This window comes from Cibotium barometz, chromosome 66 (genome assembly GCF_041138505.1).
Source record: "Cibotium barometz isolate CiBa-2024 chromosome 66, ASM4113850v1, whole genome shotgun sequence".
NCBI classification, from domain to species: Eukaryota; Viridiplantae; Streptophyta; class Polypodiopsida; order Cyatheales; family Cibotiaceae; genus Cibotium; species Cibotium barometz.
In genome coordinates this window covers 6,785,449-6,857,537 of record NC_141111.1, presented here as the reverse complement: position 1 = coordinate 6,857,537, position 72,089 = coordinate 6,785,449, and the positions used below count along the sequence as shown (strand labels likewise).

Genomic DNA, 72,089 nt, shown 5'->3' with positions numbered 1-72,089 from the left:
GCTTGCCAATGTAGTTGCAGCTCAACAAAAGGCAGAAGCCATGCTGAAAGGGAATTTGGAGGTAGTCAAAAACATCTAGACAAGGGCAAACAAAGACAAAATCAAGCTCATCAAGGCTCAGGCCAGACTGGTCGTATATGAGGCCCAGACTCTTGCTGAAGTGTATACGTTAGATGCGACCAAGTGGAGGAGTGAGAAGATCACGCAACTGATGAACTGAAGGAGGTGTGGGCGGAATATCTGCAGAAATATAAGGACCTTATGTAAGCACCCACCCACCTGCAGAGCCAGTTAGTCCCTTACGAAATAAAGAAGACCAAAATCCAGATAGGCCTAGTCAATGGACAACAAGAAATGGTTGCTAAAGCAGGCAAGGGAATAAGAACATTGGGTCAACCACACAAAAGCACCCAAGAAAGAATGATAAAAGATAGAGGGGTGATGACTGCCAGTGAAACCTAGGAGCTGGAGATACATGAACCTAAAGCTATAATGCAAAGAAGCTACTATAGAGTAGGAAAAAGGGGGCATTACAATGGACACAATCCCGGTTAATGAATTGAGAGAGCACATACACTAGCCCACCAAGCGTTTCGAGGAGAAAACAATCAAAATAGCTACACATTGAAGAACTAGAAGGCATGATAAAGGAATTCAAGGAGCAATAGAAGAAGGCTAAGGAGGCCATTGAAGAACTTGAGAAGCAAGTGAGCACTAAGCTTGGGAGAATTCGCAAAGAAGCCAAATAACAAACATATCTAGACAATCTTAATAAAGCCCTCAACTCCTCCAAAACTAAGCTAGAAAAGATGCAGGAAGAGATCTAGGAAAGGGTTGGAAGGTATGCAAAGGACTTAGAAGACAAGGAGGTCATACTCTAGGACTTCCGGAGTTAGGGCTTAAGGGAGTGCAAGGCTAGGAAAGCTCTAGCATAGGATAAAGTCCAATTGCTGAGTGAATAGACGGACAAAGACCCAACTCTGTAGCCTCAAGCATAGAGAGCAGAACAGAGTTAGGATTAGCAGATACCATGCCTAGAGAAACCTGAGCAACTAACAGAGCTGTGTCCTGTGAGACTGATAGCTTTAGGTGAGGGGTAGAAGCCATGCAAAGAGCGATACTCCTACTACCCTCTTAAGATTCCAGAAGGCCTCCATATGGATGGGCCTGGAGCATTGGCAGAAGAAGTAGAACCAGAACTCCGAAAAGCCAAATCTATTATAATGATGAAATCTCTTCGAAATATTTAGAGCTGCACTTTTTTGCTGCAAAAATGGTTGTTTCAATCATCAGAATAGCACATCTTCGATTTCTAGAAGCCAGAGTAGTAGAAGAGCACATGCCCGATTTCCAAAAGTAGAACACAGGAGACCAGAAGAAAAAGCAAGCCTCGGATATGCCACAACGAGCACATGCAAATAGGAATATGAGTCTAGATACATCACCAAAACAATGATTGAATTTGTATATGGGTGCATCAATGAACATAATCAACTCAGAAAGGGTGGGAATGAATGTAAATCTTTCTAGATCTGCAACAATAATAGTTCCAAAAACAAAATTCCTCCAGTTTAAAGGCTAGAGAAATGTTTCAATTGCTTCACAATGTCACCAGGCATGCTAGGTGATGGCGCGGGAGAACAAGCCCCATAGTTCTCACTGCAAACGAGTACCAACTGTTCTTGACCTATAAACTGAAACATCATGAGTCAATGATTGTAACCATTTCATTATTTTGGGGAGAAAAGAGGGAATTCTAGGGGGGAAGGGGTTGACACAATTGTAAGACTGGAATCAAAGGACTGCACCTCAGGAACTCATGTATTCATGTCTTTATGTTGCTCTCGTCACCTTGAGCCATACATATATTGTCTAGAATGTAATGTCATGATCTATTTGAGAGTATGTTGTGTTGAGTCTACGAAATGTTGTTATACTCACTTAGCTAAGTTTGTATACACATTTCCACTAGTAGTGGTCTTTTTGGAGGGTAGTCTTTACACTCTGGCAATATGTATTAACTTTTAGAGCTTGGCTAGGTGAGGTTAGCTAGGTGGTCCAAAACCAATGAAGTGTTAAGTCTTGATCAGACATCTACACAAGCTAGAGGGCCTCCAACCCACCCCAATGGTCACCAAAAAGCTCTGTAACCATGCTACTATAAGCCTGTGAACCATGTCCTACAATGCCAAACAGAGTGCCTAACACCCAACTCCCTTGGCACTGCCAAGCTAGGGGATCTCCTAGTTCCACAACATCCCTATGTGCCATGACATAATAGCTTTAATACCAAAGCTCAATCACATGTAGTGGCAATGACATTAAAGCTTTTGTCATGGGTGGACAAGGGATTTTCCACCCTTGCTCATTGAGATCACAAGGTGATATATTTTGCTCTTCCTTATCCTGTTGCTTATGTACATCTTGTTCCTTAGGACATTCTAGTTCCCCCATGTCTTCTTCTGCAATATGCTTGGCTACCAACTCTTGTTCCTCTAATCATATGTCTTCTTCTACAATATGCTTGGCCAACTCTTGTTCCTTTTGTTCTTATATCTTCTTCTACAATATGCCTTGCCAATGCTTGTTCCTCTGCTTTTGCATCTTCTTGTTCAATACGCTTTGCCAACTCCTGTTCCTTTGCTTCCTCCTGTTTCTCTAGAACTTCTCCTCTATAATATGCTTCGCCAACTCTTGTTCCTTTGTTCCCCTTGTTTCTAAAGAGCTCTCCTTTTGGAGCACAGCCTTGAGATATCCTCCAATCTTAGTTTTGTTGTTTGGTTTTGTCATCTCATCGTTTAGATGGTTCTACAAAATTTGTGCCCATGCTACTTTGCATCCTCCCTCCACTACCTTCACTAATCCATAGTTTTTCCTAGCATGCAGTATGGTTTGTGAATAAAGAACATGCATACGGGTGTTTTGTGTGTGTGTGGATAGAGAGGGAGGTGTTTATTTATTTATTTTTGTGTTTAAATTTAAGTTTCCCAATCATTCCCAAGTATAATGTGTATATACAACTGATACGAGGTGCTATGCTAGATATATACAACTGGGGTTTGAGGCTTTTTGGCTTAGTTGTGAACTCAATGAGCAAGGGAGTAGAATTGCTTGCCCACCATTTATGATGAAAGCAAATGGGGTTTAAGGCTTTTGTCATCAAAACCAAATCCCATTGAGCTTATAGGGATAGCCAAGCCAAATGTAAGTCAAACAACAATCGCCACCACCACCAAAATGCCCCAAAAGAGGTAGTTTGATTTTGGAGATAAGAAAGCAAATAACTAACCAAGCAAAAAGCTAGAGATGGAGAAAACCCAGAGAATGAAAGTGCTTATCACGTACCAAACAAAGCAAAACCTCCTCGCACACTGAGTGCTACAAGGATGGAGGTGGAGATTACAAAGGATCCCCTCAAAACCATCAAGCAATTAGGAATGTGTCTTCCCTTGTCACAATAAATAACAACTAAGGCTGGCAGAGTATCAAAGTTTTCAGAAAGAGTGGATGCACACTGGGCTCAAAGTTTGCAAAAGGTGTGGATAAGAGTGGGTGCACATTGGGCTCAACGTTTTTGAAAAGAGTGGATAAGAGTGGATGCACAGTGAGCTCAAAGGTGTGGATAAGAGTGGGTGCACATTGGGCTCAACGTTTTTGAAAAGAGTGGATAAGAGTGGATGCACAGTGAGCTCAAAGTTTTTGAAAAGAATGGATGCACATTAGGCTTAAGGGGCATTGGATTACCTAGAGGTATGTGTAACAGAAGGCCCCATAAGGAGATCGAAGGGCTCAAAGATACTTCGAAGGAAAGGGAGGTAAAAGTAGAAAAAGACCCACAAGGAGCTACTACTCTTGAAAGCTGAGCTACAACAATAGCAAAATATCCAAGCAAAGATGTTGGATTTATAGGGGGAAACCAACAATAGCTTAATAATAGAAATTGGGTCCCTGAAGGTTACAATGGTCTTAGCTAACTCTTGCTGAAGTGTATACGTTAGATGCGACCAAGTGGAGGAGTGGGAAGATCACGCAACTGATGAACTGAAGGAGGTGTGGGTGGAATATCGGCAGAAATTTAAGGACCTTATGTAAGCACCCACACCCCACCCACCTGCAGAGCCAGTTAGTCCCTTACAAAAAGAAGAAGACCAAAATCCAGATAGGCCTAGTCAATGGACAACAAGAAATGGTTGTTGCTAAAGCAGGCAAGGGAATAAGAACATTGGGTCAACCACACAAAAGCACCCAAGAAAGAATGATAAAAGATAGAGGGGTGATGACTGCCAGTGAAACCTAGGAGATGGAGATACCTGAACCTAAAGATATAATGCAAAGAAGCTACTATAGAGTAGGAAAAAGGGGGCACTACAATGGACACAATCCCGGTTAATGAATTGAGAGAGCACATACACTAGCCCACCAAGCGTTTCGAGGAGAAAACAATCGATATAGCTACACATTGAAGAACTAGAAGGCCTGATAAAGGAATTCAAGGAGCAATAGAAGAAGGCTAAGGAGGCCATTGAAGAACTTGAGAAGCAGGTGAGCACTAAGCTTGGGAGAATTCGCAAAGAAGCCAAATAACAAAAATATCTAGACAATCTTAATAAAGCCCTCAACTCCTCCAAAACTAAGCTAGCAAAGATGCAGGAAGAGATCTAGGAAAGGGTTGGAAGGTATGCAAAGGACTTAGAAGACAAGGAGGTCATGCTCTAGGACTTCCGGAGTTAGGGCTTAAGGGAGTGCAAGACTAGGAAAGCTCTAGCATAGGATAAAGTCCAATTGCTGAGTGAATAGACGGGACAAAGACCCAACTCTGTAGCCTCAAGCATAGAGAGCAGAACAGAGTTAGGATTAGCAGATACTAGGCCTAGAGAAACCTGAGCAACTAACAGAGCTGTGTCCTGTGAGACTGATAGCTTTAGGTGAGGGGTAGAAGCCATGCAAAGAGCGATACTCCTAGTACCCTCTTAAGATTCTAGAAGGCCTCCATATGGATGGGCCTGGAGCATTGGCAGAAGAAGTAGAACGAGAACTCCGAAAAGCCAAATCTATTATAATGATGAAATCTCTTCGGAATATTTAGAGCTGCACTTTTTTGCTGCAAAAATGGTTGTTTCAATCATCAGAAGAGCACATCTTCGATTTCCAGAAGCCAGAGTACTAGAAGAGCACATGCCCGATTTCCAAAAGTAGAACACAGGAGACCAGAAGAAAAAGCAAGCCTCGGATATGCCACAACGAGCACATGCAAATAGGAATATGAGTCTAGATACATCACCAAAACAATGATTGAATTTGTATATGGGTGCATCAATGAACATAATCAACTCAGAAAGGGTGGGAATGAATGTAAATCTTTCTAGATCTGCAACAATAATAGTTCCAAAAACAAAATTCCTCCAGTTTAAAGGCTAGAGAAATGTTTCAATTGCTTCACAATGTCACCAGGCATGCTAGGTGTTGGCGCGGGAGAACAAGCCCCATAGTTCTCACTGCAAACGAGTACCAACTGTTCTTGACCTATAAACTGAAACATCATGAGTCAATGATTGTAACCATTTTATTATTATGGGGAGAAAAGAGGGAATTCTAGGGGGGAAGGGGTCGACACAATTGTAAGACAGGAATCAAAGGACTGCACCTCAGGAACTCATGTATTCATGTCTTTATGTTGCTCTCGTCGCCTTGAGCCATACATATATTGTCTAGAATGTAATGTCATGATCTATTTTAGAGTATGTTGTGTTGAGTCTACGAAATGTTGTTATACTCACTTAGCTAAGTTTGTATACACATTTCCACTAGTAGTGGTCTTTTTGGAGGGTAGTCTCTACACTCTGGCAATATGTATTAACTTTTAGAGCTTGGCTAGGTGACGTTAGCTAGGTGGTCCAAAACCAATGAAGTGTCAAGTCTTGATCGGACATCTACACAAGCTAGAGGGCCTCCAACCCACCCCAATGGTCACCGAAAAGCTCCGTAACCATGCTACTATAAGCCTGTGAACCATGTCCTACAATGCCAAACAGAGTGCCTAACACCCAACTCCCTTGGCACTGCTGCCAAGCTAGGGGATCTCCTAGTTCCACAACATCCCTATGTGCCATGACATAATAGCTTTAATACCAAAGCTCAGTCGCATGTAGTGGCAATGACATTAAAGCTTTTGTCATGGGTGGACAAGGGATTTTCCACCCTTGCTCATTGAGATCACAAGGTGATAAATTTTGCTCTTCCTTATCCTGTTGCTTATGTACATCTATCTTGTTCCTTAGGACACTCTAGTTCCCCCATGTCTTCTTCTGCAATATGCTTGGCTACCAACTCTTGTTCCTCTAATCATATGTCTTCTTCTACAATATGCTTGGCCAACTCTTGTTCCTTTGTTCTTATATCTTCTTCTACAATATGCCTTGCCAATGCTTGTTCCTCTGCTTTTGCATCTTCCTCTTTAATACGCTTTGCCAACTCCTGTTCCTTTGCTTCCTCCTGTTTCTCTAGAACTTCTCCTCTATAATATGCTTCGCCAACTCTTGTTCCTCTGATCCCCTTGTTTCTAAAGAGCTCTCCTTTTGGAACACAGCCTTGAGATATCCTCCAATCTTAGTTTTGTTGTTTGGTTTTGTCATCTCATCCTTTAGATGATTCTACAAAATTTGTGCCCATGCTACTTTGCATCCTCCCTCCACTACCTTCACTAATCCATAGTTTTCCCTTAGCATGCAGAATGGTTTGTGAATAAAGAACATGCATACGGGTGTTTTGTGTGTGTGTGGATAGAGAGGGAGGTGTTTATTTATTTATTTTTGTGTTTAAATTTAAGTTTCCCAATCATTCCCAAGTATAATGTGTATGTACAACTGATACGAGGTGCTATGCTAGATATATACAACTGGGGTTTGAGGCTTTTTGGCTTAGTTGTGAACTCAATGAGCAAGGGAGTAGAATTGCTTGCCCACCATCCATGATGAAAGCAAATGGGGTTTAAGGCTTTTGTCATCAAAACCAAATCCCATTGAGCTTATAGGGATAGCCAAGCCAAATGTAAGTCAAACAACAATCGCCACCACCAAAATGCCCCAACAGAGGTAGTTTGATTTTGGAGATAAGAAAGCAAACAACTAACCAAGCAAAAAGCTAGAGATGGAGAAAACCCAGAGAATGAAAGTGCTTATCACGTACCAAACAAAGCAAAACCTCCTCGCACACTGAGTGCTACAAGGATGGAGGTGGAGATTACAAAGGATCCCCTCAAAACCATCAAGCAATTAGGAATGTGTCTTCCCTTGTCACAATAAATAACAACTAAGGCTGGCAGAGTATCAAAGTTTTCAGAAAGAGTGGATGCACACTGGGCTCAAAGTTTGCAAAAGGTGTGGATAAGAGTGGGTGCACATTGGGCTCAACATTTTTGAAAAGAGTGGATAAGAGTGGATGCACAATGAGCTCAAAGTTTTTGAAAAGAATGGATGCACATTAGGCTTAAGGGGCATTGGATTACCTAGAGGTATGTGTAACAGAAGGCCCCATAAGGAGATCGAAGGGCTCAAAGATGCCCCGAAGGAAAGGGAGGTAAAAGTAGAAAAAGACCCACAAGGAGCTACTACTCTTGAAAGCTGAGCTACAAGAATAGCAAAATATCCAAGCAAAGATGTTGGATTTATAGGAGGAAACCAACAATAGCTTAATAATAGAAATTGGGTCCCTGAAGGTTACAATGGTGTTAGCTAGGCAGTAGGTGACAAGGCAGTCAGAGGAGGACTGAAGCAAGCTTGCCAATGTAGTTGCAGCTCAACAAAAGGCAGAAGCCATGCTGAAAGGGAATTTGGAGGTAGTCAAAAACATCTAGACAAGGGCAAACAAAGACAAAATCAAGCTCATCAAGGCTCAGGCCAGACTGGTCGTATATGAGGCCCAGACTCTTGCTGAAGTGTATACGTTAGATGCGACCAAGTGGAGGAGTGAGAAGATCACGCAACTGATGAACTGAAGGAGGTGTGGGCGGAATATCTGCAGAAATATGAGGACCTTATGTAAGCACGCACCCACCTGCAGAGCCAGTTAGTCCCTTACCAAAAGAAGAAGACCAAAATCCAGATAGGCCTAGTCAATGGACAACAAGAAATGGTTGCTAAAGCAGGCAAGGGAATAAGAACATTGGGTCAACCACACAAAAGCACCCAAGAAAGAATGATAAAAGATAGAGGGGTGATGACTGCCAGTGAAACCTAGGAGATGGAGATACCTGAACCTAAAGATATAATGCAAAGAAGCTACTATAGAGTAGGAAAAAGGGGGCACTACAATGGACACAATCCCGGTTAATGAATTGAGAGAGCACATACACTAGCCCACCAAGCGTTTCGAGGAGAAAACAATCGATATAGCTACACATTGAAGAACTAGAAGGCCTGATAAAGGAATTCAAGGAGCAATAGAAGAAGGCTAAGGAGGCCATTGAAGAACTTGAGAAGCAGGTGAGCACTAAGCTTGGGAGAATTCGCAAAGAAGCCAAATAACAAAAATATCTAGACAATCTTAATAAAGCCCTCAACTCCTCCAAAACTAAGCTAGCAAAGATGCAGGAAGAGATCTAGGAAAGGGTTGGAAGGTATGCAAAGGACTTAGAAGACAAGGAGGTCATGCTCTAGGACTTCCGGAGTTAGGGCTTAAGGGAGTGCAAGACTAGGAAAGCTCTAGCATAGGATAAAGTCCAATTGCTGAGTGAATAAACGGGACAAAGACCCAACTCTGTAGCCTCAAGCATAGAGAGCAGAACAGAGTTAGGATTAGCAGATACTAGGCCTAGAGAAACCTGAGCAACTAACAGAGCTGTGTCCTGTGAGACTGATAGCTTTAGGTGAGGGGTAGAAGCCATGCAAAGAGCGATACTCCTAGTACCCTCTTAAGATTCTAGAAGGCCTCCATATGGATGGGCCTGGAGCATTGGCAGAAGAAGTAGAACGAGAACTCCGAAAAGCCAAATCTATTATAATGATGAAATCTCTTCGGAATATTTAGAGCTGCACTTTTTTGCTGCAAAAATGGTTGTTTCAATCATCAGAAGAGCACATCTTCGATTTCCAGAAGCCAGAGTACTAGAAGAGCACATGCCCGATTTCCAAAAGTAGAACACAGGAGACCAGAAGAAAAAGCAAGCCTCGGATATGCCACAACGAGCACATGCAAATAGGAATATGAGTCTAGATACATCACCAAAACAATGATTGAATTTGTATATGGGTGCATCAATGAACATAATCAACTCAGAAAGGGTGGGAATGAATGTAAATCTTTCTAGATCTGCAACAATAATAGTTCCAAAAACAAAATTCCTCCAGTTTAAAGGCTAGAGAAATGTTTCAATTGCTTCACAATGTCACCAGGCATGCTAGGTGTTGGCGCGGGAGAACAAGCCCCATAGTTCTCACTGCAAACGAGTACCAACTGTTCTTGACCTATAAACTGAAACATCATGAGTCAATGATTGTAACCATTTTATTATTATGGGGAGAAAAGAGGGAATTCTAGGGGGGAAGGGGTCGACACAATTGTAAGACTGGAATCAAAGGACTGCACCTCAGGAACTCATGTATTCATGTCTTTATGTTGCTCTCGTCGCCTTGAGCCATACATATATTGTCTAGAATGTAATGTCATGATCTATTTTAGAGTATGTTGTGTTGAGTCTACGAAATGTTGTTATACTCACTTAGCTAAGTTTGTATACACATTTCCACTAGTAGTGGTCTTTTTGGAGGGTAGTCTCTACACTCTGGCAATATGTATTAACTTTTAGAGCTTGGCTAGGTGACGTTAGCTAGGTGGTCCAAAACCAATGAAGTGTCAAGTCTTGATCGGACATCTACACAAGCTAGAGGGCCTCCAACCCACCCCAATGGTCACCGAAAAGCTCCGTAACCATGCTACTATAAGCCTGTGAACCATGTCCTACAATGCCAAACAGAGTGCCTAACACCCAACTCCCTTGGCACTGCTGCCAAGCTAGGGGATCTCCTAGTTCCACAACATCCCTATGTGCCATGACATAATAGCTTTAATACCAAAGCTCAGTCGCATGTAGTGGCAATGACATTAAAGCTTTTGTCATGGGTGGACAAGGGATTTTCCACCCTTGCTCATTGAGATCACAAGGTGATAAATTTTGCTCTTCCTTATCCTGTTGCTTATGTACATCTATCTTGTTCCTTAGGACACTCTAGTTCCCCCATGTCTTCTTCTGCAATATGCTTGGCTACCAACTCTTGTTCCTCTAATCATATGTCTTCTTCTACAATATGCTTGGCCAACTCTTGTTCCTTTGTTCTTATATCTTCTTCTACAATATGCCTTGCCAATGCTTGTTCCTCTGCTTTTGCATCTTCCTCTTTAATACGCTTTGCCAACTCCTGTTCCTTTGCTTCCTCCTGTTTCTCTAGAACTTCTCCTCTATAATATGCTTCGCCAACTCTTGTTCCTCTGATCCCCTTGTTTCTAAAGAGCTCTCCTTTTGGAACACAGCCTTGAGATATCCTCCAATCTTAGTTTTGTTGTTTGGTTTTGTCATCTCATCCTTTAGATGATTCTACAAAATTTGTGCCCATGCTACTTTGCATCCTCCCTCCACTACCTTCACTAATCCATAGTTTTCCCTAGCATGCAGAATGGTTTGTGAATAAAGAACATGCATACGGGTGTTTTGTGTGTGTGTGGATAGAGAGGGAGGTGTTTATTTATTTATTTTTGTGTTTAAATTTAAGTTTCCCAATCATTCCCAAGTATAATGTGTATGTACAACTGATACGAGGTGCTATGCTAGATATATACAACTGGGGTTTGAGGCTTTTTGGCTTAGTTGTGAACTCAATGAGCAAGGGAGTAGAATTGCTTGCCCACCATCCATGATGAAAGCAAATGGGGTTTAAGGCTTTTGTCATCAAAACCAAATCCCATTGAGCTTATAGGGATAGCCAAGCCAAATGTAAGTCAAACAACAATCGCCACCACCAAAATGCCCCAACAGAGGTAGTTTGATTTTGGAGATAAGAAAGCAAACAACTAACCAAGCAAAAAGCTAGAGATGGAGAAAACCCAGAGAATGAAAGTGCTTATCACGTACCAAACAAAGCAAAACCTCCTCGCACACTGAGTGCTACAAGGATGGAGGTGGAGATTACAAAGGATCCCCTCAAAACCATCAAGCAATTAGGAATGTGTCTTCCCTTGTCACAATAAATAACAACTAAGGCTGGCAGAGTATCAAAGTTTTCAGAAAGAGTGGATGCACACTGGGCTCAAAGTTTGCAAAAGGTGTGGATAAGAGTGGGTGCACATTGGGCTCAACATTTTTGAAAAGAGTGGATAAGAGTGGATGCACAATGAGCTCAAAGTTTTTGAAAAGAATGGATGCACATTAGGCTTAAGGGGCATTGGATTACCTAGAGGTATGTGTAACAGAAGGCCCCATAAGGAGATCGAAGGGCTCAAAGATGCCCCGAAGGAAAGGGAGGTAAAAGTAGAAAAAGACCCACAAGGAGCTACTACTCTTGAAAGCTGAGCTACAAGAATAGCAAAATATCCAAGCAAAGATGTTGGATTTATAGGAGGAAACCAACAATAGCTTAATAATAGAAATTGGGTCCCTGAAGGTTACAATGGTGTTAGCTAGGCAGTAGGTGACAAGGCAGTCAGAGGAGGACTGAAGCAAGCTTGCCAATGTAGTTGCAGCTCAACAAAAGGCAGAAGCCATGCTGAAAGGGAATTTGGAGGTAGTCAAAAACATCTAGACAAGGGCAAACAAAGAGAAAAACAAGCTCATCAAGGCTCAGGCCAGACTGGTCGTATATGAGGCCCAGACTCTTGCTGAAGTGTATACGTTAGATGCGACCAAGTGGAGGAGTGAGAAGATCACGCAACTGATGAACTGAAGGAGGTGTGGGCGGAATATCTGCAGAAATATAAGGACCTTATGTAAGCACGCACCCACCTGCAGAGCCAGTTAGTCCCTTACCAAAAGAAGAAGACCAAAATCCAGATAGGCCTAGTCAATGGACAACAAGAAATGGTTGCTAAAGCAGGAAAGGGAATAAGAACATTGGGTCAACCACACAAAAGCACCCAAGAAAGAATGATAAAAGATAGAGGGGTGATGACTGCCAGTGAAACCTAGGAGCTGGAGATACATGAACCTAAAGATATAATGCAAAGAAGCTACTATAGAGTAGGAAAAAGGGGGCATTACAATGGACACAATCCCGGTTAATGAATTGAGAGAGCACATACACTAGCCCACCAAGCGTTTCGAGGAGAAAACAATCAAAATAGCTACACATTGAAGAACTAGAAGGCCTGATAAAGGAATTCAAGGAGCAATAGAAGAAGGCTAAGGAGGCCATTGAAGAACTTGAGAAGCAGGTGAGCACTAAGCTTGGGAGAATTCGCAAAGAAGCCAAATAACAAAAATATCTAGACAATCTTAATAAAGCCCTCAACTCCTCCAAAACTAAGCTAGCAAAGATGCAGGAAGTGATCTAGGAAAGGGTTGGAAGGTATGCAAAGGACTTAGAAGACAAGGAGGTCATGCTCTAGGACATCCGGAGTTAGGGCTTAAGGGAGTGCAAGACTAGGAAAGCTCTAGCATAGGATAAAGTCCAATTGCTGAGTGAATAGACGGCAAAGACCCAACTCTGTAGCCTCAAGCATAGAGAGCAGAACAGAGTTAGGATTAGCAGATACCATGCCTAGAGAAACCTGAGCAACTAACAGAGCTGTGTCCTGTGAGACTGATAGCTTTAGGTGAGGGGTAGAAGCCATGCAAAGAGCGATACTCCTAGTACCCTCTTAAGATTCCAGAAGGCCTCCATATGGATGGGCCTGGAGCATTGGCAGAAGAAGTAGAACCAGAACTCCGAAAAGCCAAATCTATTATAATGATGAAATCTCTTCGGAATATTTAGAGCTGCACTTTTTTGCTGCAAAAATGGTTGTTTCAATCATCAGAATAGCACATCTTCGATTTCTAGAAGCCAGAGTAGTAGAAGAGCACATGCCCGATTTCCAAAAGTAGAACACAGGAGACCAGAAGAAAAAGCAAGCCTTGGATATGCCACAACGAGCACATGCAAATAGGAATATGAGTCTAGATACATCACCAAAACAATGATTGAATTTGTATATGGGTGCATCAATGAACATAATCAACTCAGAAAGGGTGGGAATGAATGTAAATCTTTCTAGATCTGCAACAATAATAGTTCCAAAAACAAAATTCCTCCAATTTAAAGGCTAGAGAAATGTTTCAATTGCTTCACAATGTCACCAGGCATGCTAGGTGATGGCACGGGAGAACAAGCCCCATAGTTCTCACTGCAAACGAGTACCAACTGTTCTTGACCTATAAACTGAAACATCATGAGTCAATGATTGTAACCATTTCATTATTTTGGGGAGAAAAGAGGGAATTCTAGGGGGGAAGGGGTTGACACAATTGTAAGACTGGAATCAAAGGACTGCACCTCAGGAACTCATGTATTCATGTCTTTATGTTGCTCTCGTCACCTTGAGCCATACATATATTGTCTAGAATGTAATGTCATGATCTATTTGAGAGTATGTTAATCAGAGGAGGACTGAAGCAAGCTTGCCAATGTAGTTGCAGCACAACAAAAGGCAGAAGCCATGCTGAAAGGGAATTTGGAGGTAGTCAAAAACATCTAGACAAGGGCAAACAAAGACAAAATCAAGCTCATCAAGGCTCAGGCCAGACTGGTTGTATATGAGGCCGAGACTCTTGCTGAAGTGTATACGTTAGATGCGACCAAGTGGAGGAGTGGGAAGATCACGCAACTAATGAACTGAAGGAGGTGTGGGTGGAATATCTGCAGAAATTTAAGGACCTTATGTAAGCACCCACACCCCACCCACGTGCAGAGCCAGTTAGTCCCTTACAAAAAGAAGAAGACCAAAATCCAGATAGGCCTAGTCAATGGACAACAAGAAATGGTTGCTAAAGCAGGCAAGGGAATAAGAACATTGGGTCAACCACACAAAAGCACCCAAGAAAGAATGATAAAAGATAGAGGGGTGATGACTGCCAGTGAAACCTAGGAGCTGGAGATACCTGAACCTAAAGATATAATGCAAAGAAGCTACTATAGAGTAGGAAAAAGGGGGGCACTACAATGGACACAATCCCAGTTAATGAATTGAGAGAGCACATACACTAGCCCACCAAGCGTTTCGAGGAGAAAACAATCGAAATAGCTACACATTGAAGAACTAGAAGGCCTGATAAAGGAATTCAAGGAGCAATAGAAGAAGGCTAAGGAGGCCATTGAAGAACTTGAGAAGCAGGTGAGCACTAAGCTTGGGAGAATTCGCAAAGAAGCCAAATAACAAAAATATCTAGACAATCTTAATAAAGCCCTCAACTCCTCCAAAACTAAGCTAGCAAAGATGCAGGAAGAGATCTAGGAAAGGGTTGGAAGGTATGCAAAGGACTTAGAAGACAAGGAGGTCATGCTCTAGGACATCCGGAGTTAGGGCTTAAGGGAGTGCAAGACTAGGAAAGCTCTAGCATAGGATAAAGTCCAATTGCTGAGTGAATAGACGGCAAAGACCCAACTCTGTAGCCTCAAGCATAGAGAGCAGAACAGAGTTAGGATTAGCAGATACCATGCCTAGAGAAACCTGAGCAACTAACAGAGCTGTGTCCTGTGAGACTGATAGCTTTAGGTGAGGGGTAGAAGCCATGCAAAGAGCGATACTCCTAGTACCCTCTTAAGATTCCAGAAGGCCTCCATATGGATGGGCCTGGAGCATTGGCAGAAGAAGTAGAACCAGAACTCCGAAAAGCCAAATCTATTATAATGATGAAATCTCTTCGGAATATTTAGAGCTGCACTTTTTTGCTGCAAAAATGGTTGTTTCAATCATCAGAAGAGCACATCTTCGATTTCCAGAAGCCAGAGTAGTAGAAGAGCACATGCCCGATTTCCAAAAGTAGAACACAGGAGACCAGAAGAAAAAGCAAGCCTCGGATATGCCACAACGAGCACATGCAAATAGGAATATGAGTCTAGATACATCACCAAAACAATGATTGAATTTGTATATGGGTGCATCAATGAACATAATCAACTCAGAAAGGGTGGGAATGAATGTAAATCTTTCTAGATCTACAACAATAATAGTTCCAAAAACAAAATTCCTCCAGTTTAAAGGCTAGAGAAATGTTTCAATTGCTTCACAATGTCACCAGGCATGCTAGGTGTTGGCGCGGGAGAACAAGCCCCATAGTTCTCACTGCAAACGAGTACCAACTGTTCTTGACCTATAAACTGAAACATCATGAGTCAATGATTGTAACCATTTTATTATTATGGGGAGAAAAGAGGGAATTCTAGGGGGGAAGGGGTCGACACAATTGTAAGACTGGAATCAAAGGACTGCACCTCAGGAACTCATGTATTCATGTCTTTATGTTGCTCTCGTCGCCTTGAGCCATACATATATTGTCTAGAATGTAATGTCATGATCTATTTTAGAGTATGTTGTGTTGAGTCTACGAAATGTTGTTATACTCACTTAGCTAAGTTTGTATACACATTTCCACTAGTAGTGGTCTTTTTGGAGGGTAGTCTCTACACTCTGGCAATATGTATTAACTTTTAGAGCTTGGCTAGGTGACGTTAGCTAGGTGGTCCAAAACCAATGAAGTGTCAAGTCTTGATCGGACATCTACACAAGCTAGAGGGCCTCCAACCCACCCCAATGGTCACCGAAAAGCTCTGTAACCATGCTACTATAAACCTGTGAACCATGTCCTACAATGCCAAACAGAGTGCCTAACACCCAACTCCCTTGGCACTGCTGCCAAGCTAGGGGATCTCCTAGTTCCACAACATCCCTATGTGCCATGACATAATAGCTTTAATACCAAAGCTCAGTCGCATGTAGTGGCAATGACATTAAAGCTTTTGTCATGGGTGGACAAGGGATTTTCCACCCTTGCTCATTGAGATCACAAGGTGATAAATTTTGCTCTTCCTTATCCTATTGCTTATGTACATCTATCTTGTTCCTTAGGACACTCTAGTTCCCCCATGTCTTCTTCTGCAATATGCTTGGCTACCAACTCTTGTTCCTCTAATCATATGTCTTCTTCTACAATATGCTTGGCCAACTCTTGTTCCTTTGTTCTTATATCTTCTTCTACAATATGCCTTGCCAATGCTTGTTCCTCTGCTTTTGCATCTTCCTCTTTAATACGCTTTGCCAACTCCTGTTCCTTTGCTTCCTCCTGTTTCTCTAGAACTTCTCCTCTATAATATGCTTCGCCAACTCTTGTTCCTCTGTTCCCCTTGTTTCTAAAGAGCTCTCCTTTTGGAACACAGCCTTGAGATATCCTCCAATCTTAGTTTTGTTGTTTGGTTTTGTCATGTCATCCTTTAGATTATTCTACAAAATTTGTGCCCATGCTACTTTGCATCCTCCCTCCACTACCTTCACTAATCCATAGTTTTTCCTAGGCATGCAGTATGGTTTATCATCTCCACCAGAAACTTCATCTGGTTCTGTCTGTCCTCATCTATGTTGCATATGATTTTGTACTCCTTGGCCCTTCCTTCATAGTGGCTCAAACTACATTGGCCCAAATTGCTGGATGAGATCTTCCTCATATGTTGCCTTGATTTCAATCTCATCCTCCATGGGGAGCTTGAGCACTTTTTCTACATAATACAGTGGTGGCAAGAACTTAACTTTCTTGCTAGATGGTAGTTTTATTATGTTTGATTTCTACAACTTGGCTAGTTGGCTTTTTACATTTGCAAATTGAACCGAAGCTCCTCCCATGGATATTTGCTAAATTCTTTGAGGCCTACTCTCAGCAACCATTTAACATGCCTCTTGGCTTCTTTGAGGATAGCAGAGCTCAGGTGTTGAAATTCCACCATTTGTTGGGATAGTCAATTAGGTTGGATGATGATAGAGAGCAAGAGATACAATCAATTAGGATAGTCAATTGGGTTAGATGATGATAGAGAGCAAGGGATACAGATAGCACAATTGGAAAGCGTAGCAACGCTCAACAGGCTCAAAGTGATAATGAAGGGCATCACACATTTCATCACCCAAGAAGAGGGTGCAGTCATTAATGGTTGTTGGCTTCAAGTGTGCTTTTCAATGACTCAACCACATACTGCTCTACCATCCTGATCAATGAATCATTAACGATTGTTGGCTTCGAGTGCACTTTTCAATGATTCAATTGCATATGGCTCTACCATCCTTATGATTCATCTCCCTCTTATGTATTTCTATCGAAAAGGCACACAAAACAATAGAAATCATGAGGGGGTGCCCTTTTCCCTATGTTCACTAGTTATGGCCATTTCCTTTGGGATTGTTGGCATCACCAATGCAATTAGGTTGGATGATGATAGAGAGCAAGAGATACAATCAATTAGGATAGTCAATTGGGTTAGATGATGATAGAGAGCAAGGCATACAGATAGCACAATTGGAAAGGGTAGCAACGCTCAACAGGCTCAAAGTGATAATGAAGGGCATCGCACAGTTCACCCAACTCAAGAAGAGGGTGCAGTCATTAATGGTTGTTGGCTTCAAGTGTGCTTTTCAATGACTCAACCACATACTGCTCTACCATCCTCATGATTGAGTCATCGATTGTTGGCTTCGAGTGCACTTTTCAATGATTCAACCGCATATGGCTCTACCATCCTTATGATTCATCTCCCTTTTATGTATTTCTATCGAAAAGGCACACAAAACAATAGAAATCATGAGGGGGTGCCCTTTTCCCTATGTTCACTAGTTATGGCCATTTCCTTTGGGATTGTTGGCATCGCCAGCTCTTCTTCTCCCATTATCAAGTTAATCAAATTACATCATTTAGGATCTGGACTACTTCTTAGTTTGGATCTTCTCTTTTTGCATTTGGTTTCCTAAGTGATTGATCATGATCTCCCTCTTTTTATGTATTTATATGAAAAGGGCACACAAAACAATAGAAATCATAAGGAGATATTGTTTTCCCTACGTTCACTAGTTATGGCCATTTCTTTTAGGATTGTTGGTATTGCCAACTCTTCTTCTCCCATTATCATGTTAATCAAAGCACATCATTCAGGATTTGGACTACTTCTTGGTTTGGATCTTCTCTTTTTGGATCTAGCTTCAATCTATACCCATTTATTGTCTTTAGTAGTCTTTCACTATCAAAAATCCCTAATTCAAATGTTCCTATATCGAGCTTTTAGAAGATTTTGTATGGTCTAGCCCATCTCATTTTTTAGTTTTCATGGGTGTGGTCCCATCCTAGAATTGAACAATAGCACTACATCACCTTCCTCAAAGATTTTAAATTTTGAGTTCCTATCCCCCTGGATCTTTCTTCTCCTCTAAACCACTTCAGCTGCCTAGGCACTAAATAGTCTCTTCTCTTCTTATTTATTCTACGCTTCTCAGATTTCTCTAGAGATAGCCTTTCTCCTATAGCTACTCTAAGGTTTGGCAATAGAAATTCCATGAACACCATAGCTTCCAACCCATACACTATGCAAAATGGTGTTAGAAGTGTGATGTTCTTGTAAGTTATTCTGAATGTCCCTTATGCATGCCCATTGTGTAGAATGTAGCTTTATGTCTTAGTTTGACTAACTAGTCTGTCCGATTCTCATTTACTATCTTAATTAGTATTTTGCTTTAGCATCTGGTTTATGTATTCAACTTGACCATTTGCTTGTAGATAATACATAGTTGACTTCTTATATATCATCGTATATTGCTATGTCAGTTTCTTGGTTACTTACTAACTCAATCGGGCACCCAAATCTTGTCATGATCACCTCATCCATGAATTTGGCCACTAATACTGCTTTGCAGTCCCTCATTACCTTTGGTTTGGCTCACTTCGTGCAATAATCTATTGCTACTAGGATGTACTTGTTGCATGTTCTTTGGGTTGTAGTTTTTAATGGCCCTATGAAGTCTAGGTTTGAATGGTCTTACGAAGTCCAAGCCCCATTTTTGGAAAGTCTCAAGAGGAAGTATTCGGTTTAATGGCATCTTGTATGATGCATTCAGTTTTCCCATCCTTTGGCACATATCACATTCTTTTGCAAAAGCGTGCACATCCTCGAGTGTTGTTGGCCACCATAGCCTATTCGGTGCCCATACAGTCCCTCCTGCACACATACAACCAATCTAAACAAGTCCTATGGGGGCATCTCACACATATATAGCCCATCCCATGCACGCATGCAAGATCATACTCACACGCAACCCGTTGTGCACACGTACACCTATATAGCCCATCTCGTACGCATATACCCTATCCCACACACATAAAACTCATCTCATGCTCATATAGCCCCTCCCACACACATTTAGCCCTTTTAGCTCACCAAACAACCCATGTCATGACCATTCAGCTCATCTCGCACACATATAACCCATCTAGATTACAAACAACCCATCCCACATCCATACATCCCATCACGCACACATATACAGCCTATTTAGTACTACCCATATATGCCCTCCCGTATACATACAACCCATCTATCTCACAAACAACCCATCTCGTGCACATACAACCCATCTATCGTCTAAATCACAAACAACCCATCCCACATCCATACATCCCATCCCGCACACATACAGCCTAACTGGTGCCTATATAGGTCCTTCTGTATACATACAACTTATCTAGCTCACGTGATGGCATATGATGGCATGTATGACCATCACAGTGATGTTGTATGTATACACATTTATAATCCCATGTTGACTTGGACACACTCTTAACACCTCATCACCTCGGGTCCAACCTTGGCACTAAAAGCTCACCAAAATGAAAAAAGCTCGCCACCAAATGCTTGCCCAAAAAAAAAACCTTCATTTTGTAAAGGTGCTTTTATAATGGGCTCATGTGGAGATTGGGGCTCCTGCTTGTGCTGTGTGAGCTTGATGTTGCATGTACTATGGAACATTTTCCTTATGGTATAGCAAAAGAGACATGTCCCGATTGCTGTAGCTATAGGTGTTGGGTTGTTTGATGGTTATAGTGGGCTTGGGATAAACCCAGCTCAAGGCTTTCACGGGCTTGCTCTTATATAGCCACCACAGCGTGGTCGGTTAGGTCTAGTCGGGTGCCCGAAACAGTCGTCGGCCCCCTGCTCCCGTTCCTTCACTTAAATTGTGATAGGGTGGTGGAATGCCTTCTTCATGAAGTTTAAGGCGTTGAAGCCAGTGGTAAATTTAGAGCTTGGAGGCCTATTGGCGGCTCTTGTGTCCAAGTGTTTCGCTATTCCTCCATTCACGTCTGTGTTTTGTTGGCTTATGCATCTATTCCCAAAGCTCCTCGTTGGAGAGATGGATCAAGTAGTCTAGATTAGGCTCGCACCAAAGGTCCCTAGTGTTTCTGGTGTAGGTCTAAAAATGGTTTCAGATAAGTTCATTTTTTGGTTTTTTGTTTTTTGTTGTGAGGCTCATGTGCAAAAGTTCACACCTCTAGACTCATGTCTCTAGGCTAACGTGTGCAGGTTCACGTAGGTTCACACATCTAGGTTCATGTGCAAAAGTTCACACCTCTAGACTCATGTCTCTAGGCTAACGTGTCTCTAGGCTAACGTGTGCAGGTTCACGTAGGTTCACACATCTAGGTTCACGTCTCTAGGTTATTGTCTCTTGGCAACATGTCTAGGTTCATGCCTCTAGACTCATGTCTCTAAGCTCACATATGTATTTTTCATGCGTTCATATTCATGCCTCTAGACTCATGTCTATAGGCTCACTTTTTTTTTTCGTTCCTAAAGTATGTAAAGAGATTTCTCCTTGTACCAATATCCTGCCACATCCACTTGCCCATCCTTAAGTTCTCATCCCATTTACCTTTGACCAACATCATTCACCAAGCCAAACCCCCTATTGCTCATGCAAGTCAAACGAGAGAAAGATTACGTAGATTGATCAAGAATGGTAGATTGAGTTTTTACATGCAACTTCTGTTTATAGAGGGATAGGTGAGCACATTGCACAATGATTGGGCCACACACGAATAGAACAAAAACAGGCTTTGTTAAAGAAATCACAAAGATTGTGAGCATATTAGAAAATAGGAACAAAAAGAGGCATTGTTAAAGAAATCACAAAGATTGTGAGCATATTAGAAAATAGGCCTTAGTGTTGAACCTAGCCTTTCCAAACTAGCCACGTCAATGAAAAAAAAATCCTTAAAGCGAACCTCTTTAAAGCAAAGTGGTGGGTCACACTAGTTTACGAGAGAGAAGCTAGATTGAGGCAAGACTCGGTTACAAACAAGAAGTTTGCGTTCCCCAAGTCGGAGCTTCGATGGAAGGTAACGTCCCTTCTTTTACAGTTGCGTAATCGAGCGGAGTGCTAATCGGCCTGCATGTATTGAACCTTGTTAAGGTTTGTAATCATCGGGGCAAACCCATGCCAAGATTGAATGCCCATCTGCCAAGGCCTGTCCATTGGCGTACAACTCACAATGCCTCATTATTGGTCATCACACATGCATCTGTAAACATTCTTGTTACACTTCTGGATCCAGAGTGGGAGTTGATTGGCATGGTGGCAGCCTGGCACATTGTTTGCACAAAGACACACATACTTATCCCCTCATTACTATATAGAGAACTTTATTGCGTCTGAAGGTTTGCTCTCTGTGGTAGTTATAAGCTCATTTCTCTTCATTGACGTGTTTAGTGAAGTCGATCAGTTCTTAAGGGACAACTGTATAGGTTTACAAAGAGCATGTTGAATTGTAAGCTGTTGTTGATCCTCACCAAACGATCATGGCAGGTGAAAGCATCATAAGGCGAGGAAGGGAAATAATTTTTCAGGTGTGTGTACAATCTTGACCTCCCATTTAGTTTCAGGCACTTTGGAGATAATATATATATATATATATATCTGTGTGTGCGCGCGCGCACATGTGGAATCCTTAATCATACATTGATTGAGTTAACTATGTACTTTCTGTGGTACAAACATTGAGAGAACAAGGACAGAGATATATATCAGATATCCAATCGGGCCACAAAAGGGTCCCCCCACCTTTCAGTATATTGCTTTATTGATAAGTACAATACAGATTTTTGACCTTGTCTCCTTTCTTTCCTTGATGTCTCTAGCCTATGGTAGAGTGATCAATAGCAAATCTTGTTGCTCCAAACAGTTCCTTGTTGAAACAACCTGTCTACTAGAACTCCCTGGTATACCCTTTGTCGTGCAAGTGTTTGTAGAACTACCCTTGCCTTTGTCCTCTGTTGAAGTGGAGTGCTGTTGTCTTGGTCTTTGATTCTCCTCGATGCTCCTGTTAATGCCTGTGGACCTGGGCCTTGGCTGGGAGTTAGAGAACCAGAGGGGCCTATTAGCCACTTAAGTCCATGGAAATTTGCATAGCAAGGTGTACCTCATACTTCTCTTTCCAATCAAGGTGTTATGTAGCTATATTGCACCCTTCTCCTAGTCAGCCTCAAATCTCACAAAAGGCTGCCACATATAGTGCTGCTGGTCTGACCATCACGAGTCAAAGAAGAGAGATTTTGTGTGCACATGCTGAAAGCGCTCTCGGAAACACACTCTCTCTGATCTCGCCAATGATGCATGGCCTCTAGCCAATCGGGCCTGAGCTGCTGGTTTCATGCTGAACCGGGATATTGTGAAGATGCATCCTAGGTACTCATAGGAGGTGACAATCTGAACCTGCACCCTAGCAAAGCTGAACAATGCATGCTGAAGATGCACACCATTAGTGTTAGGATCGTAACCTTGGTCTTGCTTCATGTCCTAATCATCATAAAAGGCCTGTAGTGTTGTGATGTCTGTAGAGGTCTGCTGGCGTGTCTGAAATGAGGACAATCTCATCTGTGCAAAGCAAGATGTCTCTGCTAGCGTCGAGCCAGGTCATCCTAGTGTATCCACAAGGCTAGATGGAACAAGGGTTTCTGCTAGTGTCAAGCCATGTCCTCTGTCACATGCATTCCACACTTGGATGCCATGTGGCCATATTTGTGCAGCAAGTGACAGTCTTAGAGTGGTAACTCACCCTTTGTGAGCCCTTGTCTGGGACAAGTCAGCCAAAGATCCAGTGTAGAGGGTCATGGTTAGGTGTGCATGTCTGGCACATGAGGTCAATGCATGTCCCGCACGTCTGTCACCCTCCAGAATGATGTAGAGGTGTACTGGGCATTTATTAGGCTTCTAGCCAGATGCACGGGCACCAAGGTTAGGTCAGGAGATGGACCCTGCAGGTCTGTCTCTGAGGGACAGCCATGGAAGGGCTGTCCAAGAGACACCTAGGCCTTAGGCCACCCTCTAGGCATTTGGGATAACTTGTGTCATCCCTCAAAGCCCAGTTGGCCAGCTTATACTTTGTCGGGAGCAGCATATGCTCACACGTGTGAAAGGTGCCTCATTCAATGTTGAATATGCAAGTCGTGGGCTGATATAAACAGGCCGACAGCCTCTTGAGTGAACTGACCAGCAGAAGAGGCCATATATAAGCGATAGGAAGCAACTAGCCAGAAGCATCTCATAAATTTGCAAGTGCTGAAGTCCAAGGGCTTTAGATAAGCCAAGAAGGGGCCAAGCAAAGGTGGAAAGGTGTAGATCAAGGGATTCAGGCTTAAAAATCTCAGTGACGGAAAGCTGTCCAAAGTCAGTTCAGTCCAGGCTATTTACAGCCAGAGTTCTGTCATTCTACTCATTCAACAAAGCAAATATACCATATGTGATGGGGGTCCTTCACAGGGTATTTGGAACCAAGGGCTGAAAGTAATAATCCTCTTCTGGAAGCCTCCGCATGTTATAGCGGTATCAGAGCTTTGCCTTTGATGAAGAAATTCAGCCAAGAAAAAAAACTAAGATTTTTTTTCTCGCTTGTGTGGTTGGTTTATAGACGTCGGTAGCACTCCCCATTATGGTGTGACTCATGTCCCTCAAAGGACGATTGGTTTATAGTGTCCAGAAGCGACCGAAAATGTCTCACGCACATAGAGTGGATGGTTTATTTGCGGATAGGGAAAAACTTGACCACTCCCACCATGGAAAACTCCGACGACGAGAGAACACTAGATCCCAGAAGAGACTGTCAATTCTACGATGATTGCATCAAGAAGCAAAGCTTCTAGTGGGGACTAGATGCAAGCTTCCAGCAATTTATGCGTATCATGATGCAACAGGGGGAACAACTGAGTGAACAAAAGGCCTTGATTCAGCTCCTGGAGAAGCGGCTACTTCTTCTAGATTCCTCTCCACCCATTCCTCCCCTCCCTCTCAGCAGTTCTCACCCAGATCCCGTCTACCTCGGGTAACTTCATTGCGGAGTTAACGTAGCAGTCCCATGCTTTACATGAATTGCAGGTACGAGAGTTTAAGCTTCGGATGTAGGTTGTTCATGCTACCACACAGGAGGAACAAAGACGACATGTGGAGCACGAGCGTTTTCTCGCAACTCTTGACACAAGGTCAATACCGGTGACTTTCTCGTCTCATCTTCATGAGAAGGTGAATTTTAGTAAGTATAATGGTAAACTCAATCCCACATCTTTGTATTTTTGGATTTATCAGTTTGAAGCTTACTTTGGTGATGGTAGAAAGTCAAATGTGGAAAAAGTTGTGTTAGCTAGCCCCTATATAGAGGGGAAGCTATATCTTGGTGGACTCATTGGGCCGAGGCTAATTTCCAATTTGGGTTTGCTGCTTATGAACGGTTCGAGTTTGTCACGGATCTCAAGAAGCGGTTTATATTGCCTCACTATGTTGAGCGGCTTGAGGAGGGGATTGCGTGAGAACAGGCAATCGGTCCTCCAATTTGCCAACAAAGTCACTCACCTGGCTTACAATTGCAAAAATCCAAGGAGGACAAGAAAGGGCAATTCTTGTATGGTTTATATGTGCGTATGTTTGAACCATCGACCTTCGAACGAGCACTAGCGCTCTCGCAAAGTGTCTGTCGTGTCGTTGTCCGGTCAAGACTCAACACTTTAGTGGTTTTGGACCACATAGTCGATGTCACCTAGCTAGGCCATCCAACTGTGCCCAATGGGATAAGAGGGTAGAGCATGCCCATCACCGATTGCATTCTTGGGGATCTTTGGAGGTTAATCTAGACAACCAGAGTGCAGACATCCCTCTGAAAAGTCCACTACCAAAACATAAGCATGCATACAAACTTAGCTAAGTGAACTTAACAACATTTCATGGATACAGTACAATTGACCATTGCATTACATTCGAGACAGTACATATATGACTCAAGGCGATTGGAGTAACATGAATACTTGAATACAACAGTACATTAGGCAATTCTTTGATACCCATCTTAGAGGGCTCCCTCTACTCTCTCAATTGTGTCAACCAACCCCCTTCCCTGCCTAGCATTCCCTCTTTCTCTCCATGCTATGTGTTGTAAAAGTTGTTACAATCAAGATTCTTGGCTTCGGCTCATGATCCTTCTGTTTCTCGTCGAGAATAGTTGGCACTCATTGGCGGTGAGAGAACTTTGGGGCCTATTCTCCCGCCAGCACTTGGCACAATTGGTGCGGACACTGCGCCAGCAGTTGAACCCTTCTTTTGGCCCTTGCGCACTGGAGGAATAAATTTTCGGGAGTCACTGTAGATCTAGAATTACTTTCATCCTTTCTCGGTTGAGTTAGCTCGAGCATTGATGTCCCCATATACAAATCCTAGCTTTGCTCTGGTGTTGTATCTGACTCATAGTGTTTTCTGCGTCTGCTCATTGTGGCATGTCCAAGGCTGCTCATCATAATAGATTTGGCCTTCCGGCTCTGTGGTTCTACTTCTTCTGCGAGTGTTCCAAGCCCATCCATATGGAGGTCTTTCGGAATCTTGAGAGGGGCTCTTCCCCCCTTATGAACAAGGATGACAAGTTGAAAGGACCCAACTATGCCCATTGGAAGCTTCAAATGCAGATCTAGTTCATCCACAAGGGTTTGTGGGATATTGTTTAGGGCATTGAGAGGAAGCCCGAGCATCCTCAAAACTCTAGGAGGTGGACTTAGGATCAAGAGGATGAATTCGTTGCGGAATTACAAGACTAGGAGAATCAGGACTCGAAGGCGCATTTAGTGCTTGTGCGGACCATCACAGAGGAGGTCTCACCGGCCATGCAAACTCTCACCAGTGCTCATCAGGAATGGTCTAAATTGGAGGATCTCTTTGCTCAAGATTCGTCGATGAGGGCAGTTACCTTGCAAGGACAGCTCTACGGTTTGTTATCCCTTGAAGGTAGTTCCATGCAGTCGTTCCTCATGAAGGCCAAGGTTATCCATGACTAGTTACTGGCTATGGGTGCTGCTTTGTCCTCTCCTCAGCTGGTTGCACTTATCCTCACCAAGCTTCTCCCGGACTATGATGGGATTTCTCGATCTTTGCAGTGCCAGATCACATCCACTCAGTTGGATTTTGATGATCTCAGCTCCCTACTTTGGAGGAAGAGTCCGTCCTTGTCTCACAGGGTAAGTTAAAGGTTTCAGTCAGCAGTTCTGACCAGGTACTTTCCTTAGTTCAGAAGAAAGGTCAGAGTCGCTGCTCCTCTTGCGGAAAAAGAGGACATTTGTCCAAGGATTGTTTGTCCAAGAAGAAGGACAAGACCAAGGGCAAGGCTTCATCTCAGAGAAAGGGCAAAGATACGACACACGATAGTGATACAAATTCTTCTAGTACCACTTCTAGGGCTTCGAGGGCGCTTCTGGCTTAGGGGACCTAGATGGTGTACGTCTCTAGTATACATCCATTTCCCCCATGTGCTTCTAGCTAGAGGAGGCTTGTGGCTGGGAGAGGGGGCTGATTACAGCTCTACTTATTGGTGCATGGGTACCGTAATTCAGGGTTCCAAGCATTAGACATCTGGCAGGACATGGTTATCTTTGGTATAGTAGAGATTATGGATTGGATTTGTTCCAAGTTCATTGTTCGAGGCTTTTGGGATGTGATGTGTTTTCCGTCCACTGTTGGGGATTATGGGTGCAGTGTGTTCAGTAGCTCATCATCTATTCTTGGAGTTCACTGCACACTTGTGTGGGAATTCGTAGCCAAGCAAAGTTCCTTGCTGTTCGTGGTGGCATTTTGTTTCGAGGAAACAGGTTGGTGGGTGCTCTCTCCGAGGTGATTCCAGTATTCGTGGTGCTGGAGGATCCATGGTTGCATCATTATCGACTTATCTTCTTCCGACTCTTGCACACTATGAGCTGCAGAGGGGGTGTTAGAATTTATGCATCTCTGTGTATTTGGGCTATGCCTATTTATTGGGCATTTTATGTATTTTCTCCTTGATTTATGAGTCGTGGGCAGACGGCCTTTCCCTAGAGGCAGTCGGATAGTTCACATATGCACTATATAAGGAGGCCTCCCATTTCTCACTTTATTATCCATTCCCTTGCACAAGTTCAACATTCTCTTGCTGGCTATTGCTATTGTAAAGCTTCAAGCTATTATAAAAGGTGATCTTCTAAAGCTTCAAGCTATTATAAAAGGTGATCTTGTCCACAAGCTCTCTCTACTCTCTCTCTTGTTTTGTTTATGCTTCTGCCTGTGCATTCTCCAACAATGGTGAGGGACAAATAGTTTACTGCATATCAATTTGGATATCATCAAAATCTGTGGATGCTCCATTCGCTGCCAATCTGCCGCTGATAAGCCTGGTGCCCATAATGGGGATGCCTACATCATCGCCGGAGTCGGTAGTGTGTCAAAAAGCGAGCCCTTTGTTGTGGGCTCTTGGAAGTGTGTCCGGTGGCACTCTCTCTCTAGGAGGGCAAGTGTAGTGTATCCCCTAGTCAATCTGTCCTGTGATGCCTGTCTCAGGCATAAGCGTGTGCCGGAGCTCATGAGAGAGAAATGAAATGATATATTAACGTCTCTAAGAGGCCATAATGGCCTATGAGACCAAAACTGAGAGTACATTTGAAGTTGGTGTCTCATCAAAGAGAACAAGACTAAAAAGTACAATAAATTGATTGTCCTACAGTTATAAGAAGAGAACTGCAAGACTCCGAGATGATACTGAGTAGAAAATACGGGAAAATACTGGAAAATGTATATTAGGTAGATCCATGTATGCTGATCAATTGAAGTGTTGCCCTCTCCTTAGATCAAGTATCTCAGCCATGGGGCTGTCTAGAATGGAGAGGTCGTAGAAGCGAGGTAGGCGCCTCCAATGCTGAGCAATAATGGCTCTAATCTGGCAATGGTGAGGATGCCGTGGTCGGGATCCTGGTGGGCGTGGCCAACGAGCACGACATAAGATAACTGCCCTATCAGTGGTGACTCGCTGGGAGCGTGGTCGGTGCTCTGATGTCCCAATCTGTCTACATAATCAGAGACCGCATCAATGTACAGTCCAGAGAGGGTGGGCGATAGCGGGCATCCCTGCTTCACCCCTATCGTGCTGGTCACCCTATCAGATAGTCCGCCTGGAGCTCGGACTCTGCCTGTCACACAGACTCATACAAAGCATATATCCCCCACTGCATATCCTCGGGTACCTCAATGTCATGCAATCTGTGCATAAGCCTGGCACGTGGTACGGTATCGAAGGCTTTGCGGAAGTCCATAAGGCAGCAGTATATCCTTCTCTTCTGTGCCCTGCCCTCTTCAATAAGTGCCCGAAGTGTCCGTATGTGATCCAAGGTAGTAAATCCTCTCCTGAAGCCAGCCTGTCTATGTGCTCGATGACCATGCCTCTCCGCCCATCGGCTCAGCTCCGACTCCAATATAGAGCCATATAATTTGGCCAAGTAATGACCAATCATGATCGTCCTGTAGTTGCTTGGTACCATGGGGTCCCCACTCTTAAAGAGTGGTACGATGATATGCTCTGTCCAGCTTGTCGGGAAACCCTCACAAATGGCACGATTAAACACATGTACGATGAGCGGAGCCAAAGTGTCTCGTGCATATGAAAAGTGCTCTCCAACTAGACCATCATGATCCTGTGCCTTTCCATTCTGTAACCTGTCTATCGCATCTAGCACCATCCGCATAGTAAAAAAGGTGCTGCTAGACGGTCTAGCTCCCAATGGAGGGGGGGTGGGGGGCTGTCTTGGTGCATCATATAGCTCTCTAGCATAAGTATGCCATGCCTCAGGTGCAGTAATCGGAGTACCAGGCTGTCTCTCCTGAAACATCTTCCATGCCCTCTTGCTGTTCTTCCCCAGGAAGAGTTGGTAGATCTCCTCCTCTAGCTTAGCCAGATAGGCTCGTTTCTTCCTCCGCACAAGGCGCCGAAAGATCATCTTGGCCTGTCTATGTGTGTGAGACCCAATGGCAATCTCACGATGTAGCTGTGCTCGTGTCTCACGACACTCATCATCATACCAACTGTTCTTTGGGGCAGTGCTGAGGGGGTGGGTGGAAGGGATCATAGTGCAAGTAAACGCATATGAGGCGGATGCATGTAGAACACCTGCCAATCCTCTCGTGATCTCGTGCAGAGAGCTATGCGGGTCTAAAGCGAACAAGCCATCAGATACTGCATCCCGGTAAACCCCAACTGTCTCACGTGTAAACTAATATCTCGGGTACCTAGGTAGATGAGTGGCTGGCCCATCTCTCGGGGATCTACCTACTAGTGTGAAACTCAGGTATGCATGATCGGCTGCTATGCCAATGGGCCTACTGGAAATCGTGAAACCCCGCACATCAGGTATCAATGAAGGAGATCCCATCAAGTAGTCCACTGTGCTCGCTCCCCCTTTAGAGTTCCAGTGTGTGAGAGCATCTGATCCTTGCCATCTCAATAAGCCATTGTATATGACCAACCCATGTGCACTCCCGAGTGTGAGAAAATGCCTGCCATAATCTGTAATCTCCCCCTCATCCTGTGTTGATCTTTGCAACCCTACATCCTCTGCCGTGATCTCCCGGTACATAGCCTCTTGAGTATCATACAACTCTGTCTGCCCTGTGCCTGTACGATCATTAAAGTCTCCCAATAGTAATATGTCTCCCATGCTGGCAAACCTCATGATATCATCATACAGTGGTATATAGGGCGACTCTCCTGATGGTGCAAACCTGGAGTGGGCTGGGGGAAAGTAGCATACCGCCACATATAGCTCCCGGAGCCCCTCTCTGTTGGGGTAAAGGCATAATGCCCACCCTTATAGTGTGTACGAGCCCATAAGTTATAGTACATAGTACACTTAGTACTTTTAATGTACTAAGTGCACTATGTGTACTAGTGCAATATACATGTGTGATAGGGGAGTCACACACTCATTGATTGATGAGTTGACTTATCCCCACAACTCTCTCTCTCTCTCTCCCTTGCTTCTCTGTGTATGTCTCCCATGAATGAACTCTAACCCTAATTCTGGTTTTCTCCCCATCAACTGGTATCAGAGCCTAGTGGTCCTTCCCTCTTCTCCTTGATGATTTCTGTCCAAAGTCTGTTCTGGTCGTATTCAGCCCCATCAACTGCTGGTCGCCTGCTTCCATCAACTGCTGGTCGTCTGCTTCCATCAACTGGTTACGTGGAGAAATTAAGCGTGTGCTGTAGGCGTGTGCTGTCTGGCTGCGTGTTGAACGCTAGACGCCTGGCCAACTGGAGTAGAAGCGATAGGCGAAGCGTGAGCTGGCCAACTGGCGTAGATGCGCTAGGCGAAAGCAGGCTTGAGCGTGGAGGCGAGCGAGTGGCGAAGGCAGCAGCGGCGCCCTCAACTGACGTGCAAACGTGGCGTGAACGAAAGCAGCATCACTACCCCCCTTGCGTGTAGCGCCAGCGCTAGGCGAAGCTAGCCAAGCGATGTCGTAGAAGGCGAACCCAGGCGGACAGCCACCCGACTCGTCGACTGCAAGTGTAGGCGCCTGGTCGTATGTAGCGCTGCTACTCGGTGAAGAGGCCAGAAGCGAAGCTGGTATCTCTTGAAGCCCTTCAGCAGAGGTGAAACCAGCCGTCCTCCCTACCTGCACAGCTGCAGGATCATCAGCATCTGTATCAATACAGCACCAGCATATTCATCACGCCCCCCCCTCTCCTGCAACAGAAATCAACCTGCAAATCAGAAAAAATCAGAAATTTCAGAGGTATTTGCCTCTAATTTTTTGCGAATTTCTTATCAATTTAATCAATTGAGCAGGTACAGGTGCCCAATTGCTCAATTTTGAGCGAAATTGGCAAAATTGGGTGACATTGGTCACAATCAGGATAAATTTGCAGGAAATTGGTCAAATCAGGATCAATTTGCAGGAAATTGGATGTCAAATTTGGGGCTTTTGATGTAATTGTGCAATTAAGCACTCATACATGCTGTATGATGTGAAAAATTGCACATTTGGGCAAAATTGCAGCAAATTGCAGCAAATTGCAGTGCAAATCAAGGGGCTTTTGTGCCGATTGAGTTGATTTGCATGCAAGCAATCGCATTTGATGCTGTGGATAATGTGTTGATGCCTTACAAGCACTCAATGTGCCTGTAAATCAAGGGGCTTTCATGTATTGGATGTATATGTGGCCAGGGGGAAGCATCGTGAACACTCTGGATGCCTTCATGTGCGTCAATGTACCATGCATGATCAGAAATTGATCTCAAATCAAGGGGCTTTTCAAGTTTGTATGCTTGTTGAGCTTGGCAAAGCAGCAGGCAAGACATTTATGCCTTGAATCCTCAGAAATCAGCTTGCAGTCAAGGGGCTTTTGCCCAATTTCTGTTCGGAACTGTTGTATGCAGTGTTCGGGACTGTTAAAGTCTGATTTTCACTCATTTGGACAGCCAGGAGAGCATTTATTGCTACTGTACCTGCTGGTACAGATTTGGCACAGCTTTGTGCATGTTTTGGCATGGCTGTACATTGTTTTGAGTGACCAAAAGGTTCAATTTCAGCTGCTGAAATTGCCGGTACAGGTTTGGTACATCATTGGTGAGCGCTTAGTACTGCTGTACAGTACTTTGGAAGGGCAAAAGAGCACGTTTAAGGTGCTGTCCAAAATCTGCAGCAACCAGATTTTGGTGTTTTCATCACATAAAGTGGGAGAAAAGTTGCATTCTTGCTTCCGCAGTGGGAGATAAAGCTTGGGAGAACATTTGTGAGCACTTTGTGTGCTTTGGGTGCAGTGTTTGCACATTTGCAGGGAGTCGGGCATTAAAGGTTGCATATTGCTATGGCAACCACAGGTGAGAGCTCTTCATTGCTTCACATCAAGAAGCTTGAAGGCTCGCAGAATTATGACATTTGGCAAACCCAGTGCTACAATGTGTTGCTTCAGAAAAAGCAGCACAAGCCTATCAAAGAAAGGGGTGTGATGCCCGCTTCTCTTACTGCTGAAGAGTGGGAAGATATGGATGAGCTGGCAAGATCTACTATCATGTTGTCTGTGTCAGACTCATTACTTTTCAGCATTCGTGAAGAGAAGACAGCTTGGGGAATGTGGCAGAGATTGCAGGACTTGTATGCCCAACAAAGTGCCTCAAGCAAAGTGTATTGGTTGAAGAAACTCATAGGTCTTCAGATGAAGGAAGGGGCGTCTATGACAGCCCATCTAAATGAGTTTAATGGTATTGTCAGCCAGGTCATTAATCAAAAGTTGGCGATGGACGATGAGTTCAAAGCCACTTTTTTGTTATGCACTTTGCCAGAGAGTTGGGACACATTCAGGACAGCCACTAGCAATTCGAATGCTATGCTGTCATATGCAGATGTTGAGGGTGCTCTTCTTCAAGAAGAGATGAACAGGAAAAACAACTCTGTTGGAAAGTCCAATGCAATGAATGCACGTGGGAGATCCCAGCAAAGGGGGAAAAGCCAAGAAAGGGGAAGGAGCAAGTCTCGCTCCAAAAAGGATTTGGAATGCCATTATTGTGGCAAGAAGGGACACATCAAAAAGCAATGCTACAAATGGAAAAATGATCAAAAAGAAAAGGGAAAAGGCAAAGACAAAGAGAAGGATGAAGCCAAAGATGTAAAGCCAAAGGGCAAAAGTGGAGTCAAGATCGAAGAAATCAATGTGTCACATGCAGGTGGCAGTGAGGATGAGGTCCTCTTTACGTCTTCACTTTGATGCCCATTCACTTCTTACAGGTGGTCATGGTATGCACTCATGGATCATTGATTCAGGTGCCTCCTTTCATGTCACAGGTTGCAGAGACTTGTTTGTCAGGTACACTGCTGGCAATGAAGGAGTGGTTTATTTGGGTGATAACCATGCATGCAAGATACTTGGCAGAGGTGATGTGAGGCTTGTATTTTCAGATGGCTCACAGCTTATGCTCCATGATGTCAGGCATGTGCCTGAGATCAAGAAGAATCTGCTTTCTACTGGACAGCTTGATGATGCTGATTATGTTACCACATTTGGTAGTGGAAAGTGGAAAATTAGTAAGGGCTCACTGGTTGTTGCCAGAGGCTCTAAGGTGGACACTCTTTACTTTATGCATGCAGGTGTTTGTCACCATGCTAATGTAAATGCAACCGAGCTGCCGGAAATTTCTATGTGGCATAGCCGGTTGGGACACATGAGTGTCAAGGGAATGGAGCAATTGTCTCGTTTGGGTTACTTGCCTTCTCTAAAGTTTTCAAGTTTTCAATTTTGTGAGCATTGTATATATGGTAGGCAACTACAGTGCCCCCACAAGAAAGCTCTTGGACAGAAAGATGCTCAGTTAGAGCTTGTGCATACAGATGTATGTGAGATGCCTCAGCTTTCTTTGGGAGGGGCAAAATATTTTGTGTCTTTCATTGATGATGCCACACGCAAGGTGTGGGTCTATCCTCTTCGCTTGAAGAGTGATACATTCTCAGTGTTTCAGAAGTTTGTTGCTCTTGTTGAGAATCAAACTGGCAAAACACTGAAGGCTTTGTGTTCCGACAATGGTGGAGAGTATACGTCCAAACAGTTTCAGGACTTTTGTGATGCTAAAGGCATCAAGAGGGAGCTCTCTACTCCTTATGATCCTCCACAAAACGGGACAGCAGAGAGGATGAACAGGACCATTCAGGAGAAGGTCCGTTCTATGTTGTCACATGCTGCATTACCTCATGGTTTTTGGGCTGAAGCTGTTATGACAGCCGTTCACCTTATAAACAGGTCACCTAACACGAGGCTTGGTGGGAAAGTGCCAGAAGAAGTATGGACAGGGAAGCCTCCGTCATACAAGCACTTGAGAGTGTTTGGTTGCGTTGCGTACGTGCACATACGCAGGGAAATGCGCACCAAACTTGATCCTAAGTCTCACAAATGCATATTCCTAGGATATGGTGACAGAGGTGAAATGGGGTATAGACTTTGGGATCCCATGAATAGAAAGATCATACGCAGCAATGATGTCATTTTTTATGAAACATGCATGTATAAGGAGCCTGCAAGGCAACAGGAGCCTAGCAGAGTCATCTTTGATGATGATGGACATCATGGACAACAACAAAGGGCTGTAAATCAGCCATTACAACAGGAAAACCAGCCCTTAAATGGTGCTGAAAATGGTCCAAATGGACAGCCAGAGATGGCAGAAGATATCCCTATGGATATACCACAGTTAGAGGAGATACCGGGCATTATATTTCAGCCTTATGGCATGGAACAGGAGCCACCAATGGGTGATATGCAGGCTGGACAGCAACCTGCAAATGATGGTCATTGGGTACGGAGGTCCACAAGACCCTCCAAAGCCCCTGATAGGTTTGTTCCAGGGTTGACTATTTGATGCTTACTGACTGTGGGGAGCCCTCATGTTATAAAGAGGCTTTACAGAGGGCAGACAAGGCTCTATGGGAGCGTGCCATGAAGTCAGAGATGGATTCTCTGCATAAAAATGGAACTTGGAAGTTGGTGCCTTTGCCTGCAGGCAAGAAGGTTTTGCCATGCAAGTGGGTATACAGGCTCAAAGTTGCACCAGATGCAAAGCCAAGATACAAAGCCAGGTTAGTGGCAAAGGGCTTTAAGCAGGAATATGGTGTGGACTTTGATGAGATCTTCTCTCCAGTGGTCAAAATGACCACACTTAGAGCTGTGTTGGCTTTGGTTGCGCATGATGATCTGGACTTGATTCAGATGGATGTGAAGACTGCTTTTCTTCACGGTGATCTCCATGAGGAGATATATATGCAGCAGCCAGAGGGTTATGCAGTGAGTGGAAAGGAGAAGCTTGTATGCAAGCTGAAAAAGAGTCTTTATGGGCTCAAACAGGCACCAAGAGAATGGTATCATAAATTTGATACATTCATGAAATCACAGAAATTCAGGAGAAGTGACATAGATCACTGCTTGTACACCAAGAAAGCTTTGGATGGCAGTCTATTGATCCTCATCTTGTATGTTGATGATATGTTGATTGCCGGTAAATCTCGTAAGGAGATGGATACCTTGAAGCAGAGGCTGCATGAAACCTTTGATATGAAGGATTTGGGTGATGCAAATCACATTTTGGGTATGCGGATACTTCGGGACAGAAATCAGCATGTGTTGTATTTGTCTCAGAAGGAATACATTGGCAAAGTCTTGCAGAGGTTCAATATGGACGGGGGGAAAACTAGTACTCCTTTGCCTCCGGAGCGATTTGCTCATTGCAGACACTTGATGGGCATTGGATGAGGCCATTTTCAGCCTTGATATGGCCTTGTATATTATCATGTACATGCTGATTTTTTCTTTTCCTTTACTTAAGGGCACTTTGCCTTTAAGTGGAAGGTTGTTGGGGTAAAGGCATAATGCCCACCCTTATAGTGTGTACGAGCCCATAAGTTATAGTACATAGTACACTTAGTACTTTTAATGTACTAAGTGCACTATGTGTACTAGTGCAATATACATGTGTGATAGGGGAGTCACACACTCATTGATTGATGAGTTGACTTATCCCCACAACTCTCTCTCTCTCTCTCCCTTGCTTCTCTGTGTATGTCTCCCATGAATGAACTCTAACCCTAATTCTGGTTTTCTCCCCATCACTCTCTGCATATTCGGACCCACATGTACCTCGCATCTGCATCCCCATGTACCACATGTATTTTGTCACGAAGCTCCTCCCTGTAAAGTATTGCCACTCCTCCCGATCCTCTGGTGCCTTCCACTGTGCGTGGCTGAGGGCGGAAAACTGATTCCCATCTATAACCCCGGACGTCAGGAAGCCTCTTGTTTGTGCACTGATGGGTCTCCGTATACATAGCAATATCACTGTGTTTGAAAGTATCCTCAAAGTATCCTGCATCTGTTCTAAGGGCTCCGTTGCAATTCCACACTGTGAATCGCAAGGTCTCATAGGCCGCGCACCGTCAAGCGGGCCTCCTCTCCGTAATGATGACTCGGCCATCTCTGTATACCGCCCATTTCCCCTCTTTCCTTGCCTCAAGCACACGCGGCATGTGTTCCTTCTGGTGTGCTATCTGTGCTGGTGTAAGGTCCTCATCCAAATAAATCTTTTCCCCCTTAAGGGCCATCCTTTTGGAGAGGAAGGCCTTCTTCTTCTCCAAGTCACCAAACCTGATGATCGATATCTTCGCCTTGGTTTCATCTCTGCCTACTCGCCATGCTCCGGTAGTGGGTACATGAGTGGCTCCAATTTTTGTTGCAAGAGCTTTTGCATCCTCTTGGGGATTTCCCTTATCTTCCCACCCAACTACACGTACATGTAAGGCACGTGCCCGTCTCTTGGCTTCCTGTTCCAATGTAGCATTCATCACCTCTACTTTATTGACTGGTGTATCCTTTGTTTTTTTTACTACTTCAATCCATGGGTTGACTTCCTCAATTTGTTTCTTTGTGTCAATGGCAATTTCAGCCCATGAATGCATTTCCTTCTCACGTGCAGCCACTTTTGCCTTACATGATTCCAAAGTGTTTTGCATTTCTGTGATGTCTTTTTCGCGGTCAGCCATACATGTCTTCAAAGTGCCTTCGTACGATGCAACTATTGTGCCAATCTCTCGGAGCATGTCATCCTTCCATTTCTGCATCTCTTTTTTCATTTCCGTGTGCATCAAGGCTTGGCCTAATTCCATTTCAACCCGTACTTGGGCTTGCATTTCTCCCTTCAATTGGACATATATCTCTTCCTTCAGCGTTTCGTATATCACTTTCCTTTGGGCATGCATCTGCCCGGTCCATTCCTTTTCAAGCTCCTGTCGCATGGTGTTCATCTCTGTCCTTGTGTGAAGCTGTAGCTCCTCGTAAAGGGCCTCATCTCGTCGGGCCATCTTCGTAAACCTTCGTGAGCCAGGGGACATGATTCCTTCCCTCAGTCTTCTGCGGTAGGCATTTGGTGCCTTCGTGGGGGTGTGAAAGGTTGTCTCACCATCCTGTTCCCCCTCTAGTGGTTGAGACATGTTTTCCCCTGCTAGTTGCTGCCTTGGGGGCCTGAGCAAGGGTGGGTGAGAAAAGCGAGGCAGATGCTGTACCTCCTGCACCTTACTGTTTGCACCTGTGCAGCCTGCCAGTAGGCCTCCAGCTGTCCCTTCTGCGCTTTCTGCAACTACCTGCAAACCCAAGCGCCTCCTGCAGTCCTATTTGCCTTGAACTTTGAGTTTAAAGAGTCGTGTCCACTCAGGAGTCAGCACTGTCAACAGTCACGATGAGGTACGCTACATGAGGCTGGTACACGGGCAGGTATGCTATACGACTCAGCCTACAGCGGGTACGCTACACATTGCACGAGGCTTGAGGCCACAGCACTGAGCACCGAGCAGGTACGCGGGCAGCAGTGAGGCCACAGATGCTGTACCTCCTACACCTTACTGTTTGCACCTGCGCAGCCTGCCAGTAGGCCTCCAGCCGTCCCTTCTGCGCTTTCTGCAGGTATGCTACACGACTCAGCCTACAGTGGGTACGCTACACATTGCACGAGGCTTGAGGCGACAGCACCGAGCACCGAGCAGGTACGCGGGTAGCAGTGAGGCCACAGTCAAGAGAGAGACAGAGAGAAAAAAAGAAAGAAAGAAAGAAAGAAAGAAAGCTGTATTAACGTCTACTAGAGGCCGAACTCAACCTATGAGAGAGAGAGAGGCAACACCCGATGGGGTCCCAATCACCCGCTTAAGGGCCCCACCGACTTGTGGTGTATTTGCTTTTATTGCTGAAGTATGCAAAGTAAAAGATGTTAACACAGATTTTCTGATTACTTGAGTGCCTGAATCTGTTAAGGGCTGTGTTTGCTGTTCTGGCTGATTGTTCACGAGTAATTGCACATCAGGCTGCTGAACTGTCTGTGTTGAGCTGTAGAGTGCTGGATCTTTATATAGTGGAGTGGAGGCTCCATGTATGTGGTCAGCCCTCCATGATGGTAAAAAACATTCATCATGCGATTTTCCATGGACTGCTGCCTGGCCAGCCCACATCTCAAATGGTCATGTGTTTCTCCACACATGGCTTCCAGCGTTTTCTCTTGTTTCAACCCCCTCAAAATTGTCGTTTCCGTTTCCCGATTTCCCATAACTATGACCAAAGTACTTCCAAGTCCTAACACATCGGGGATAGCGTGGTATATGGCAAACAAGCTCAAAGATGCCTGAGCAGAAAACTGTAAACTTCTTATGGCGGCTCCGCTAAGGTCAATGAAGTCAATTTAGCTGGCCCAGGTGAAGAACCCAAGCTAGTCTTCATTGCAAAAAACCTCTCTCGAACAAGAGAATGACTTGATCAACAAGACAACACAAGCAACAAGAGACTAGGGAGAAGAGGGAAGAGAGCTTGGTGTTCTATTGTAAGGGGAATGATTGCTAAGGGAGTGCCAAGATGTCTTCACTTGGAAGTACACTGACATGAACGGAATTCCGCTAGAAGTGGTAAAACACACGATCCTTATCATGGAAGGCGCAATACCATACAAACAAAGATCTTATTCGATGAATCCCAAGTATGGACGAATGCTGAAAGAAGAGCTTCAAAAGCTCATTGATGCAGGATTCGTCTATGAGATTGAGCATAATGAATGGGTATCACTGATTGTGATTCCCAAAAAGAACGGAAAACTCAGAGTGTGTGTTAACCTCAAAAAGGTTAAGGCTGATACAGTCCACGATCACTATCCATTACCATACACAAAGCATGTGAGAGAGTAAATCCCCTGCTTGGTTACATAGTGGGTATGTTTGAATGCATGAATTGATTTCCATGTATGGACATTGTCTGGATTTAATGCATGTGATTGTTTTATATATCCAGAATGAAGAGACTGACCACCCTATGCGCTCGAACTTTGTTATGAGTAATAATGTGTGTGAAAGCTAATATATTTATTATTGTTTTAGAGGTTAACTAATTGAGATTCAATTATAAGCTTATTGCTTTCATGCTTTTTGTCCGAATTTTAGGTGTAAAAGAGTGGCCAGCCCTCCCATGTAAAGCACTTCTATTCTTTTATCAGAACAACGTGAATAGGTCTTTCTCCTTAGCAATCAACTTTCCATCCTCATCTTCCATCAGTGCGCAGTGCTCAACGCTCAGTTGTGCATGGACGTTGTTGAACTTGTACGGTCAGTCCAGGGCTGCACATCTATACAGACTCTGCAGTATGGGCAGTGCACAGGTCTACTGTATAGACAACACATGAATCTGCTGTATGGACAATGCACAATACAGGGCAGCACTTAATTGCTTTACGGACAGAGAACGCCATTGTATGGAGGACTGCTTACATGGCTGGGGGGAAAGACTGCACAGATTAACTTCTTTGTTGGCCATAGAAACGTGTGTTGTGTCGAAGAGGACGCGAAGGCCTGTTGCTTTTTTGGAAGTAAGGTTTTGTGATTGTGTATCAATCCAAACTTGTTGGGAAAAAACTAGGGTACGGAAATCCTTGACATCAAAAGTTCAAATCCACGGTAATTGTTATTGATTGTTTGTATGAACACAAGAGGTGAGGACAATGTAATGGTGCCTTCGCAGGGATTATATTCACCGTTTGGAATTATTAAGATTCTACTGGTGAATTCTTTTACATCACATACACCAAGCCTCTGATGCGTTTGCTAAGACTATCTGAGGCCATGCACAAGGTAGCTAGGGAGATTAAGAGACCATTGTGAGCTTGGGACATTGTCATTTGGTGATTAGTGAGATTAGGGTTTGCTTGGGGATATATTAGGTGCACGCCCATGAAAGGATAATCAATGCTTGGAGGCAAAAAGCCCATGAAAATGAGCAGAAAATTTACATATTGTAAGGGGATTTTAAATTGATAAAGTGAAAGGCTCCGTAAATTTGGTCCAACGGGGTAGTTTCGTTGCATCCAAATTGGGCAGCATGCAGTAGGGGGTGGTGCACTAAGGCTGCAAGGATGAGGGAGGCCTTACCTATTAGTTTCTTTTTCTCAAATAACTCCATATGATGATCATGCTATATATGTGCATGCGTGGTTTCCTTATTTATCTTTCTTCAGCAGTTGTTCTATTCATAATTTGAGTGGTTGATGCTTTCATTGTTTACTCTGTTGGTAATATCTAGTGCTTTACTGTTTTGGCAGCCGTTGAATATATAGCTGTAATTTTGCATGTCAAGGTGGAGTTTAGGCTTCAAGCTCCTTCAGACTTTGTAGTGTGCATGGTAAACACAAGTGCAGGGAATCTGAGTTGGTCTCAGATTATTAACAATGTCTTTGAATGATAGGCATTCAATTGGGAGTCGCACAACATCAAATGGTGGAGACATCTTGAAGACCAAATCCCAGATCTTGCAGAAGCTGGCTTTACTTCATTATGGCTTCCTCCTCCATCAAATTCCCTTGCACCACAAGGTAAATGCTGCTAGTTAGAAACAAGACTTTTTGAATCACGGATTCACGTAAGCAACAATAGTTTTTTTTTGTGTGCATAGCAGGCTACCTACCCAAGGACTTTTACTGCCTCAATTCTGCTTATGGCAGTGAAAGTGAACTGCGAAGCCTGCTTCAAGCGATCCGCAGCAATGGCTTACGGGCCATGGCAGATATTGTAATCAACCATCGAGTGGGGAGCACCCAAGGAACGGGAGGATATTACAATAGATACGATGGCTCATCCATGCCTTGGGATGAGAAAGCAGTAACAGCTGATACTGGTGGGCATGTGAGAAAACAAGGCACATCATTAATCAATGTATCAGTTATGGCTCATTTATCTAGATATCTATTTAACAGTAGAGCTGTATTGTGCAGGGTAATCCTAGCACTGGAGAGGTATTCGGTGGTGTGCCGAATATAGACCACACACAAGAGTTTGTCAAAAAAGATATCACAGAGTGGCTGCGATGGCTTCTACGAGATGTTGGCTACAGAGATCTGCGATTTGATTTTGCCAAAGGGTGAGGATACTGCAGCAGTGTGTTTATCGATATCAGTTGAGATCATGGAAGAGGCTCGCCTACAAAGGGTGCTCATTTTGTAATTAATAAGAAGAACTGTTAAATAGGTTGGGAAATAGCGGCGGCTGATAGTGGTAAGAATGCTCTGCAGTTACAAACCGGATTTTGTGAAGGGGTATATCGAGGCAGCTAATCCGGATTTTTGTGTGGGAGAGTATTGGGATACCTGTAACTATAATGGAACCCAACTAGACTATAACCAAGGTCATCATTGCGATTTCTTGTTAATCTTATGTTCTTTTTGGAGTTTTAGACAAGTTTGAAATGTTTAGGCTTGCTTCAACTTCATCTTCAGATGTACAAGGTTATGAAGCATAATTGTCATCTGGTGGTGCTCAACTGCAGACAGTCATAGGCAAAGGATTGTGGACTGGATCGATAGAACCGGTGGTTCTTCTGCAGCTTTTGATTTTACTACAAAAGCTATACTTCAGGTGTGCAATTCGCAGAGTTTGTGTGCTAGTTAAGGTTGAGATCACTTAGTCAGACCTTTGTAGTAATTTTATGGTAAGCTTGAAGAGGGTATGCTGCATGTCATTTTAAGACCTTGAATTTGTTTATTTGTGTGGGTCTTCATTTGCATCACGAAAGGAATATATGCTGGACAAGCTGTTAGGTATAGTTAAAGGCAAGAAAGTACTGGCTTCTTATGAGGCTGATCTTATCAAATCATCATGAGCTCATTAAAAAGGTTTTGTGATGGCATGTGTAAGCGCAGATCTTGGAGTATTTAACTATTAATTTGTTTAATCACTTATGACCATCGGAGTAAGCCACACACAAACAAAACCATGTACAGGTGCCAAGAATGAGCCAAGGCCATCAACAACAACCCCCCCCCCCTCCCCCCCCCCCCCCCCCCGCTTCCTTTATTTCCCTTTAGGTATTCTACTGCCCAAAGAAAGATTTACAATACAAGTTTGTGGTTGATCCATGATCACCAAGTTTCCAATTACAACATGGAAATGAAAACAATCGAAGACAAAAGTCCAAACCAATAATGGTTGCCGATGTAGATTCTCCCAATCTCACCTCCTAGGTTAGCCAAAAGACCCTCCAGGCAACCAAGAGACCATGCTGCCAGTCTTTTACCCTAGCAAGGCCTTGGCGAATAGTTTTTTGCAGCTTCAAGGTGGCCTACAGCAGTAAGGAAACCACACTGCAATAGGGTATCTCCAAAATAGCAACTGGGACCCTAGACCTCTTGGAAGAGCCAAAACGACAAAGCAGCGAAGCTTGGTCGATTTGCCCAAGTGATGAGGGAAATTAGAGCGATTTCTTCAAAATGACCTACCCTCCACATGCAAGAAGCTGTCCGTGCCACCCTTTAGCCTTTTTTAATCTCCCTTATGTGAGGGGGTGCCACACAAGGGTGCCCAATTCTCGTGCCCACACCTTCATAAAAAAAGCGGTTTTTAATCCATGAGCTGTCCACCTTCTCAACTTTATATGGAGTGTGTATCTATAAGCACACATTAGCCAATAAAACCTTAATATCAAATAAAAGAGTCTGGTTTTACACTTAACACATGCAAAACCTAGGGAAATTTTTAACATTTTCACGTACAAAAACCAAGTACTCAGAAACACTCTTTTTCATTGCTTTATTACTTTGAACATGAGATACAACTAGGATGGAATTTCCCTCTTGGTTAGCATCAATAACATGCATGCGGCCCTTATGCATAGAAGTAATCTTATTGGTTTTATACTCCTTCCGTGGCTCTATGCGGTGATGCCACGGCTTTCCCAACAATACATCACATCCCTGCAATGGTGTAACCAAGAAATTCTCATGATCAAGATAACCCTGGATGTGTATGCGCAACTTTCCAAAGATAGGGGTCACTTGCACTTGCATGCCCACAAAAGCGGCCTCCGCCTCAATATGGGGTCCCATGTACCCTACATCAATGTTGTGGATGCTATCTCCACAGAAATGAAGTTATCTGTCGCACAATCATCAAACATAAAGAGTGCGGGCTGATCCTTCAGCTGCCCCCAAGCTTTACAAACCATCCTCTGTTTGTCTTCATTTCTTGTATTATTCCCTTGCACATTGGGAATGGCATGCCCATTTGCCTTTTGTTGCTTCTCATTGTCCTTACCCTTACGCTTAGGGCACTCACGAAACATGTGATCTTTGCTACCACATGAGAAGCATTTACCCTCCTTCGCATATTGCTCCCTTTGCTTAGGAGTGAGGCTAAACTTGTGCTTTCTCTGAGAGGCATCCTTGGGCTGCATATTTTCTGTAAGCCCAACAGGGCGTGCCGTGACAGACTCAACCACATGTCCAAGAGATAGAGAGAGGGGGGAGAGAGAGGATGGAATAGGGATGTTGCACAGTACACCACATTGAGTGGGGAACAGGCCCCGCTACCTTTTAGGAATTTATTCAGGAACAATATACGGGCACGTTGGCCAGGATCAATACAATTAGTGAATACAAAACAAACAGATATGCCGATGTAGGATATCCAAGTTGATGTCGATGTCGAGGCACGAGATCTCTAATGCCGAGCACACCACGGGGATGACCCAGAAGTATCTCTCACCGGGGCAGTACCAAATCTAATATCCAAATCCAAATCCAATGAATCCAAGTCCAAGTCCAGATCCAAGTCCAAATTCCATGTTCATGTCCAAGTTCCATGTTCATGTCCAAGCTCTATGTCCAAGTTCTCCATGTTCATGTCCAAGTTCCATCTTCATGTCCAAGTTCATATCCAAGTCCAAGTTCATATCAAAGTTCAAATCCAAGTTCAAGTAGTCCAAGCTCCCATGAGTAATCTCCACAACCTTGTCGATGAAGAAAACCATGGAAAGCTGTTTCTGGCAAAAAAACTGATGTAAAACCTGTTTTAATGGTTTTTGGGCGATAAAAACCTCCAAAAAAGCAATTTTAGGGTTTTTTGGAGAAATTTTAGGGTTTCTGAAATTTCTGTCCGTACAGCTCCGTACACACGTCCGTATCGCCCATGCATATGTCCATACAAGTCTAGGGCTGACCGTACATCTGAAAAGCAAGTTGGAGAAGGTGTTGATGGCGAAGAAGAAGCTCTCCATGATCATAATGATGCCCACACACACTCCACGATCTCCTTCAATCTTCAATGATCTTGTTCATGGTACTACAAGAGAAGTCCAATCCTTTTTATACTCGTACGAGACCCTGCTTTTTGCCAAAAAGCCTTCATGCTTTTGCTTTGTCTTTTTATGCTTTGCTTTTCTCTTTTTGCCTTTGCTTTTGTTCTTTTTACTTTTATTAATAAAATATTACTCAACTTTTGGTGCTTTGCTTTTTTGGCCTTAGAGCTGCTTTTTGAGAAAGCGCCTTTTAGCTTTTTGGTCTGGCTCAATCTCCTCTTTCCAATGGTGCCCTTGGCTCGCGGTCAACCCTGTTTGACTTTTTTCTTTTTCTTGCTTTTTGACCAAGAATGGTGCTTTTTCTTAATCAAACGTTATTGACCCTGTTCCCATGTCTTCTTTCACTTGTCTGGTGTCCGGGCATGGATTTCATCATGTGAAATAGAGCTAGGAGGACCAAATAGTTACATTCTCTCCCTCTTGTTCATGGATTGTCTTGTTTGGTTTCATTGAAACTGTGCTGAGCCATCTGGCCACTAGGACCGCTCAGACTATCCTCAAGGCCATCTGGTCACTAGGACCGCCCGAGAGTTCATCAATAGTCATTTGGGCCATCTTGTCGCATTGACCGCCCGACTGTGAAAGCCCGACTATGAAATCCAATACAGTCATATGGGTCATCTGGTCGCAATGACCGCCCGACTGTGGAATCCAATACAGTCATTTGGGCCATCTGGTCACAATGACCGCCCGATTGCGAAATCCAATACAGTTATCTAGGCCATCTGGTTGCAATGACCTCCCTGCCCGATTGTGTCGTCCAATGGGTCATCTGGCATTGTTGCCTCCCATATACAAATCTCGTTCTGGCATCGTTGCCGTTCAATGGGTCATCTGGCATCGTTGCCTCCCATATACAAATCTTGCTCGTTGGGCTATCGGGCATCGTTGCCACCCAAACTAGAGCATGTCCAAATAACCATTATAAGCAGAATAATGATCAATTCCAATCCATTATATATATAGTGAAGAGGGCTAGAGGTATGATCCCTCCCTCTTGAATCTGTCTTGATCGCAAGACGTCCATATCTGTACTTCAAATACATCTGGACCAACCACTTCAACATTGCTCATAAGTTCGAAGTATATCTGGATAGTCCTAGAAGTACTCCTCTGGTATCCATTTCACGTCCAACAACGAATAACTCTTCAATTCCAAGAGGAACTTTCTGACCATTGTCTTTCCTCTTTTTCTCATAGAATGAAACACAATTTGTTCTGGCTCTTCCACCCCTGGTGGATCCTTAAAAACAAGTTCCTCAGGGAATGACCTGTACATGGTTTCAATAAATTGTCACGGAAAACATTATATATCTTCCAATGATCTGAAAGGTCCAATTGATGACATACATGGTTGATCTTCTTGGTATCCTGAAAGGTCCATATTGTTAGAAGTCATCTCCTGTCTATTTGTATACACCAGGAGATTCACGTGGGTCTACTTTCTTTCCCAGAAGGACTAGGCTTTTGCTCGGTTCAAGGATTGGCACGTGATGGTGGAGAAAGAGTCTGGATTTCAGGTCAAGACTCTCAGGGCTGACAAAGGAGGTGAATTCTCCTCGACTGTATTTTTCCGGTTTTGTGCAGATCATGGCATCAAGAGGGAATTGGCCAATACCGGATCGCCTTCGGAGAATGGAGTTGTTGAACGTAAGAACAGGACTGTGGTGGAGATGGCGAGGACCATGCTGGAGCATCGTGATCTTCCTCGTCCACTTTGGGGTGAGGCTGTGGCAACGGCTGTCCATACCATTAACCGCTCTCCGACGACTTCTGTATCCCATATGACTCCATTTGAGGCATATTTTGGCAGAAAACCCGATGTCTCGCACTTCCGTGTCTTTGGGAGTGACGCGTATGTACATATTCCGAAGAAGCAGAGGGGGAAGCTTGACTCCAAGTCCCGCAAGCTGGTATTTGTGGGGTATAACTCTCTTTCCAAGGGATACAGGTTATATGATCCAGAGAGGAACGAGATTGTTGTCAGCCGGGATGTGGTCTTTGACGAGCATGTTCTAGCATCCACTGTCGAGGAGCCGCCACTTCTTGGAGATCCAGAGGAGTCTGATGATGATTCCCAGTCTACCACTCCAGTTGATCCACCTCAGTCATCACAGGAGGTTGAGCCCGCAGGAGTTGAGCCCCGCGACCACAGGAGGCTCCACGATCTGTTCGAGTACCTAGGTGGTTGTTAGACACCCTTCGGGAGTCAGGTGTCACGGAGCTACCCTCCGAGTGGACCACAGAGGACGGCCCTCGAAGATCACATCGAGTCCGAGATAAAAGCAACACGGCGGAGCTTCTTCAGGTGAACTATGCTCTGATGTCTCGTATCATGCGGGATAAAGAGCCCACTTCCGTAAAGGAAGCCCTTTCACAGGATACTTGGAGGGAAGCCATGCAGGTGGAACTTGATGCCATCGAGAAGAACAACACATGGGAGTTGGTACCGAGGCCGTCGAAGCGGTCAGTCATTGGTGTCAAATGGGTCTTTAAGACCAAGTACGCGGCTGATGGGTCGGTGGACAAACACAAAGCCAGGCTCGTGGCTAAAGGTTATGCTCAGCGGCCAGGCATCGACTACGAGGATACCTTTGCACCGACAGCGCGGATGACCACGATTCGGACCGTTCTTGCCCTTGCTTCTTCTCAGAGGTGGCCCGTGTACCAGATGGATGTAAAATCTGCGTTCCTTAATGGTGACCTGCAGGAGGAGGTGTACGTTGAGCAGCCTCTAGGCTTTATTGTTCCAGGATCGGAAGGGATGGTGTATAGGTTACGTAAGGCCTTGTATGGTCTTAAGCAGGCTCCTAGGGCTTGGAATCAGAAGATTGAGGAGGTGTACGTTGAGCAGCCTCTAGGCTTTATTGTTCCAGGATCGGAAGGGATGGTTTATAGGTTACGTAAGGCCTTGTATGGTCTTAAGCAGGCTCCTAGGGCTTGGAATCAGAAGATTGATTCCTTCTTTATTCGGATTGGATTTCAGAGATCGGTTGCAGATCCGAACCTGTATCTCTTTCGGGAACGCGGCATGGTCACACTTATCATCCTTTATGTGAATGATCTCATTCTCACCGACGGTCATGTGGAGCACATTGGAGTGACGAAGGCTGCCTTGTCAAAGGAGTTTGAGATGACCGACTTAGGCTTACTCCACTTCTTCTTGGGATTGGAGATCTGGCAGACCAAGAGGGGGTTTTTCGTCTCTCAGCAGCGGTATGTTCATGAGTTGCTTGAGGCCTTTGGGATGGAGAACTGCAAGCCTATTACTTCGCCGATGGACCCGAACACAAAGTTAACTGTTACAGATCCTTGTGAGCCAGTTGGTGCCTCGCAGTGCCGGAAGTTGGTTGGTTCATTGATCTGGTTGCTAAACACCAGATTGGACTTGAGCTTCTCCGTGGGGCTGTTGAGCTCTTTTATGCAGACGCCATTGAAGACTCATTGGGACGCAGGATTGCGGATCTTGTGGTATCTACAGAGTACGAAGGATCTGGGACTCTTTTACACATGAGGGAATGGAGTCAAGCTCCAAGGCTGGAGTGACTCAGATTGGGGAGGAGATCCAGACACGAGGAGATCTACTTCAGGATACACTTTTACTCTCGGCTCAGGAGCAGTTTCTTGGAGCAGCAAGAAGCAGCCAACTATTGCCCTTTCTTCGACAGAGGCAGAGTATCGGGTTGCTTGTGGTGCTGCTTGTGAGGTTGTATGGCTGCGGAGGCTGCTAGGCGAGATTGGGTTTCCACAGAGGGAGCCCACAGTCATCTAGTGTGATAACCAGAGTTGTATAGCTATTGCTCGGAACCCGGTTTTCCATGCCCGGACCAAGCATATAGAGATACAGTATCACTTTGTACGTGAGAAGATCTTGGCGGGTGACATCTTGCTACTTTATTGTTCGACGGAGGACAATGCGGCGGACCTCTTCACGAAGTCTCTACCTCAGGCTACGCTCAGGCGGCACTCCAGCTCCCTTGGGTTGGTTTCACAGCCAGGAGCTGAGAGGGGGTGTTAGAAGTCATCTCCTGTCTATTTGTATACACCAGGGCCTCTGTTGTGGGTGTGCCCGCCCGTATATCATTTTTCCACACTCCCCGTATTTTTTCCCTATTTTTCCCATTTTTTCCTAATGGTGGGAGGGCTGCCAGGTGATGCCAGGAGCACCCCAATGCTGGCCGACTGGACTTTCTTCAGGCGTGGGCATCTGGGCTGCTGGCCGACTGCTTTTCTCCAGTCGTGGGCATCAGTATGCTGGCCGATTGCTGTTTTATCAGTCGTGGGGTTTTTTTCCCAGTCGTGGGCACTATTTGCTGCTGGCCGACTGCCCTCATGGAGTTGTATATATTGCCCCTCAGCCCCCACCACTTCCTCATTCAGTTTTTTCGGGATCTTGTGTATAGAGAAGAGTTTACACACCTATCTCTCTGTGTTTCTTGTGCTGATTATTTTCTGCAGTCTACTTGCTCTTGTCTACCCAAGTTTGGTTATTATTTCCGCTGCATATTCTGACACATATACCATCATTCCTTGACTTTGGCAATCCAAAGATAAAATCCATAGTAATATTCTTTAATAGATCATTCAATGGGTGCAATAATCGTGCTGGTGTTTGTCGATCAAACTTGACCTTCTGGCAAAACAAACATTCTCGAATCATAAAGTTCAATGTCCTTCCTCATAGTAGGCCAATAGAAATAGCTCTCCAAAGCTTGAAGTGTAGTCAAGGTATCTCTATGTCCCATGTATGGAGGAGCATGGCACTTTTTCATTACTTTGGCCTCAATTCCTTGTGTTACACACGACCTGGGTTTGTATCATAAGAAAATCCTTCTTGATGACATAAAAAGTCACCAAATCTGTACTCTACAATCTGTTCCAAAACATCTTTGAAATCCTCTTTGGTAGCATAAGGATCCTTCATCAAAGTGAAATCCATATGGTAACCCATAGAAACCTCATGGCTTAAGTCTCTCCGAATGCATCTGCTACCTTGTTGTCTTTGACATTCATAGGCCACAGCATGGGCTTTTTGGTTCAAGACTGCTGCAATGCAAGCTCATCATGTTCAACCACAAAAAAGGTCTAGAATACCCAACACTGGTCCTTTGCTAGTATAAAGTCTCAATGCTTCAAAAGGATTCTCTTTCAGCTTTGGTCCACAAAGATCCCATGGCTTTGTTTGTCAAAACCTGCAATGGGCTAAGCACCACTGCAAACCATTTGTCGAACTTCTTGGCATGATGTCAATTTGATGATCTTCCGATCTCTCTGGCTTCTTTGCTTCCTTTTCCTTACGTGGTCTGAAGAAACTGCATCTGAAATAGTAGGCCTAGGAGTAGCTTCCTTGTCTTCTCCATGATCAATAGAGCGGGTAGCTCTAGATCCTCCTGTAATGGTGACTCCTTTGGCCCAAAGATAGGGTTTTGCATCTTCAACTCCTTCGGCTTCGGTGGCTCGATCCTTGATGAAATCTTCAAACATTTGAGACCTTCTTTGGTCCCGTTCCCTCTTGGTTCTCCACGCAAGGAATCATTCGTCTCTGAGAAATTGTCTGAATTACTGAAAGTCATGATACTCTTCTGATGACATGGCGGGTCTCATGAGTAATGGATCAACAACCCTAGTTCTTAACTTGAAGTCTTGGATCGGCCCGATAGTTGTTCCCTTCATTAGACCCTTGGTTTCCCTCTTCTCTCGACATGGCTCTGTCACCCCAAGAAAGTTTCTTCAAGAGAAATCCTGCTCTGATACCGCTGTTAAGCCTAACGGGCGTGCCATGACAGACTCAACCACATGTCCAAGAGATAGAGATACGGAGAGAGAGGGGAGAGAGAGGAGGGAATAGGGATGTTGCACAGTACACCACATTGAGCAGGGAACAACCTTGCTCCCTTTCAGGAATTTATTCAAGAACAATCCACGGGCACGTTAGCCAAGATCAATACAATCAATGAATACAAAACAAACAGATATGTTGATGCAGGATATCCAAGTCGATGTCGATGTCGAGACACGAGATCTCTGATGCTGAGCACACCACGAGGATGACCCACAAGTATATCTCTCAACGGGCTAGTACCAAATGAAATATTTAAATCCAAATCCAATGAATCCAAGTCCAAATCCAATGAATCCAAGTCCAAGTCCAGATGCAAGTCCAAATCCTAGTCCAAATTCCATGTTCATGTCCAAGTTCTCCATGTTCATGTCCAAGCTCCATGTCCAAGTTTTCCATGTTCATGTCCAATTTCCATGTTCATGTCCACGTTCATATCCAAGTCCAAGTTCATATCAAAGTTCAAATCCAAGTTCAAGTAATCCAAGTTTCCATGAGTAATCTCCTCAACTCCTACAACCTTGTCGATGAAGAAAACCATGGAAAAGCTCTTTCTGGCAAGAAAACTGATATAAAACTTGTTTTAATGGTTTTTGGGCGATAATAACCTCCAAAAAGTAGTTTTTAGGGTTTTTGGAGCAATTTTAGGGTTTCTGAAATTTGTCTGTACAGCTCCGTACACGCGTCCGTATCGCCCATGCATATTTCCATACAAGTCTAGGGTGAGCGTACATCTGAAAAGCAAGTTGGAGAAGGTGTTGATGGCAAAGAAGAAGCTCTCCATGATCATAATGATGCCCACACACACTCCACAATCTCCTTCAATCTTCAATGATCTTGTTCATGGTACTACAAGAGAAGTCCAATCCTCTTTATACTTGTAAGAGACCCTGCTTTTTGCCAAAAAGCCTTCATGCTTTTGCGGGCTTTAAGGCCTTGCTTTAAGGCCTTGCTTTTTTGGCCTTAGAGCTGCTTTTTGAGAAAGCACCTTTTAGCTTTTTGGTCTGGCTCAATCTACTCTTTCCAATGGTGCCCTTGGCATGCGGTCAACCCTGGTTGACTTTTTGCTTTTTCTTGCTTTTTGACCAGAATGGTGCTTTTTCTTAATCAAACCTTATGGACCTTGTCCCCATGTCTTCTTCGACCTGTCTGGTGTTTGGGCATGGATTTCATGATGTGAAATAGAGCTAGGACGACCAAATAGTTACATTTTCAGCCTTTCCACCACTCTTTACATCTTTCACAAAAGGTTTAGAATGCTGTCCACTCTTTTGCTGGTTATGAGCAGCCCAATGTTTGCACTTGAAAACATGGTCTCCTTTACCAAAACGCTGCAATTTATGCTCCAAGTGCTCGGTGCTAAGAGCGGCTACTATATAGTCTTGCAAGGTAGCATTGTGGTGAGTATCAAGACCGGACTTGTAGACCGGTTGAAGTCCAGAATCGAACTTTCTTCTCTTCTCGGGCTCACCGAATGGTGAGACCTCCAAGTAGTGTTTCCAAAACTTGATTACATATGTCCACACGGACTCATTGTCCTTGATCTCAATCTTATTCCCTTTGCTCATGATCTTTCTCCACGGCATTGGGAGGCATGAATTGTGCATAAAATCTCTCTTTAAAGTCCTCCCATTTCTGAATGGGGCTGCTAGAGAGCTTTGCCGTGATCCACCAATGGGTAGCCTAGCCCTTTAGAAACATGCTTACATGGCAAATCTTGGATTTCTCATAGGATTCCTTATCACTGAAGGCAATGCCAAACTAGGCTATAAAAGCCATTGCCTTGCTTGCATCATTATCACCATGATAGGCTTTAAACTTTACACTTGCTTTAAATTCTTTAAGTCTCTTGGCATGGTGACCCTCATCTTCGAGCTTTCTCTTCCCCTTATAGGGCGGCCTCCCAATACTTGCATTCACATAAGGATCCTTGCATGAGACTTATTCACCATGGGTATACTCGGTGACATGAGTGGCATGTGATACATAATCAGCTTTGATTATGCAGAACTTTCAGGCCATGACTGGGCTCATCTCTAGCCAATTCCATAGACAAAGCGTGGTGGCTAACATGCCCATCACTTTTCCCATGGGAGGCATGCATTGCCACTCCCTTTGCCATGTACAGCCCTTCCTTTTCTCGACCCATGCAGGGTTGAGACTTGCTTGGAAGTCATGGAAGCCTCATCTTTGTGCACATAAGACTTGATCCTACGAGACAGAGCATTACTTGTCTCCCCATGCGGGGTTTCTTTCACACAAAGTTCCCTTGCATTGCCTTTCACCAAATCTCCAGTGCGTATAAGGTAGTTGAGGTCTATCTCTCGGGGATTCATTCCCAATTTCTTCGCCATAGAATTCATAGTGTGTGCTACCATAGACTTGGCCTTTGTGTGCTCCATAAGCTTGTGAACTTACGTGTTATCATAGAGCATCTTGAGCTCTTCTTCCTTGGCATACAACCTCCTCTTGACGTGCTCAATCTCTACTTTCAATACAATTGGGTCATCCTCTTGCATCTTCTCTTTACCTCGAGAAGGCTGTCCCATATGTATTTGCTCCTCTATATAACCAGCATGCTATGCTTATTGCCCAAAGCTTCAGAAGCATCAATACCACTTGCTTGGCCATGTGAATTGCCCCCTTGACCACGTTGTGCATGACCCTAAACCCTAAACCCTGCCGCCCCCCTCCAGTGTTGTTTCTGTACGCTGCACGACAGAATTTCGTACGGAATACTGTACGGTCCATAGGATTCAACCGTTTTTGCCCGTTGCCACCTGTGCGCAGTTTTGCCAGTAGCCGTTTTTGATCATTTTTTGACCGTTTTCTACCGTTTGGATGCCCATTTTCAGCCTTTTGGCCTTGGCTTCAGCCTTTCATATGCCATATGCTATAGCCTACAGCCTCTACCTATTTAAGGCTCAAGCCTTCAAGCTCCTTTTCCACACCTTCAAGCTCTCGAGCCTTCAAGCTCAAGCTCTCAAGCCATCAAGCTCTAAGCCTCTAAGGCTTAAGCTCTCAATCCTTTGAGCTCTAGAGTCTAACTCTAAGGCTTGAGCTCTCAAGATTCAAACCTCCAAGCTCTCTCTCTCTCTCTCTCTCTCTCTCTCTTTGCCCCCCTCTCTATCCTTTATTCCTCTATCTTCAAGGCTCCATAGTCCATTGCCCAAGCATAAGTTCCACCCTCCTGCCCCTCTCTATACTCCTCTCTCTCAAGTCGCTTCTCTCTTCATCAAGCACAATGACGAGAGACATGAATGAAGCTTTCATGTTGCATGCCATCCATATCTCACAAGCCGCTGGAAAATCAAAATGCTATAGGTGGACATGCAAATATTGTGGCAAGCCTTATGTGAGCGGCCTCACTAGGCTTCGGGAGCACATCGCAAAGGTGGGGGGGCAAGTCGCACCATGCAAGCAAGTGCCTCAAAGCATTGCCGATGAGATGTTTAGAGCCATTAGGGGTGTCAACCACCCAAGTACGAACTCAAGCGCCCATGATGAGGTCATTTCCCTGCCACGGAATACTTCCTCTCCCTCCGCCTCCGCCTCCGCCTCCACCTTCGCCTGTGCAAAGAGGCCAAGGTCCGACCAAGGCACGAGGCAATCTACTTTAGCCGAAGCTACCGAGGGTTCCATGGGTCCCCTATCACATCTTCGAGAGCGTCAACGTCAAGCGGAGATAGAGATTGCACGTACTGTTATTGAGTGCAAACTCTCCTTTAATATGCTTAAGGTGGAGCAATGGAAGACAATGGTGAAAGCCATTGCAAATGTGGGTCCGACACAGGATGGATGGACCGGCGTCTTATACCACGACATGCGCACAAAACAACTTGACGAAGAGAGGGAGATAATTGATAATTCTCTAGCACCTGTGCGAGCAGGATGGGCCAAGTATGGGTGTAGCATCCTCTCAGATGAGTGGAGTGATAGGGAATCATCAACATACTTGTGTCTTCCCCTCTAGCCACATGCTTTGTACGAGTGGTGGGTTCCGGGAAGAAGGGGAGGAAGACAATGCACCACTTTATATATCGCCATATCAAGCAAGCCATCATTGAGGTGAGAATTGTGAGGTGTGCGTTGCTTTTTTTCTCTTGAAAGTATGATTACGTTACTTATTTAAATGTTTTGGCATGTATGATGTAGGTTGGCCCATAAAATGTGGTGTGAGTCATCACTGACAATGCGTTGAATTGCCGACAAATGGGTCGCTTTTTGGAGAGGAATTATCCCTCCATATTGTGACGCCATGTGCGTCTCATTGTGTAGACTTACTCATGGAGGACATGGGCAAGCTGGAGTGGATGAAGACCATCATGCGGCAAACCACCTCCATCGTCACCTTTTTCACCTCAAAGGTGAAGGTATGTTCCGTGCACATAGCATCCTTGAGCTAAAGAAGCCTTTCACCGCACGCTTTGCATACATGTGGCTTCTCTTGGAGAGGCTATATGATGTGAAGACACCCCTTCGCCGAAGAATGGTCGGTGTGGAATGGATGGAATGGGATGAGAGAGGGATGAGTGAGGTAAAAGACATGCAAAAATTGTGCTTGCATGAGGATTTTTTGGCCGAGGTGCGGAGCATTGTCATTGCACTTCTCCATCTAGCCTCCTCCATCTAGATTCTAGCCCCAATCCTCTAGCCTCTCTTTTTTGTGTAACACTTCTTGTACTTCTACCTGCGTCTAGAGCGCCTTGCATTGTATGAGTCAAGACTTAGGCTTTAGCCTATCATCTATGTATGTTTGCAACTTGGTTTTAATGGAATTTTCGTTTGTGTCACGTGACAACTTGTCTTCTCGTTGAAATTGAAAATATTGAAGTTTATAAGTATTTTTTTTAAAAGACCGTACGATAAGATTTTTTAAATATCATACCGTATTTTCCCGGTCGGTATTGTATCGTACGAACCGTACAGTATCATACCCGACAACTATGCCCCCCTCCCCCTCAATACTGAAGTATATTATTGGAATATTTAAATGTGTACAAAGTTCTGAGGGCTTGCCAACTAGATAAACCAATGCAATGCAATATGAAGACAAGTTACCCAAAGAGAAGTGTGTCGAAGTAGTTTGTCAATGCTAGACTCGTCGAATGAGTGTAAATAGCCTGGCCACCAGTCTCATACACCTGGAGGGAAGTGAACGCGAAATTGTCGTTCTGAGACACGCACACCCTTGCAAAGACCGTGGCTCAAGCCCCCCTGGTACGAGTACACAAACAGGTACAGGTACACGAATAGGTGCGAGGACACGAACAGGTACTGGTATGCAGTGTCAATAGCAGCTACTCAAACAGGTACACTTGGTGCTGGTTCACAGCATGTACACCTTGTACTATAGATGTAGGATGATATTTAGCAAGTACTTCCAGGTACAGTAGAGTTTTCAGCATGTACTTACAGATACAGTTAGGGTTTCAGTTTGTATTTGCAGATACAGCAGCTACAGTAGGTACAGTAGGTACAGTAGGGTTTCCGGCAGGTGTACTTGCAGGTACAGTAGGATTTTAGCAGGTACTGCAGGTACAATAGAGTTTCCGGCCAATACTGCAGGTGCAGAAGGGTTTCCAGCAGATGTACTTGCAGGTGTAGTAGGGTTTCAGGAAGTACTGCAGGTACTGTAGGGTTTTCAGCTAGTGCTGTAGGTACAATAGGGTTTCCAGAAGGTACTTGCAGGTACAGAGCAGCCAGGCATGTTATCTTCTTGGTGTCGATTTGTAGAGAGAGAGCCCAGCAATAATGTGCTTCCTTTCCAATGAGACAGAGAGGGAGAGAAGCACTCATGGGATAGGTTGGTGAAGTGGGGGGTGGAAGGGGTCCAACCCCCATTTGACATGTGGTAGTGCCCACCTTTAATGAAGGTGGGCACCTCCTCTAGTGCCCACTGAATAAAGAGGGTTGACATGAGCAAAAGGGTGCCCAAAGATTGGGCTCCCATACATGGGTCCCTTGGGCCCCGGTCACTGGCCAGTGGTCGGTGCCCAATTTTAATGAATGTGAACAACGAAGGCTATAAAACCATTAAAAAAATAAACAAGGGTTTAAATGAATACCCACCACCTATTCACATGCCACAAACCATGTCAAAATAAAGGGGACTCGCACGGTCCACGGGTGGGTGTCGCTTGCCCGTGAACTAGACCCGTCATAGCAACCAGTCACACCAAAACAACACGAAACCAATTTCAAGCAGGCAGAGATGTGTGCATATGCATTATGCAATCGATATATCTCTTGTTCCCATAACCTGTAAATAGCACGTCTTCCCGAGCATGGAACTGGCTCTATGGGAAGCCTAAACTGGGACCCGACAGTGGGTTCCATGTCCTAGCTACACTACGGGTGACATGAGACCTGGCCTCCCATAGGTAACCGGAGTCCCGGCCTTAGTACAGGCGACAGGAAGCTCGCTAGCCTCCCATACCTTGGCAAAAAATAGGGGAAGACCACTTGGGCAGCCAAATGGTGACATTGGCTTCGCACTCAACTGGCCCCTCAAAATGTGAGTGCAAGCCCCTCTTGGTGGCCACTTGGGAGGCGGAAGAAGTTGTTCCAAATCATGGGCTATTAAATTGCTTCTCTTTGATTGAGAGAGGAGCGTGGAAGAGGGCTGGATGGAGAAAGGCGGAGGCACGAAGAATGCTGTCAGCGAATTTGTCCTCCAAGGATCCAAATCTATAGGTGCGGACCTTCAAGAAGATCCATTTAGGGATCAGGAGCCAAGGACTACCAAGCTCAGAGGTTCACGAAGTGAGATTAGCAAGGAGAAAATCCTTTCACGGCTCTCTCCCTGAAGGAGGTTGCGGACTTTGTAGGGCCCTACTTTGCACCATCGAATCAATGATCGGGGGAGGACTGCAAGCCCTGTTTGTGGGGGGGGGGGGGGGGGGGGGGGGGGGGGGGGGGGGGGGCGGCTGTATGATGACTTTCCATGCAACCTTGCGTGGGCAGCCCTGCCATGGCCTCCTGCCCAAAGAAAGTTCTTGATAAGTGGCAAGACTTGGTCTATGTAAGAACACAAGGAGGCCCACACTGTCACCTCCTAGAAAGTGACGATGTTATTTAGGATGCTCCTATTCTAAACGAAACCTGTTTGTGTACCATGGCTGAAGTCTGGTAGTATGCCTGGAGGCGTATGTTGAGGGCTTTGGCGAGGATTTTGTAGGCAGTGCCCAGGAGTGTGATGAGTCTTCACTGGCACACCTCCAATTGTTCCTTCCCCCGCCCTCTTTGGGGATGAGATGGATCAAGCCCTCTGATAGCCGTTCAGCCATGTCTCCAGATGCCATGATCTCATCGAAGGTGATTCGAAAGCCAGCCTTTATGAGATCCCAATGCCATAGGAAGATTCGAAAGGCCATCCTCGCTTGGACACTTTCCACGGGGAAGTGCTTATTGACCTCCCCCTGCTCGTCAGTGGAGAAAGGAGAATCTAAGAGGAGTGTTCATGGCCGTCGGCTTGACCGCCCTAGTGGTGCTGCCATATCCGTTGGTGCATTGGGGAGAGTTAGGGTCTTTGGTGAGGACCGAACTGTAGAAGACCAAGTCGATGCCCCGAACCTGAGGTGGTCCAACTCCAACATCCCGTCAGGTTCCATGAGGCTGCGCACACCGTCCTGCTGATGGTGGGGTCTTGTGGTCGAAAAGAAGTCACATGTGGCTCTGTCCTGTGTGTGGGTCCAGAAGGAGGCTGTAGTGTGATATCTGTACTTCAAATTTCTTGTCCTTGAGGGCACCAAGCGACGTGCGGGCAGCCGCCATCTGTGCACCAAGCCAAGGACTATATGGGGTCTCTCCTCAAGACATTGAAGAGAGGCAAGGGTGCAGCGAAGACCTTACTCTTGCTCTTGGAAATCCTGTAGTCTGTCCTGGGTGGCCATCATGACAGGAGATGAATGGATCATCTGGTTGTATCTACTCAGCCTACACATACGCCAGATTTGGGTGTCATAATCAGAGATAGGGACGAAACATGAGTTATACACAGCATTTTTTGAGACTCACTGGGAATGGATTCTTTGAGATCCTGAGGTATATGCATGTGTCACATGCTATGCACATCGTGATTGGTCATCTCAGAGTATCCTCCCACCGTGTCCTAGTAGAGACTGCAAGAGCTGAGAACATCACATGAGAGGAGCGGATATGTAGAGTATGCACCATAGAGGAGGTAGGATGAGGCCTGCTTAATGTTCAGATGCCCAACGTAATATGATATATTATGGAGGCCATTGGCATGGGTGATGCAGTATGCAGACTAGAGATGTCTCGGGATGTACATGATAGAGCTCAAACAACATAGGGATGGAGTATTGAGAGGACATGATGAGAGATTGTCACCAATTGGCCGACCATTTGGTCCATTCCTAACTTTTGCGTCTTGTTCACTTGAGGCCAGGCCGGTGTCTCATGTGAAGAGGCCAGTATTTTGCTGACATGGACGGGAGCCAGGACTGGTGCCACCCGTGTGTTAGCAGGATGGTGTCGTATGGACGGGAGCCAGATCAGTGCCACCCGTGTATGACCTGGACTGTGTTCGATCCATGGGACTGTCACGCCATGGAAGAGCCAGTATTCGTGCCGTGTTTTACCTATGGGACTGTCACACCTAGGGAAACTCGTGCCTGGAACTGTGTCTTACCTATGGGACTGTCACTCCATAAGGAAGACCAGGTTTTTATGTAATAAATGTCGTGCCAGTTTTGTGCCGACAAATATTTTGTACATGTTCCATGAACGGGAGATATGTCCATGTTACTTTTGCACATGCACACATATTTTGCATGCTTGAAACTGTTTTCGCATGACATGTATTCGTGTGTTTGCCTGCCTGACGTGTTACTTACTGAGCGGGGACGCCTGCCAGTGAGTCGTGAAGTGTGCCCTGTATTCTGACAAGTTTCAGTGCATGTGAACAGGTGGTAAGTATATCGCACATGTTTGTTTTAATGTTTTAAATACTAACCCTTTGATTTATAAGGTTAGGGGTCCACACTTATTTAAAAGTGGGCACCCCCTTTGGGCACCCACTTTGGGGCCAAGGTGGGGAGCCTCACTTTTAAGTGAGTGTGGGGGTGGGCATGGTCACCAACCCCCACTAGTCCCCTTCATGCATGCGTGGGAAAACTTTAGTGAAACCTTCACTTAAATTTTATTAAAGAAATCCCTCTCTCTCAAGTGTGGATGCATCGTTTTTCTATTTGGCGCATGATCATCAACCTGGAGTCACCTTCGTTGGCTTCCTGGCGGCTGGAGTTCACCTTGTTGCTGCTTCAGGATACTACAGCTACACAAGAGGCGGCTGCCCCTCCATAGGCTGGCTGCAACTGCCCCTCTACAGGCGACTCTTCCCATCTCTTCTGCTGGCGTTGAATTACCTACAGGCTGCGCTGCCCTCTGTGCGCTGGAGTTACCTACAGGCTGCGCTGCCCTCTGTGCGCTGGAGTTACCTACCGGCTGCGCTGCCCTCTACTGTGCACTGGTGTAATCTGCAGGCTGCAAACTGCTCTTTTTTCCCTCTCCAACGGGCGGCTGACTACCCTGCACAGCAGTTGCCACCTTTTGAGGGCTACACCTCTAATCCTACAGCCAGCCGGCTCTTTGCAACCAGGCGCTTCCTAGTGGCTGTTTCTCTCATACTCTCAGGCGGCTGAATCTTCATCAGTGGTACTTGTCTTGGTGGGTCTTTACGAGGCTACTCTTTCTTCAACAAGGGTGGTTTCATCCTCAGCAAACCACAAGTATTGGTTTCCTATCAACCAACTACAAGTAAGTGATTTTTCAGATTTGAGTAAAGCATTTAATGTTTAAAATCTGGTAAAAGATTCGTCCCGCTCGGCCTACACCCATTCGGTGCCGGGTTGTCCAAGCTATATGGGCGAACCTCGGTCCAAAGGTGCTGAGATCGGGAGAGCCAGGCGTTAGTACGAGAGCGCCTGTCTGTGCGTGGTCTCGGAACACCAGTGTGGTGCTCTCCGCGGAGTCCAGTGAAAGCACAGGACCGTAGTGATTGGACCACACTAGTGGTCGTTCTGCTCCGAGTTTTTCTACATCGAGATTCGAGCTATTTGTTTAGTACTGTTTTCATATGTACATGGACATGATCTGGTTCTCAGAACCCGTGGAGCATTGTATTCTTTAAATACTCCCAATAAATATATCATATATTGAGGGGGGGGTCGGCCCGTTCCGGCCCCAGTGCTGGTGTCCATCTTTCCATTTCTGTTCATTTAATTTTCAAGTTGTTTTAAGTTGTCCATTTCATATTTGTGGTTTTAAAGTTGTGCTATTAAACGTGTAGGTGTCCAATTGAGTCTTTCCCACTTGACGGGATCGGTTTCATTGGTATCAGAGCACGGTTGTTTCCCTCTTCCTAGTGGGGAAACGAACCTGTGTATTGGACATCCCGCTTTTAGCAAACTTTGAACACAATGGACAGCCAAGGCAACCCTTTGGAAGTGCCAAATTCGAGGGGTCCCTCTAGTGCTTCTCGTGGGTCTGATGCCCTGCGAGGTAGACACAAGCCTCTTGAAAGGGTTCTGGATAGTGAATCCAAAGGTCAACTGTCTCCAGGAAAGACAGTTATGCTTGAACAAGACCCTGATGCTATGAGGGCTGAAATGGAACATATGAGAAAACTTTTGCAGGCTCAAGAGCAAGAATTGAAGTTTTTGCATGAAGATCCTCATCTGCAAAGTGCTATTGAAGCCAGGAAGGCAGATGCTATGGTTGATGTAACCTTTGAATCTATGGCTCGTGAAGTGGGCAAGAAACCAAGGGAGTTGGCACTTGCCTATCTCCTTCGCAAAGGTGATATCAAAGAGGGGGATGACGGGGAGCTGATTTTCAGAAATCCACCTCGTTTAAAGCATGGAGATCCCGCATCCCAGAGGCTGAAATCTTATATGCAAAAGGAAGAGGTGACTGTCACCTCTCGTCATGCATCCTCTCCCCAAGGCACTAAGCCCGACAGATTTATGTATGCCAGTGCTCATGGAGGGCACGAAAGTCACATGCATGCAAGATATGTATCTCATGGTGACAAGTCTGCTTCCAGAAAAATTTTGCCTTCTGAGTTGTCTCATGGAGAGACTATGCCATATGCAGGTAAGTCACATGTATCTGAGCTTCGAGTTCGTGGAGCACATGCCACCGTGCCCCATGAAGCTTCTTTGACGGCCCATGGAGCCCATGCAGATAGGGCTACCCCGTTGGATAAGGGGAAAAGAAAAAGAGAGGACCATGAGCCTCATGCCAGGAAGCTCAAGGAGTTCAAAGCAGGTGATAAATCTGTAAAATTTGATGTCTTTCATGGTGAACACGATGCTTCTAAGGTGTTAGCGTTTGTGGCACAGTTCGACATTGCTTTTAGCGATGAAGACTTTACAGAAAAGTCGAAGGTGCGCCATGCTAGCATGTTTCTGAAAGGCACTGCTGCCCATTGGTGGATCACCGAAAAGATCACCAAGGATCCCATCTCTACTTGGAAGGAATTCAAAGATAGGTTTTATGCTCAGTTCCTGCTACCCAATGCAGAGCAAACTCTCACTCAAAAGTGGGACAGGCTGGAACAAAAAGATAATGAGAGTGTGCAACAGTATGTGAACAAATTTTGGAAAGTGTTGCTAGAAGTGACTCCCTTCATGCTAATCTCTGAGGAGGAAAGAAAGAGGAAGTTTCGTTCTGGATTGCAACCTGCTTATAGATCGGGTATTGAATTGCACCCAAAACATACGTTGCAACAACTCACAGCTTCTGCCCTTGCTACTGAGCAATTGGTGCTCAAGATCAAGCAAGATCAAGGAGGTTCCAAGGCAAAGGACAAGGCTGCCCCAAATCAGCAAAAGGGTGGACAGCCACCTAAAAAGAGCTTTCGGGAGCCTTACAAGGGTGGTAAAGCTGAAAATAAAGAACAGGGCCCAAGAAAGAACAAATTTGGATTAACCCCGGAGCAAAGAGAGCAATATGCTAAGGATGGAAAATGCTTTTCTTGTGGTAGCAAAGACCACATGTTTCGGCAATGCCCAGATCGCAAACCAAAGCACGAGGACAAGCATACCAAAGCAAATGTTCATGCAGTTCCTGATGTGCAAGGTAATACAGGTCATGATGCTAAAGAGAGAATGGTTTGCAAGGCATGGGGGCAAGTTAAGGATCAGCCCGCACTCTTCATGTTTGATGACTGTGCAACTGACAATTTCATCTCTATGCAAATGGCAGCTGCATTGGGTATTGAGGTTGAAAACATGGGACCTCAGATTGAAGCTGAAGCTGCATTTATTGGCAAAGAGGTGCAGGTTACCCCTTTGATTGGAAAGTTGCGTATTCATATACAGGGCTACCTTGACAATGAGCATTTCTTAGTTGCTCCTCTGAATGGATGTGATGTATTGTTGGGCAAGCCATGGCATCATAGGCTTGAGCCCCGCAAAGACTATAAGTCTAATATGATTTCTTTTATGCATAAAGGCCGCATGCACTTTATTGATGCTGGCAAAGAAGGGGATTCCATCCCACTTGTATCACACATCCAAATTAATAAAGCAATGAAAAAGAGTCTTTCAGCGTACTTGGTTTTTGTGCGTGATAGTCTTGTGCCAAATCATCAAAATGTGGATGCTATGTCTAATGATAGGCTGAATTTTCTCAATGCATTCAAAGACTGCTTTGCTGACTCGTTGCCAGGTGAATTACCTCCCCAAAGGCCCGAAGATCATTGCATAGATCTTGTGCCAGGTAGTTCTCCACCTAACAAACCCGCATACCGAGTGAGTGCTGCACAACAAGAAGAAATTATGAAGCAGGTAAACGAGCTTTTAGAGAAAGGTTTGGTTCAGCCCAGTTCCTCACCTTACTGCTCTCCTGTGCTTCTAGTTCAAAAGAAGGACGGATCATTCCGTATGTGTGTAGACTATAGAGCTTTGAACAAGCTTACCATCAAGAACAGATTTCCTATTCCACGTATTGATGATATCTTGGATAAGCTTGATGGCTCAGCTTGCTTTAGCAGACTTGATTTGAAGAGTGGTTATCACCAGATCCGAGTGGTGCCGCAAGATGTCCATAAGACTGCATTCAGGACAGCCTTCGGATTATATGAATTCTTGGTAATGCCTTTTGGTCTCACCAATGCTCCTGCTACTTTTAATCGAATGATGGATAGGATATTCTGATCCCATCGCAACTTTACAGGAGTCTTCTTTGATGATATCTTGGTTTTCTCCAAGAATGAGCAGGAACACAGAACTCATTTGGTCACAGTGTTCGAAGAGTTGCGGAAGCATAAACTTTTCGTCAATGCCAAGAAAAGTGAGTTTTTCCTTTCAGAGATTCATTATCTGGGACATATTGTATCCAAGAATGGAGTTACAATGGATCCTGCAAAGATAGAGACTATTCGGAATTGGCCCGAATTGCAAAACGTACATCAAGTACGTAGTTTTCTGGGATTATGTTCGTACTACAGGCGTTTCATAAGGCATTTTGCTATGATTGCCACTCCTCTACATGATCTCACGAAGAAGAAAACTGTGTTCAAATGGACTTCAAAGGAACAGGATGCTTTCTTGCAGCTCAAGCATGCGATCATATGTGGTCCAGTATTGATTGTTCCTGACTTGCACAAGTCATTCGTGGTTGAATGTGATGCTTGTGGTGATTGCATAGGAGCTGTCCTAAATCAAGAAGGACATGCAGTTGCATACGAGAGCCGTCGTTTGCATGATGCTGAGCTTCATATGGATATCTATGAGAAAGAGCTCTTGGCTGTAATTCACGCCTTAAAGATTTGGAAACACTACCTTCTTGGGGCTGAATTTGTAGTCAAGACAGATCATCAAAGCTTGAGATACTTTCTATCTCAAACCAAGCTTTCAGAGAAACAGATGAGAATGGCAAATTTTCTTTCTATGTTTCATTTTCAGATTGTGCATACTCCAGGAAAGAAAAATGTAGTGGCCGATGCACTATCTAGGAGGCCTTATATTGCTGCAGTCTCAGTGGCCTCTCATGGAGATCTATCTGCTATGAGAGATTTGTATCATTTGGATGCTGATTTTTGCCATGTATGGACTGATTTGATGGCTGGTCATTCACATGCCTCTTATGTTATCAATGAGGGTTATCTCATGAAGGATAATTGCCTATGTGTGGTGAAGGATTTCCGTCCAAAGGTTATGGACGAATGTCATGCTCCACCTTATGCTGGTCATAGAGGTATAATGCCTACTACTCGCATGATTCAGAGGTATTTCTTTTGGCCAAGCATGCGTAAAGACATTGAGGCTTATGTGCGTGCATGTATTACTTGCCAAAAGGTGAAATTTGACAGGCAAAAGCCTCCAGGTTTGCTTCAGCCATTGCCTATTCCCTCGCAACCTTGGGAAAGTATCACGATGGATTTTATTATGGATTTGCCTAGATCCCAGCATGGGAATGATGCTATTTGGACTATTGTGGACAGGTTTAGCAAGCAAGCTCATTTCTTGCCCGTCAAGAAAACCATCAAAGCTGATCATATGGTAAAGCTTTTTCTTGCTAATATTTTTAAGCATCATGGTATGCCTAAATCCATTGTTGGGGATAGAGATCCCAGGACTACAAGCCTATTTTGGAGGGCTTTGTTTGATAATATGGGTACTAAGCTTGAGTTTTCATCAGCTTATCATCCCCAAACGGATGGCCAAAGTGAAGCTGCAAATTCAGCTGTGTTGGATTTGTTGAAGTGTTATGTGGCAGATCAAAAGAGTGCATGGGAGAAGTATCTTCCACTTGTTGAGTTTGCCTACAACAATACAATCCATGCTTCCACAGGAAAGGCTCCGTTTGAGATTATTTATGGCAGAGTGGTCTTGCCACCCATCCTTCGTACCAAGGATGAGATTTTTGCAGCTGATGAATATGTTCGTGACTTGGATGTTGCCTTTGGTCAGGTGCGGACAGCCATTGCAAGATCTCAGGATAAGCATAAAAAGGCTGCTGACAAGCATAGAAGGGACATGGAAGTCAAAGAAGGTGATTGGGTATTGCTGAAATTTGAGAAGGCTAGGCGGGGGGATGTCACCAATTGGCCGACCATTTGGTCCATTCCTAACTTTTGCGTCTTGTTCACTTGAGGCCAGGCCGGTGTCTCATGTGAAGAGGCTAGTATTTTGCTGACATGGACGGGAGCCAAGACTGGTGCCACCCGTGTGTTAGCAGGATGGTGTCGTATGGACGGGAGCCAGATCAGTGCCACCCGTGTATGACCTGGACTGTGTTCGATCCATGGGACTGTCACGCCATGGAAGAGCCAGTATTCGTGCCGTGTTTTACCTATGGGACTGTCACACCTAGGGAAACTCGTGCCTGGAACTGTGTCTTACCTATGGGACTGTCACTCCATAGGAAGACCAGGTTTTTATGTAATAAATGTCGTGCCAGTTTTGTGCCGACAAATATTTTGTACATGTTCCATGAACGGGAGATATGTCCATGTTACTTTTGCACATGCACACATATTTTGCATGCTTGAAACTGTTTTCGCATGACATGTATTCGTGTGTTTGCCTGCCTGACGTGTTACTTACTGAGCGGGGACGCCTGCCAGTGAGTCGTGAAGTGTGCCCTGTATTCTGACAAGTTTCAGTGCATGTGAACAGGTGGTAAGTATATCGCACATGTTTGTTTTAATGTTTTAAATACTAACCCTTTGATTTATAAGGTTAGGGGTCCACACTTATTTAAAAGTGGGCACCCCCTTTGGGCACCCACTTTGGGGCCAAGGTGGGGAGCCTCACTTTTAAGTGAGTGTGGGGGTGGGCATGGTCACCAACCCCCACTAGTCCCCTTCATGCATGCGTGGGAAAACTTTAGTGAAACCTTCACTTAAATTTTATTAAAGAAATCCCTCTCTCTCAAGTGTGGATGCATCGTTTTTCTATTTGGCGCATGATCATCAACCTGGAGTCACCTTCGTTGGCTTCCTGGCGGCTGGAGTTCACCTTGTTGCTGCTTCAGGATACTACAGCTACACAAGAGGCGGCTGCCCCTCCATAGGCTGGCTGCAACTGCCCCTCTACAGGCGACTCTTCCCATCTCTTCTGCTGGCGTTGAATTACCTACAGGCTGCGCTGCCCTCTGTGCGCTGGAGTTACCTACAGGCTGCGCTGCCCTCTGTGCGCTGGAGTTACCTACCGGCTGCGCTGCCCTCTACTGTGCGCTGGTGTAATCTGCAGGCTGCAAACTGCTCTTTTTTCCCTCTCCAACGGGCGGCTGACTACCCTGCACAGCAGTTGCCACCTTTTGAGGGCTACACCTCTAATCCTACAGCCAGCCGGCTCTTTGCAACCAGGCGCTTCCTAGTGGCTGTTTCTCTCATACTCTCAGGCGGCTGAATCTTCATCAGTGGTACTTGTCTTGGTGGGTCTTTACGAGGCTACTCTTTCTTCAACAAGGGTGGTTTCATCCTCAGCAAACCACAAGTATTGGTTTCCTATCAACCAACTACAAGTAAGTGATTTTTCAGATTTGAGTAAAGCATTTAATGTTTAAAATCTGGTAAAAGATTCGTCCCGCTCGGCCTACACCCGTTCGGTGCCGGGTTGTCCAAGCTATATGGGCGAACCTCGGTCCAAAGGTGCTGAGATCGGGAGAGCCAGGCGTTAGTACGAGAGCGTCTGTCTGTGCGTGGTCTCGGAACACCAGTGTGGTGCTCTCCGCGGAGTCCAGTGAAAGCACAGGACCGTAGTGATTGGACCACACTAGTGGTCGTTCTGCTCCGAGTTTTTCTACATCGAGATTCGAGCTATTTGTTTAGTACTGTTTTCATATGTACATGGACATGATCTGGTTCTCAGAACCCGTGGAGCATTGTATTCTTTAAATACTCCCAATAAATATATCATATATTGAGGGGGGGGTCGGCCCGTTCCGGCCCCAGTGCTGGTGTCCATCTTTCCATTTCTGTTCATTTAATTTTCAAGTTGTTTTAAGTTGTCCATTTCATATTTGTGGTTTTAAAGTTGTGCTATTAAACGTGTAGGTGTCCAATTGAGTCTTTCCCACTTGACGGGATCGGTTTCAGAGATAAGGCTAGCCCATAGAAAAGACGTTGCCCAGAGTTCCATCATTGATTTCTTCACGGCATGAGCAGCCACATTATTCACTCGCCGACACCGCTGCATCGACATCAGCTCATACCAGCCATACATAGGGGCCATATTCATGTATTAGAGGTGTCCTAAGTGGGCATGCCTACACCATCCTATGTGTGAGGCGCCCCTGACCCAGATCACTGAGGATCTCCGCCACAGAAACAAATCCATGATATACTCCGACGGCATGACATCTCCTCACCATAGCCTCATTTGCCATCAGGAGGCTTATAGAGTCATGTTTCAGTTTTCAGATTTCACGTTCTTTTTTTAGTTTTTCCATGGCACTGTATACCCATGGTATCATTTACTATTCATAGTTTGAGAGGCCCTTCGGGTTTTTTGTAGACGTTAAATCTCACTCTCTCACTCTCTCTCTCTCTCTCTCTCTCTCTCTCGCGTGCACATTCCATTCAGAAAGTGTCCCTGTGCCTTAAAAAGAAAAATGTGAATCAGTTGTTCCATTTACTAGCTTAGGAACACTTTGTTTGGCATGGCTTATTTTTGATAATTTATTTTTCTTTGCTATGTTGCTTTGAAAGTTGACACTTTGTTTGGCATGGCTTGTTTTTGATAATTTATTTTTCTTTGCTATGTTGCTTTGAAAGTTGAAACTTGGTAGGTCTTTTCTTGTTGCTTCTTTATATAATAAGCTGTGTTTGATTGTAAGGCTGGTGACTGCTACTTTTAAGAAAAATTAATTATGACTTTCCCAAGAATTGTATTCCTCATGTAGGCTTTAGGATAACTATTGCTACTGCCTAAAATCAGGAATCCATGAAGAGGGGAGAATTGTGGCGGTTGCGGGACTCTCATGGAAAGCCATCTGGTGTGGTCGGTATGTGGCCATCTCGGGCAGTGACTTTCATTGATAATCATGACACAGGATCCACTCAGGTGACTTCAACTTTCGTCCACAAGGAATTGAAAAAGTAATGAAGCTCAAATCATGCAATTACTTATTTTTGAAGCTCAATCTATGCAGGCACACTGGCCTTTTCCATCTGAGCACATCCTGAAGGTATGTGTCAAAAATCTACTGTCCTTTTTACTGCATGGATGGTTTAAATTCAAAAGTTTGATGATTCATACAATATAGTGCCTAATGAGGTATGTTTGTTAGGGCTACGCCTACATTTTGACACATCCTGGCTTACCCACTGTCTTCTATGACCATTTCTATGAGTGGGGAGATGCCATTCGGGAAGCCATTCGCTCACTTGTAAGTAGTTCGAGGCAATCTCATTTTGGTTACATGAAAACTTGCAAGACCATCTAAATCCTTGTTATGGTATTCTTGAAGCTTCTTTTGTGCACATATAGTTATGCTATTGGTAATTGCCATTGATTCTTGTTATGATTTGTGCAGATGGGAATAAGGAAGAGCCAAGATTTGCATAGCAGGTCATCTATAAGGATTCTTGAGGCAAACAATGCATTATATGCTGCAATTGTTGACGAGAAGGTTTGCATGAAGCTTGGTCCTGGTGATTGGCATCCACGAGGGGATAAATGGGAACTGGCCACAAGTGGGAATGAGTATGCTGTTTGGCAATTAAGGATAAAATAGTAGTGAATTCTGATGAGCTCTTTTGGATCTCCTTAATGCTTCTCTTTATGATGGAACCTCCTAATATATGGAAATTGTAATGTATGAGCTTCGTTCTTGTGAGTGAGGGGTTGGCCAAAATTTGTACTCGGGGGCTAGTAGGTAACCACATAAAAACTCCAAGATGATGCCATACCCTTATTCACATGGCATATCTTTGGATCAGAGATCGGAAAGTATGGTTGGTGCTTTTGTGTGATACCATAGAGATACCTATTCTGAATCTTGTATCTCACACGAGATTAGTGAGGATATACACATCTTTATGTAGACTTTTTGAGTTGTTTTGAAACATGTCTTGCTGCAGTTATTCCTTTTCAATGAACGTAAAATCAAGGGGATGCTTGGAGATTCCTCTACTGAGGATATTGCTGTTTGATGTGGTCTGGGTATCAATCTGACTCTTCATGATTCCTCTACGTTGTCATGAATAGGTGTCTCCATCTATCATGTTAAGACGATCTAAGAACTACCTTATTGTTACTATCCATCCTGTGAGTGAGCCCAAAGGTCCCTATGGAGAGTATCCCTATGGTGATGTAACTCCAAAAGGTGGAGCCCTAAACATCTTTGGTCTAGATCGGGCAAGTCAACCAAAACCCTCAAAAGCAACAATGGAACTGCCATTGTGTCTCACATTATAGGGGATAGCTGAGTAGATAGTGTTCTTATGTCTTTCTATTGTGTGGTACATACACTACATAATCGTTCTTCCCTAGTTAGTTTTTCTATCTCGGTCAGTTGATATAAAGCTACTGAAGTCACCAGTCGCTATGCACATGGGATGTGGTGTGCCAATTGAGATACTTGGGTTTCTCAATGAATTGACAGTTTCAAACCTTGAGTAAGTGCGCCTTGTAGAAGGGGGAAGCTTTGTAGGCAGCTATGCGGGGAGTAGTTAGGTTATACTAGTGTGTGGCTGAATGAGATTTGTGCAAAATGTTTTGCTTAATCTCATGCTTGTTGATGTTTAGAAGGGGGCATCCAAGTTGTAATGAGAAGAGGGGATGCTCCACTAGTAGATTCAAGGACTTCAATGCTCGTTATGGAAGGCGGTCTATACTTAAGAATGTATAGATCATGTATGTAGGTAACCGGTTGGAAGAGATCCTCTAGCATCAATGGAGAGAGATGTAGAGATATATAATTAAGAATGTATAGATCATGTATGTAGGTAACCGGTTGGAAGAGAGCCTCTAGCATCAATGGTCTAGGGAGTGGCGGTGCTCTAATCAAGTGTTGTAACAGTAACAGCTACAAGTTGTGGCTACATCAAGTACCTTAGCAACATGCGAGCCATGATACCAACAAGCATACCCAAAAGACACAAACCACTCCATAGCATGTGAATAGTTTTGTTTAATGTGCATGTACGTTGAGCAAACAAGAAGTTTGTGTTCCTCACTTCATCCTTGGTGAGTCGTTTTTTATTCTTACATGTGAGTCTATAGCTTAAGGGCATCTTTAGCTTTACAAGTACCACCAATTCATACCAATGTGGCTACAAATCATGTACATCAAAATGTGCAAAACTATCCAAGGGGTATGTACAGGTTACGTGATGTATTTATATCACCATCAATCTTGGTCTACCATAACCACCTCCACCTAAGCTAACACCGGTCAAATCATGCTTTGATCAAGTAGAAAGTTCAAGAATGACTATTGTGAGGAGCCATTGGCTATACCGTTCAATAATGCTTTGATTAAGTAGAAAGTTCAATAATGATTACTGTGAGGAGCCATTGGATATACCATTCAAATTATGCTTTGATCAAGTAGAAGAAAGTTGAATAATGACTACTATGAGGAGCCATAGGATATATCGATCAAATCATGCTTTGGTAAGTAGAAGAAAGTTGAATAAAGACTACTATGAGGAGGAGCTATGCTAGTACCAATGTTTCAAACCATTGTCCAGCGACGAGAAAAGGATGAGATATTAATTCAATGGTTAGGAGGGCTCCATTGCAAAGTTTCCATAGTACTCTATCAAATAGCAAAATGCCTCTCTTAATGCGGTCGTTCAAAATGGAGCAGGAATATGTAATCCTTCCTTTACATAATAACAAAAATTATCATATTTCTTCCATGGGATATAACCATGTTTCCAAAGTTACCATATTACTTTATAGGTTATCTGAAATGGATCTAGACCAAAGATTAAGAAATCAACACATAAAGTCCAAATCTAACATTCATTTGATGAGCATCAAACACATATGAGAAATCCATGTGATTGATGAAAATAGAAGAAATCCATATGTACATGTAGCAAAGAAGGTATGTGCATAAGGCCTAAGTGATTTAACTTCTCACCATGAGGATGGCTATCAAGCTTGCCATGAGCCTTGGACCATGAAAGGTCATCTCCAAGAAAGGAGCCAAGAGTACATGTAACATTAGGAATTTTTTGGACCCAAAAAGGGCCTCCTAAGGATTCTTAATTTTAAGGGATTAGAGCTTAAAAAGTTGGGCTTAAGAGAGACAAAGGCTATGATGACCTCTATTTTTTGCCTTGCCACATCAGCCATACTCCCCTAGTTTCACTTTTTTAAGGGAATATTTTCATACTCTCTCTTACTTTTTGACTTTTCTCATACTTTTTCTCTTACTTTTTGAATTTTTGATCTTCACTCTCTACAAATTGAATCTTTCTTGTCAGTTTGAAATCTCCTTTCTCATTAACTCCCACCATATCTCCCTTCCACATCAGCAAAACATTCTCGTATTTAGATGGGTCCCAAAAAGGAAAAGTTTTTTTTTAAAAAAACATTTTGAGGTGGAAAAAACACCACCCAATCAATATGTATGAATTTTTTTACCTTCACTCTCTACAAATTGAATTTTTCTTGTCAATTTGAAATCTCCTTTCTCATTAACTTCCACCATATCTCCCTTCCACATCAGCAAAACATTCTCGTATCTAGGTGGATCCCAAAAAGTGAAAATTTTTTATTTTTTATTTTTTTACATTGAGGTGGAAAAAACACTACCCTA

General features: G+C 44.4%; 1 protein-coding gene across 1 annotated transcript; it reads left to right on the top strand.

Annotated features, from left to right (window-relative positions):
• The first annotated feature begins 21,310 nt into the window (after positions 1–21,310).
• Positions 21,311–69,380, top strand: AMY2 (alpha-amylase-like 2). The gene is made up of 11 exons (XM_086797581.1): positions 21,311–21,385; positions 21,853–21,893; positions 40,613–40,739; positions 40,823–41,049; positions 41,139–41,284; positions 41,436–41,548; positions 41,690–41,778; positions 68,252–68,377; positions 68,466–68,501; positions 68,604–68,702; positions 68,850–69,380. The coding sequence occupies exons 1-11, from the start codon at positions 21,379–21,381 to the stop codon at positions 69,048–69,050; spliced, it is 1,212 nt and encodes a 403-aa protein (XP_086653707.1). The 5' UTR covers positions 21,311–21,378; the 3' UTR covers positions 69,051–69,380.
• The last annotated feature ends 2,709 nt before the right edge of the window (positions 69,381–72,089 follow it).

Excerpts from the sequence above, each read along its gene's own strand:
- AMY2 (XM_086797581.1), top strand. Across the intron at positions 41,050-41,138 it reads CAGCTGATACTGGTGGGCAT|GGTAATCCTAGCACTGGAGA; the intron begins GTGAGAAAACAA and ends TGTATTGTGCAG. Across the intron at positions 41,779-68,251 it reads CTACAAAAGCTATACTTCAG|GAATCCATGAAGAGGGGAGA; the intron begins GTGTGCAATTCG and ends GCCTAAAATCAG.